The sequence below is a fragment of the Dasypus novemcinctus genome, chromosome 23, assembly GCF_030445035.2.
Source record: "Dasypus novemcinctus isolate mDasNov1 chromosome 23, mDasNov1.1.hap2, whole genome shotgun sequence".
NCBI classification, from domain to species: domain Eukaryota; kingdom Metazoa; phylum Chordata; class Mammalia; order Cingulata; family Dasypodidae; genus Dasypus; species Dasypus novemcinctus.
This window is the reverse complement of record NC_080695.1, coordinates 7,057,519-7,120,195: the sequence shown is the minus strand read 5'-3', so window position 1 is coordinate 7,120,195 and position 62,677 is coordinate 7,057,519. Positions and strand designations below refer to the sequence as shown.

At 62.5% G+C, this 62,677-nt stretch overlaps 1 protein-coding gene and 1 pseudogene across 1 annotated transcript; one reads left to right on the top strand and one right to left on the bottom strand.

The window, feature by feature from the left end:
- Window positions 1–5,532: 5,532 nt before the first annotated feature.
- Window positions 5,533–22,670, bottom strand: LOC101420901 (eukaryotic translation initiation factor 3 subunit E pseudogene; annotated as a pseudogene).
- Window positions 22,625–30,272, top strand: FOXL3 (forkhead box L3). The gene is made up of 3 exons (XM_058285679.2): window positions 22,625–27,504; window positions 27,764–27,932; window positions 28,141–30,272. The coding sequence occupies exons 1-3, from the start codon at window positions 26,663–26,665 to the stop codon at window positions 28,549–28,551; spliced, it is 1,422 nt and encodes a 473-aa protein (XP_058141662.1). The 5' UTR covers window positions 22,625–26,662; the 3' UTR covers window positions 28,552–30,272.
- Window positions 30,273–62,677: the final 32,405 nt, after the last annotated feature.

The window sequence follows — 62,677 nt, the reverse complement described above, 5'->3', positions numbered from 1 at the left end:
GTCAGCGCGTCCCCTGCGCAGGGAGATCGCAGAGTGGGAGCGGGGAGGCTGCCCTGCTGCGGTCCCGCCCCGAGGGCCGGCGGGCTCCGGGCACTTCCGGGATGGGGCCAGCGGGGTGCTGGCGGGCTGGACGTGGGAAGGGGGAGGAGCAGCGCGCCCAGGTCTGGTAGAGCCTCCGGGAGTGGGGCCCTTCACGGGGCAGGCAGGGAGGAGCCTCGGGCAGGAGCCACACCGCGGCCACACTGAAGGGACGCCCAGGACTCACACCAAGCGGGAATCGGGCGGAGGGTACAGAGCGCGGTCAGTCGTGTCGCCGGAGGCCGGGCCCGTGGGGCCAGCCCCCTGGAATTCACTAGAAGGAGTTTGAGTGGTGCCCATGGGTGTGATGGAGGAGACGGTGTCCAGAGGACTTTACGGCTCCGTGCTCGACCAATGAGGGGGAGGGTACATACAGGTGAGGGAGAAGGCCCAGGTAAGACGGCACAGGTGAGGGAGAAGGCCCAGGTGAGGGAGAAGGGTGCATACAGGTGAGGGAGAAGGCCCAGGTAGGACAGCACAGGTGAGGGAGAAGGGTGCATACAGGTGAGGGAGAAGGCCCAGGTGAGGGAGAAGGGTGCATACAGGTGAGGGAGAAGGCCCAGGTGAGGGAGAAGGGTGCATACAGGTGAGGGAGAAGGCCCAGGTAAGACGGCACAGGTGAGGGAGAAGGCCCAGGTGAGGGAGAAGGATGCATACAGGTGAGGGAGAAGGCCCAGGTAAGATGGCACAGGTGAGGGAGAAGGCCCAGGTGAGGGAGAAGGGTGCATACAGGTGAGGGAGAAGGCCCAGGTAAGACGGCACAGGTGAGGGAGAAGGCCCAGGTGAGGGAGAAGGGTACATACAGGTGAGGGAGAAGGCCCAGGTGAGGGAGAAGGGTGCATACAGGTGAGGGAGAAGGCCCAGGTAAGACGGCACAGGTGAGGGAGAAGGCCCAGGTGAGGGAGAAGGATGCATACAGGTGAGGGAGAAGGCCCAGGTAAGACGGCACAGGTGAGGGAGAAGGCCCAGGTGAGGGAGAAGGATGCATACAGGTGAGGGAGAAGGCCCAGGTAAGACGGCACAGGTGAGGGAGAAGGCCCAGGTGAGGGAGAAGGGTACATACAGGTGAGGGAGAAGGCCAGGTGAGGGAGAAGGGTGCATACAGGTGAGGGAGAAGGCCCAGGTAAGACGGCACAGGTGAGGGAGAAGGCCCAGGTGAGGGAGAAGGATGCATACAGGTGAGGGAGAAGGCCCAGGTAAGACGGCATAGGTGAGGGAGAAGGCCCAGGTGAGGGAGAAGGGTGCATACAGGTGAGGGAGAAGGCCCAGGTAAGACGGCACAGGTGAGGGAGAGGATCAGAAGGGGCAGGGGAGGGGTGTTGGGACAGGCGTGTTGGGGGGAGGGTGGCAGGAGGGAGTGGGGGGGACAGAAGGAGTAGGCGAGCAGCGGTGCAGGTCAGGAGGGGCGCCCGCGGGGGTCACTGAAGGGGGTGAGCGGCAGGTCGGTGGAGAGGAGGCGGGGGGTCAGGGCGGCAGCCCCAGGCACCAGGGCAGCTGGGCAGTGGGCGGGCAGTGGGCGCCGTTGGGGTGGGCTCCCTGGCTGGGCCTGGAGGGTCCCGCCCTGGGGCCCAAGGAGATGTCCTGGGCAGGAGGGGTGCCAGGGGGCAGGTAAAAGGTGGGGGCAGGGGGCGGGGGCGGGGCCCCCCAGGTAGGCCAACCCCGAGGTGCTGCCGGCCCGCGCGGATGAGTGCGGTGGCCTGAAGGACACCCTGCCATGCCGGCCGGAGGTCGGCCTGGACAAGGCGGGGGCGGCCTACCCTCGGGGCGATACCGACGCGCCAGGTCGGGGCGAGTGGGGCCGGTGCCACCCCAGGGCCCAGGGTCAAGGCTCGTCCTTTACGAGACACATGCGAGCACACGCAACGACGCGCTTGATCCTGGGCGCGGTGCAAGCAGGTCGGGGGTGGTCGTCCCCCTGGGGGTGAGCGGATTCCCTGGGCGCTCGCGGTGCTGCGTTTAAAACCAGCACTGACGCGGGGATAGCGCAGGGGCCGTGTGCAGTGTTCAAGGTGCCCCAGGGCCTTGCGGCGGCTTCCACCGCTCTCACCGCCTCACATGGCCGCGTGCCAGTCGTCCGGCGAGACCCTCGCCATCACCAAGGGAGGACAACAAGGACCCCCAGCCTGGGAGGCCGCCTGATGCGGGGCACACGCCTGCAGGAAACCGCTCATGACGCACTCGCATGGGCCAAGGGCCACGGGGAGGAAATGTCAGGTGGGGGGACGGGGATTCAGAGGACACGAGGGGCTCCCACATTCAAGTGTGGGCAGAAATTAGAACAGAACGGAAACAGTGGAAGGGGCGGGAGAGAACGTGGAGGAAGGAGCAGAGACTGGAGACGATTAAGAAGACTCGGGCTCCGTCTGGGGAAACGGAGTTAGTTAACAGGAGCTGCAGAGACACGAAGCAAATGGAGATGAGGAGATACACAGAAATAGAAAAAGGGAAACTCTGAACCAAGGATGTCAACTGTCCAAGTTTCCAGCAGAGTAAAAGGAAAAACAGCAAAGTGACCAAGAGTAGTCACAAGAACAGTTAGAACCCTGGAGGTAGGGAGAAGATTCTAATTGCTTCCAGCACATTAGGAAAATATTTCACAGGCTCAGGTCATGGAATGCTCTCTGCCTTCACTGAAGCTCCAGGCAGAGAAGCAATTCCTTCGACATCCCAAGTGAAGATTGTATTTCCTAACTTAGATCATGTGCAGCAAAATGATGACTCGGAGGTGAGGCTGGAATAGGCACACTCAGCTTCTAGATTCTCAACACACTTCACCACCCACATACCTGTCCTCAGGAAGCTACTGGAGGATGCGCTCCAGCAAAACCAGGAAGTAACTCAAGAAAAAGGAAACATGGGATGCAGGAAAGGGGGAAGGGATTCCAGGTGATGAGAGAAACCCCAAGAGGAGGTCCATGCCTGGTCCAGAGGCCCCCCTTGTTTGCTGGATGAAATGGGGGGATGTCTAGGGGAACCACCTGAAAACTGGGGGGGCAAACAGCTAGGACCCTGAGCCCAGGGCCATGCAGCAGGCAGAAGGCATGGGCTGCCCGGGAGCCTTCCCAGGCTGAAGGGCACAGGTGGGTCACCAAAGAGGGGCTGCAGGAGGCGAGGGGGTGGGCACAGCCTCCTCCCCAGCCCCCAGAAGTCTGAGATGGGCTGCCTCGTGGTGGTGGTGGGGGCTGACCCTCAAAGGACATTCCCCGAGTGGACCCACCCGTCAGCACCTGGGAGCCAGTCGAGTCCACAGCACTGGGCCAGTGCCTGGACGCCCCTTCCATGGCTGGGTGGGCCAGGTGCACTGGACAGCCCCCGGCGGCCCCTCCCCACACACTCACCAGGTCACACCTCCCCTGAAGAGCTCGTGGCCCCCGTGGCCGCCCAGAACAGACTCTCCCTGCACCCCAGTCATGGCCGGGGGGAGGAGAGGGCCCTGGGAATCCTTCACCTGCCGCGGGGTGAGTGGTGAAGGGGAGTGGACCTACAGGTTGGACTTTTCCAGAAGGGCCAGGAGCCCCAGGCCTCCCGCGAGGAGCCTTTACACGGGGAAAGTGTTTTCTATTTCTCTTGTTTTCCTCCTGCAGGTGTTTGGGGTGGGGGCTTTAGGCAAGGGGGGTCTTTCCTGCTCTTCCCAGACCCTGCACTTGGAACCCCAGCTGCTCGGGGTGGAGAGTGGGGGTGGGGTCCCCCATCTCAGGGAGCCCCTCTGGGAACAGGGTCCCCTCTGTAGTCCCAGAGGGGGAGCTGGCCTCGTGCCATTAATGACTGTCCCCTGGAGAAGTGGGGAGACGCGGGGAGACACAGGGCAATGCGGGGAGAAGCGGGGAGATGTAGGGTGACACAGGGCGACGCGAGGAGATGCGGGGCGATGCAGGGAGAAGCGGGGAGACACGGGGAGAAGCGGGGAGAAGCAGGGAGACACGGGGAGACATGGGGCAACGCGGGGAGAAGCGGAGAGACATGGGGTGACACAGGGTGATGCAAGGAGACGCGGGGCAACGCAGGGAAACATGGGGCGACACAGGGTGATGTGGGGAGACACGGAGTGACGTGGGGAGAAGCGGGGAGACGCGGGGCGACGCGGGGAGACGTGATTCAAGAGGGCTCCGGGCCGGGGAGGGCCCTCAGGCCCAGCTGCTGGGTGGGTGGGGTGGGTGCGCGGCCCGCTGGCTCCTCCGCTGAGCCGCACTGCCCGCGCTGCCTGCAGCCCCCCCACCCGCACCCCAGGCCCCAGGGTCAGGGACGAAGCCCCCGGCCTCGTCCTGCACCCGGGGCCCCAGGCCGTCCCTGTGACCGGGGCCGTGGGCGAGCCCCAGCCCGCGGGCACCACCTGGAGGACGTCGCGAGGAAAGCAGGCGCCTCGGGCCGAGATGCCCACAGCCGCCTCCAGCGCCCCGGGGCCTGGGGTCCCATTCCAGGAGCAAAGACGCGGAGGCGCCTGAGCCCCACAGCTCCTGGCCGGCCGGCCCTGGCCACTCCCCGGCGGCCCGAGCTGCAGGCCAGCCTTCTGGCAGGGTTCGGGTGCAGGCTCTGCTCCTGGTCAGGCCCCCACACCCACACGTGGGCGAGCTCGTCTCCAGCTGGTGAACCGTCCAGGGGCGTTAAGTGCTCATTCTGCTCACGCCAACACGCATTCGAGGACACGTGTTTTCTTTTTTTCAGGAGGTACCGGGGATCGAATTCGGGACCTTGTACGTGGAAGTAGGTGCTCAACCACTGAGCAACACCCGCCCCCAAGGCCATGTGCCTTTAAGCAGGGGAGAGGAGGGCGCTTGGAACACGGAGGGGGGCGGCTCCTGGAGCCCGTGCCCAGCGCCTCCACACTGCCACAGGGCCTTTGCACAGTCCCCGCCTGGCCCTCCGCCCCGTGCCACCCTCTTCGCTTTGTTAACTCCCATCCTGAGCTCTGCTCAAACGTCACGTGCTGCAGGTTTTCCTGCCCCATCACCGACAGTGCACTTCACACAGCCATCCAGCGGCCTCAGAGCCTTGACGCGCTTCGTGGTTCATGTGCATTTCTGAGATTATTTGCTTCCCCACTTGGCAGGAGGGTGTCCCCGAGGGCGGGGCTGCTTTCGGGCCCCTCGAGCAGCACCCAGCAGCCCCGGGCCCCAGGAAGCCCAGCTCGGGACGTCCACATCGCGCCCCCACTAGCCGCCCCGCTCGCCCCGGCCATGAGCTGGCCAGGCCCCCGAGGCCGGCCCCGCCCCGTCCCGCGGCTCAGCGTCCCCTGCTGGTCCTTTCCCATGTCCGTGGCTCAGCGTCCCCCGGCTCAGCGTCCCCTGCTGGTCCTTTCCCATGTCCGTGGAACGGTCCCCCCTGCGGCCTGGCAGCCAGCGCCACGCGTGGCCACCTGCACCCGTGCCCCGTGGGCCCCGCCTGGACGCCAGGCTGTGCGACCCGAGGGCGCAGCTAGGAGCCCCTCCTGCCTCTGTTGCCGGAGCCCGGTGGCGGTCAGCAGCCGGGCAGGAGCAGCTCCACGGAGAGCCGCGTGGTGAGGGACCGGGCAGCGGCAGCCTGTGGGGACCGCCCACTCGGCACCCAGGCTTCCTTCTCCCTCTTGCTCACACCTTTCGTTCTCCCGGGGACCACCCCGTGCCGACCTCTGACCTTGAGGCTGGGGAGGGGCCGCCCCCACCCCCTGCGGTTTCCGGTGAGCTCCCTCCTCCCGTCTGCCAGCGCTGAGGGCCGGGAGGAAGGAGGGGCGGCCCTGCCTGCACCCCAGGACAGGTCAGGTTCTGCAGGGCTGCCACGTGGACCACAGAGGGCCAGTGTGGGCTGCCACATGGACTGAGGAGGGGGCTACATGGGCTGCCACGTGGACAGAGGAGTGGACGACACAGGCTGCCACGTGGACTGAGAAGGGCTGGCATGGGCTGCCACGTGGACAGAGGAGTGTACGACACAGGCTGCCACGTGGACTGAGAAGGGCTGCCACGGGCTGCCGTGCTGGAGGACACAAGCCTGGAGCACCCTGTGGCCTTGGGCGTGTGAGCCAGCCTGGCCCCAGCTGTCCTGGCTCCGTGAGCCAACAGTGGCTCTTCTCTTTTCTTATAAGCCAATTTGGGTTGTGTTTCAGGTTTTGTGACAAAATGACCCAGAGTAATTCAGAAACCAGTACCTTTGGGAGGCAGCTGTGGCTGCATCAGCTAGGCCCCCGCTTACCATATGGGGGGCCCTGGGTTCACGTCCCGGGGCCTCCTTGTGAGGACGGGCTTGCCCGCACGCTGTGGAGCACGGCCTGGTCCGCAGATGCCGTGGAGAGATGACTCAGCAAGGTGACGCAACAAAAAAGGGAGACAAGCAAAAACACAGACGAGCCCACAGCGAATGGGCACAGAGCAGACAGCAAGCAAGCTGCGGGGTGGGGTGGGGGGGTGACAAAAAACAGAACAGAAGCCGGTACCTGGACCGCGTCGCTGGCCAGGCTCGTGGAATCGCTGCCGTCTGGCCTCTCAGGCACCGTGTTTGGGACAAACGTGCCTGGAGCCTGGCCTTCCTGGCGGGCGAGTCCTTGGTCTGGCTCAGAGAGGGCAGCCTGGGCCGAGCGAGGGCCGAGCAAGGGCCGGGCGCGGCTGTCCCTTGCGGTCACGGCCAGGGACTCCAGAGCCGGGCCTTGAGGGTCCCAGGGCTGGGACTGTGACGGCAGCCGTGGCAGAGGCGGGAGACCCGGGAGCCGCTTGGCCGGGGAGACGCCCCTGCCCTGGACCCGCTTTCCCGCCACTCTCCACCTGGCAAGACCCTCTGCGCAGCGGAGGCGGGCGAGGGGCAGCTGGCCTCGCTGACCACCAGGCCGTCCTCTGCGTGTCCCCGAGGCGCCGTTCAAGGAACGTCCTGTGGCACCAAGGGCCACGTGTGTCCCTAAAAGGCACGTCCGTGTCCTGACCCGGCGCTGGGAAAGCAGCAGAGCTGGGAGAATGGGGGTCCACGTCCAATGGGGGGGTCGCTGCTGTTTCTCTAAGCCTGTCTGAATCTGGTTTGACTCTCTCGCATTCAGAAGTTTCATGAGTAAAAATGCCCATTTTCAGATGAGAACACAGATTCAGAGAGCAAAAATGGTCTCTCCGAGTTGCACAACTTGTGAGTCAGGATCTAAATTCACGTCTTCGGACTCCAAATGTAATCTGTTTTTTTCCCACCCTGATATAAGACCAGAAGAACTGCTAATGTTTTCGACTGCTTATTTTACCGAGTGCACGTAATAATCCAGGGAGGATGTGCTGCTGGTGCCCAGAATCTACAGAGTAGACGCTGGCCGGGTGCTGGGGCGCTTTGCCAGAGCTGCACCCTGGCTGCGGGAGGCGCGGCTCCACTGCAGTTTGCCTGACTCGGGGCAGGAGCGGGAGGTGCTGACAAAACACAAAGGGCCTTCAGCAGCCCGAGTGCATCAGCAGGGCAGGGTTGTTATCCCGTGCTTTTTCTTTTGCTACCAATTGCACTAAAATGTAGGTTTCTGTAAAGATTTTTAAAATCTTAGATGTCTCAAATGCTCCATTTTGCTCCTGAAATTCCAGCAGCACTTGTTTGCCAAGAGAGCCTGGCTGGGTGCTAATGTGCTGGCTGGGTGCTAACTGCCAGGGTGCTGGCTGGGTGCTAACTGCAGGTGCGCTGGCTGGGTGCTAACACACTGGCTGGGTGCTACCTGCCGGCGTGCTGCTGGGTGCTAACTGCCGGGGCACTGGCTGGCAAAGGCACGAGCTCAGCCACCGTGGGTCAGGAAACCCTTCGGATGCTGGCCGGCTGGCTGGGAAGTGACGGGAATAGTCTTTGTATTTCTTCTCAGTCTCCTCACGCATCGCCCACTGAGTGAGGGAAGACAGAGCCCGGCCTCTCAGCGCGAGGAGCTGCTTGGTCTATCGCCTTGTGATTGCTGGGCCGGCCGAGCTGTCCACGGCTGAACTGGCCGATGCCCCACAAGGCCAGGCGAGAGGAAGCTTAGGAAAGAAATCTTTCTTAAAAGAAAAGACTGGCTGATCTCTAAGGAAAATCACCATTAATAAATCTAAAGTTACAAATTAGAACATAATTATTCATCTCATGAGGTTCCGGAAATGATGAATTCTGGCACAATCTTCTGAAGCTATGCGAAATCAAATTTGTAGAGAATACTGTAGGGCAGCAGGCTTCTTATATACAATGTCCTTCCCTCTCTGGTCATTTTCTTTGCTCTAAAGTCTGTTTTAGGGAAGAGGATTTGGCTCAATGGATAGAGCGTCCACCTACCACATGGGAGGTCCAGGGTTCAAACCCCAGGCCTTCTGACCCGTGTGGAGCTGGCCCATGTACAGTGCTGATGCGTGCAAGGAGTGCCGTGCCACTCAGGGGTGTCCCCCGGGTAGGGGAGCCCCACGCACAAGGAGTGCGCCCCGTAAGGAGAGCCGCCCCCCATGAAAAAAAAATGCAGCCAGCTCAGGAGTGGTGCTGCACACACAGAGAGCTGATGCAGCAAGATGACACAACAAGAAAGAGACACAGATTCCTGGTGCCACTGACAAGATTCCAAGCGGACACAGAAGAACACACAGCGAATGGACACAGAGAGCAGACAACTGGGGATGGGGGGGAGGGGAAGGGAGAGAAATCAATTTTAAAAACTAAGTAAATTCTATTTTATATAATATGAATATAGTCACTCCTGCTTTCTTTTGATCAATGTTTATGGTATATATATCTTTTTTTATCCTTTTGCTTTCAAACTACCTATATCATTATAATTTTAGACAGCATATTTTGGCTCCTGTTTTCTTTTTATCCTTTCAATCTCTGCCTTTTAATCGAGATAGAGCATTATATTTAAGTAAGTATTGATATGCTGGATTTAGTTCTGCCATTTTACTTTTTGGCTCTGTTTCTTTGTCCTGTCTTATTGAACATTTTTAGAATTCTACTTTGATTTCTCTCGTTTGTTTAGTATCTTTGTTCAGCTGTTTCAGTGGCTGCTGTAGGCATTACCCTGTACATGCATGACTCATCTGTCTACTGACATGCACAAGTTTGAGTGCAGTCTGGAAACCTACCCTCATTTACATTATTGCCTTAGATATTTCATTTATGTACATTGAGAACTAGGTCAGTGTCATAATCTTTGTTTCAACCATCAAACATGATACAGAAAACTCAAGAAGAGAAAAGAAATGTGTCGTCTTTACCCGTCTTTTTATTATTGTCGCTATTCTTCCTTCCTTCTCGAGGTTCCAGGAGTCCTTGTTCCTCGTTCCCTTTCCGTGTAGAGAACTTCCTTTAACTCTTCTTTCAGGATGGGTCCTCCGGTGACAAATTCTTACTTTTACTTCATCTGAGAAGGCCTTGATTTCCCCTTCCTTGCAGAAGGGTATTTTCACTGGATTTAGCGTTCTGGGTTGACTGTTCTTTCTTACAACATTTGATAAGCACTTTCTTCTGGCCTTCGCGGCTTCTGATGAGATATCCACTGTCATTCTGATTATTTTTGTCCTATGAGCAAGGCATGGTTCTCTCTTGTTCCTTCTAAGATTTTTCTTCATCTTTAGTTTTTGTAAGTTTGACTATGATGTGTCTTGACCTAGGTTTCTTTTTTTAAAATATATTTTTATTAGAGAAGCTGTGAATTTACAAAACAATCATGCACGTGTGTGAAATTCCCATCCACCACCCCTCCACCAACACACTACATTGTCGTGGAACATTTGTTACAAATTATGAGATAATATCATCAGACTATTCCCACTACCTCTGGCCTATAGCATACGTTTGGTATGTTTTTCCATATCCCCTGATTTAGTAACACAGCGCATCTTTGGCCCTCATGCATGGTGTGGCAGTTTGATGTTATCTGTGAATTCCAAAAAGAGATATAGATTATGTTTGTAAACTGGTCTGTTCATCTGGGAGCGATGCCCTTTGATTGTACTAAATCCCAAAGGTTTATGTTTATTATGTTAAGATTAGGGCTTTGATTCGGCCACGTCCTTAGGGTGTGCAGGGTTGGCCCTGCCCCCTGGGTGGGCTGTGTAAATGGACACTTGATCAAGGAGAGCAAGGAGGAAGAGAGCGCTCCACAGACACGGCCGAGGGCCCGGGAGGAGACGAGCCCTTCTCCTGAGAGCGCGCGGCTCTGAGAAAGCCCCAGCAGAGAGGCAAGCCCCGTGCCGCCCACGGCCGAGGTGGGGAGGAGCGGGGGCCACGGGGCCTCCTCGGGAGGAGGAAGCTGGCCCGCACAGATGCGGCGACCACCTTCGGCGAGCAAGCGCTGCTACGGTGCCTCGAGCCGGGCTCTTCAGGGCCTTGGGCCTATTAGCTTCTACCCCAAATAAGTACCCTTTATAAAAGCCAGCAGATTCCTGGCACTTTGATCGGCCCCCCTCGGCTGACTAACACACACGGCCTGAATTTCTTTGGATTCATCCTGTGTGGAGTTCACTTAGCTTCTTGAATCTGTAAGTTTACATCTTTTGCCAAATTTAGAACATTCTCGGCCAAGATGTCTTTGGTTATGTTTTCAGCTTCACCCTCTTTCTTCTCTCCTTCTAGAACTTCAGTGACACAAATTTATGTCTCATGGATCTGAGACTTTGTTTATTTTCCCTTTTTTAAATGCATCATCTTTCTATCGTTCAGACTGCGTAATTTCTCGTGGTCTGTCTTCCGTTTCTGATCCCCCCCTCTGTCTTCTCCATTGTGGCGCCAACTCCTCCACTTTCTTATTTTGGTTATCCTACTCCTCAGCCCCTGACTCCATTTCGTTCTCTGTCTGTTCTCTGCTGGGTCTTGGTGCTTCTTTGCTGAGACGGCCCACTCTCCATGGGTTTCGCGGGTGCACCTGCTCGGCGAGGCATTTCTGGGTCGGCTGCTTTAAAATAGCGCCAGATGACCCGACCTCGCCACCTCGAGCGCTGGCACCCGCTGCTTCTCCTCGTTCCTGCTGAGGTTTTCCCTTGGACTTGGACTCCTGTGTGAGTTTCCGTTGAAACCTGGACTTGGGAATTACGTCATGTGACTTGAGCTTGTTTAACCTTGTTGAAGCTGGTAGTTAGGGGTGCTGGGGGGGCGCTGGGGGGGCACTGAGGGGGTGCTGGGGGGTGCTGAGGGGGGCGCTGAGCGGGGAGCTGAGAGGGTGCTGAGAGGGGGTGCTGGGGGTGCTGAGGGGGGGTGCTGGGGGGTGCTGAGGGATGCTGAGGGGGGTGCTGAGGGGGGTGCTGAGGGGGTGCTGAGGGGGGGTGCTGGGGGTGCTGAGGGGGGGTGCTGGGGGGTGCTGAGGGATGCTGAGGGGGGTGCTGAGGGGGGTGCTGAGGGGGTGCTGAGGGGGGGTGCTGGGTGTGCTGAGGGGGGCGCTGAGGGGGGTGCTGAGGGGGTGCTGAGGGGGGTGCTGGGGGTGCTGAGGGGATGCTGGGGGGGTGCTGAGGGGGGTGCTGAGGAGGTGCTGAGGGGGTGCTGAGGGGGGTGCTGGGGGTGCTGAGGGGGGTGCTGGGGGTGCTGAGGGGGGGTGCTGGGGGTGCTGAGGGGGTGCTGAGGGGGGGTGCTGGGGGGGTGCTGAGGGGGGGTGCTGGGGGTGCTGAGGAGGTGCTGAGGGGGTGCTGAGGGGAGGGGTACTGAGGGGGGTGCTGAGGGAGGGGTGCTGAGGGGATGGGTGCTGGGGGGTGCTGAGGGGGTGCTGAGGGGAGGGGTACTGAGGGGGGTGCTGAGGGAGGGGTGCTGGGGGGTGATGAGGGGAGGGGGTGCTGAGGGGAGTCTGGCGGGTGCTGAGGGAGGGGTGCTGAGGGGTGGTGCTGAGGGGAGGGGTGCTGAGGGGGTGCTGGGGAGTGCTGGGGGGTGCTGGGGGGAGTCTGGTGGGTGCTGAGGGGAGGGGTGCTGAGGGGGTACTGGGGGGTGCTGAGGGAGGGGTGCTGAGGGGTGGTGCTGAGGGGACGGGTGCTGAGGGGGTGCTGGGGAGTGCTGGGGGGTGCTGGGGGGAGTCTGGTGGGTGCTGAGGGAGGGGTGCTGAGGGGTGGTGCTGAGGGGAGGGGTGCTGAGGGGGTGCTGGGGAGTGCTGGGGGGTGCTGGGGGGAGTCTGGTGGGTGCTGAGGGGAGGGGTGCTGAGGGGGTACTGGGGGGTGCTGAGGGAGGGGTGCTGAGGGGTGGTGCTGAGGGGACGGGTGCTGAGGGGGTGCTGGGGAGTGCTGGGGGGTGCTGGGGGGAGTCTGGTGGGTGCTGAGGGAGGGGTGCTGAGGGGTGGTGCTGAGGGGAGGGGTGCTGAGGGGTACTGGGGGGTGCTGAGGGAGGGGTGCTGAGGGGGTGCTGCCCTGAGCCGCTGCGGGTCCAGCCCCGGGGAGGCGCCCCTCACCGCAGGGCGGGCAGCAGCTTTGGCGCCCTCTGAGCTGCGGGGTCGCAGCAGGCCGGGTGGGAGGGGACTTCCAGGTGGAGGGGCGTCTCGGTCTCCCCCAGGCCACCTGCCGCCTCCGCGTCCCCTGTGTGCGCCGAGGTGCCGGGGCGAGGTGCTCCCAGCGCAGCCCCCAGCGCGGCCCGCTCCTCGTGCCTCGCTGCCCCCAGGCCCCCACCTCTGCTCCCCAGGCCGCGGCTGCGTAGCTTTCGTGTCCCACCCCCAGGGCGCAGCAGAACGCTGTCACGTTTTTGGTTCATGAATAAATGGGGAGTGAAACAGGCGGGTCTTAGGACCTGAACTTGGCGCTTCCTCTTCTCCACGACCGGAGGAGTTTACTTAGTGAGCGACTGCCTGACGCTGGGGTTGGTGCAAGCGTCTCGGTAAATGCGTCTGGGCCCGATGGCTTGAAATTGGGAGAGGAGCGTTTTGTTTTTCTTTAAGAAGATCCTTTTTCTTTAATCTACCGATCACAACATTTTTCAAATTTTCTAGTTCTTTGGGAGTGAGTCCATTTTATTGAATTTTACTTTTCCGAACGTCATTCATTTCTTCTACTTTTCCAAATCTGTTGGCATTTAGTTATTTGTAATATCATGCATTTTTAATCACGGTGTTCTCATCATTTTCACCTTGATTATATCTATGATTGTAACCTTGTTTTCCTTCTTTATATTGCATTTTCCTTTTTTGATGATAGCTGCAAAAGTTTTGTCTACCATGGTAGCTGTTAAAAGACCCAATGGCTTTATATATAAATATAAAAATGTATATAAATAAATATGGGTTTGTTGCTCTTTTCCATTATTTCATTACTTTCACTTTTCTCATTTTCGTCTCTCCCCTTTACTGCATCTGCTCCTGCTTTCTTCGAGTCCATGCAGCTGTCCTCTCTCTAGTTTCCAGGTCACACCCGTACCTTATTCGTTTGCATTATTTCTCATATTTGGAGGATGAGTATGGGGAATTTGCTTTTGACAGGAAACAATCCAGTGGTTCAAAATTTAAGAGTTCAAGATGGCCGAGAGCGGAAAGCTGTCCTGCCCCCCCCTTGTAGTGGGTTTTTCACACGTGCTGCTGCTGGTGTTTTATTCACGTGCCCTTACACACACGCAAGCACAGCCGTGCACACGCACACTTTCCCCCTTTTTTACGCTAGCATCAGCATGTTACAGAGCGCCCTCCCACCGAGTTTCTTTTAACTGGACAGCAGTGTCTGGAGTGGGCGTCCCGCCTCCCGCACGCCCGCGCCCTCGCCGCCCCCTAGTGGCAGCTCACCTGTCCTGCGCCCCGGTAGGGGCTGTTGTCCTCGTCTCTGGCCGGGGCCCTTGGGAAGCATCTGAGGGAATCCTGGCTCAGAAGGTGGCAACGGAGGGAAACGGGCCTCGCCTCGGCCTGCACTCTGCCGGGCAGGACAGCAACGGAAGCTTCCGGATCCCTGGGCCTCGTGGTTCCCAGACAGAATCCCTGCACAGGGTGGGGTGGCGGGGTGCTGGTGGCTTCCGCCCACGGGGTGGTCTCTCCGTCCGCTCCCGGGTGGGTTCGCGGTGCGGTTGCCGGGATCTCGGCTGCAGGCCGTCCCGCCAGGCTCCCGTGGGTCACGCGAGCTGCTCTTGCCCTCCCGGTGACGCTCTCACCGGCTTACCCCGTCCGGGGCATGCGGTTATCTACCGTCAGGAACCCCGCCGCATGCCACGCCATCGCCGTGGGCAGCGCAGCCCTCCTGCGTCTCGGGGACTGCGCAGGATCGCGTTTCGTGGATGCGCTGTGATTCGTTTCACCGTCCCTGTCGATGTACGTTCAGGTGGTTTCTAGCTTTTTGCTATTTTAAATGGTGCTGCAGGGAATAATCTATAGTTTTTTCGTTTAGCAGAGTGCAGATACATTTCGGAGGGTAAATTCCTTGAAAGAGAATTGTTAGGCAGGAGAGTGCTCGCATTTTTAATTCTGATGGATGTTGCCAGGCGTCTCCCGTGAAAGATGTGTCAGTTTAGGAACCATCTGTGAGAGATGAGGGTCTGTTCCCAAGCCCCCCAACCAGCGTGGATCGAACTTCAGGCTTCTCAGGCCAACGGTGAGAAATTGTAGCTCAATGTAAGGTTACCTGCCCGACGCGCTGTGCTTTCTGTCCTCGGATCCGTGTCTGAGCCAGGTGGCGCTTCGCGGAAGGGCTCGGACGCCGCGCCGGGAGGACGCCGAGCAGCACGGAGGAAGGCCGCGCAGGGCCGCTGAGCCTCCGGCCGCCACGGACAGCAAGAGCCCCGGCCCTGAAGCCGCCACTTGAGGCGAGGTTTGCAGGCGATGTAGACGTGCTGTTCTGAGTCACTCAATCTGGGGAGGCTTGTGTTCATCGTGGGCCACTGCCGCGAGCTCCCCTCCAGAGCGCGACGTCCGATAGACAAATCCTGCCCCGTGCCGTCCGGGGATGCGGCAGGGGCAGCACGGGGACGGCGGCCACGAGGTCCAGCCCGGGCCCTCCGTGCCGGGCACGCTGCGGCCCTGAGCCGGTGGCGTGACTCCAGCACCCGGGCAGCTTGGGGGCGGCTCTCCTCCTGGCCCCGGCCCCTCCCGTGGAGGGCCCGCTTGGACCCCGCTGCCCGCAGGGACAGCTCGTGGCCCTGCGACGTGGAGCCCGGTGGCTCTGCACCCACTACAAGGGGCCGTTCCTCCCTGTCCCACGGAAGCAGCTGCCTTGCTCTAGCCCAGAGCGGCCCTTGCTTATGGTCACCCAGCTCTGCTGTGTGCTGGGAGCAGGGGCGGTCCCTGGCTGCCTCACGTCCCCGTGGCCCTGGAGCCCCTTTCCTCGGTGGTTTTGTCGCGAGGAGGATCCTCTCCAGCCTCCTCCTCCTGTCAGCCACGTTGTGTGTCCTGCTCCAGCCACGGACTTTCGTGTCACATTCTGCTCAAGCCCCAAACAGCTGGTGCCACCGCCGAGGCTAGTCTGGAATAAGATGGATGCCACCGCATCGTGATGGGCCGCTGCGCCGCGCTGAGCGCCAGGGCAGCTGGCGGCGGCTGCGTGGGAGAGCAGGAGAGGCTCAACGCGCAGAACTCTGGGGCGGTTTCCAGGACCGCCCCCTCCCTGGCGAGCGCCCGCGTGGCACATGGGGCTGCGCAGACGATGGCGCTCGCACCCAGGATAGGGCTGTGTCACGAGCACCCCTGGCCTCAGGTAGGGGGCACCTGGCGAAGCAGGAGCCTCTGGCCGGTGGAGAGGAAGCGAGATGCGGAGCGGGATGGCAGGAGGGCTGGGTGAGGAAGGCAGCGTGCCAGCAAGAACGAGCGTGGAGGGGTCCCCCAAACCCCAGAGGAGCGCTCAGCTCGGCCGACACCCTGATTTCAGGTGAGCGAGACCTGAGCCCAGCGAGCCGGCCCCGACCCCTGACGCAGAGCTCCGCGCTCATCCACGCGGGTTTAAGCCGCCGTTTGTGGCTGTTCTCTATGCACTTGTTGTCAACACTGTTACTGCTGAGACCCGCTCAGCAATAGGTTTGCACGAGGGGAAGGCAACGCAGAACCGAAGAAATGAAAGGACAGAAAGAAAGACACGAGAGAGAAAATAAAGATGGGACCAGGGGCTCAACAGCTGCTGGAACTGGGAGCCTCGACCCCAGTTTCCACATCATGTTTATTAGAAATTACATAGCGGTAGTTCTCTATGTTTACTTTCCAGGCTGCTTGTTACTAAAGCTGCAGCACCGGCAATGCTGGGCAGCAGGCCACACAAAGCTCAAACGCTCCTCACACAAATAATTTTCATGCTGACCAGACAGCGTTCCGTCTGGTCAAGGCCAGTGTTCCTGAGCCCACACTCCTCATCTGCATTATGGAAATATTTCAACCTCAAGCCAGGTTCCCACCCTCAAATTCAAGCTGTTTTCCCACATCTCCCCCTTTTTTGTTTTTGCAAAGCAGTGAAGGCAGATTTGGAGATTTCTTGCTGTTTCATACCCCGGAGGGTTTGTAGCATGAATCTGAGGACTAAAAACATACAAAACAGATCAGAACAGATAATTAGTACACCTCCTAGAAGACCCCCTCCCCAACTCTTCATCCGTATCACAGGGTGCAGGGATCTTAATCCATCTGCAATTCCTGCCATAGTTCATGAGGCAGGAAGCAACTGCAAACGAGCATGATGAATGCTTGCTATTTGGGCTTGTAATTGAGAAATATCTAAGCTTAAAATGTTTTTATGACCACACAAATGATGTTTCACTGATTTCTAAGGAATATCCCTGCTATTGTATACATAGGGTGTCCCACAAAAACCAGATACATTCCAATCACATTGTAGGCATAAGCACATATTTACAGTTTGTAATTCTTCTACCAACTTTGAAGCTGTATTTTATACATAATCTATAACTGCAGTAGATTATACAACAATAAACAATAAGACTTCCAACTAGCAGACATTAATGAACAGACTTGCATTTCTCATGGGCTTAAGATTCCCAACCAGCAAGGCTATATACTTGATCAAAAATGACCTCATTTCCCCCAGTTTGCATAGTTTGAGGCACAGGAAGCCACAAATTATTGTTACTCCCCCATTTTTGGCTGTGGGGTACTGGAACTTTAACTCTTAATTTCAATGCCTTCGTTGGTCTCACTGTTAGCATCTTTATTGGACCTGGGGCCACAACTCAGTGTTGAATTTAAACTTAGTCCATTGTGTGAGGATCCATTTTCTAGTCAGAAAATAGTAACTGTCTTGTTATAAGAGTCCCGATGCAGTGTCTGCAGCAGTGAAAGCATAGCTCGTCCCTCCAAGAGCAGGAGGGGCCCAGTGTCCCAGTCGCTGGAGTGAGCACAGTGGACACTCCTGGGTGAAGTCCTTGAGCTGTTGGCGAGTAGCAGGCAGCCGGCACTGCGGGCGAGGCACCGCAGGGTCTGGTACTCCTGATGCTCGCCCTTCTGGTGGAGCCACGCTGCTTCTTCTCAGGTCTCCACGGTGTGGCTCTGGATCCTCACGGAGGCATCTGCCTCAGCAGTCCTGAGAGATGTCAGAGGAGTGGGCAGGACGTGACAGACACCTGTCGCTGCTGGCAGGGGTCCCAGATGATCTTCCACAGATCTCTCCCCCATAGAGGGTGAGGCACAACAGTCCATTGTTTCTGTCTTGTTTTCAGTATCTGCAATCCAGCCCTAGGTAGGGATGGCAGGCCTCAGAGTGACCGGACACTGTTGGGTTAAATCTTTCACTTTCAGCAGGGCTTCTTATGCTGCACAAAATTGCTTTTTTATATTGTACTTTTGGCCCCTTCCCAGAATTGTGACTAAAACCCAAGGGGTGCTTGTTTAGAACGCTGCCTTCGCCACAGACCCCACCCAAAGCCAAGATTGGGGCTGGCCACAGCCGATCCACAGGCTAGGTCATCGTCCACCTCCTCCCCCTTTTCTATTTTTGAAGCAGCCTGTGGAGGTGCCCTCCTCCCAGGAAGGACCTTCCCCAATTAACACGCGCCGTGGTTTTAATATTTGAGCTAAGTGAGGGATGAGATTTTAAATATTTCAACAATATTACTCCGTTAACATGAGAAAACATTGTGCTTTATCAATTACAGCAGAGGGTATAGTTTTGTCTTACCTAACCAAACAACATTTAAGAATCTGATAGAGCAGCAGGGACCTTGTAACCTGTCCCAATCGTTTGCCTATTTTAGGCTCTTAAAATATTATTGTCTGGCCCATGCGCAGTGCTGATCCACGCAAGGAGTGCCGTGCCACGCAGGGGTGTCCCCCACGTAGGGGAGCCCCACGCGCAAGGAGTGCGCCCCGTAAGGAGAGCTGCCCAGCGCGAAAGAAAGTGAAGCCTGCCCGGGAATGATGCTGCACACACGGAGAGCTGACACAGCAAGATGACACAACAAAAAGAAACACAGATTCCCGTGCCGCTGACAACAATAGAAGTGGACAAAGAAGAACACACAGCGAATAGACACAGAGAACAGACAACTGGAGGGGGGGAGTGGAGAAGGGGAGAGAAATTCTTAAAAAAAAAAAAAAGATACTATTGTCTCTGATGTTTCATTTAATTCTGAAAGAAGGATTGCTGGTTAACATAATGTCATCAGTAGGGTTTCAGCCACAGATGTCTTCTGTGCAGCCAGATTCTTTGCCAGGGCAGGGCAGATGGTTGAGCTCTGCACACAATCTTGGGGAAGCACTGCAAAAGTCCATTGTTGGGTTTTCTACAGGTAGGGGAATGCAGGCTGGCTTGATTTGCCTAAGGAAATCCTAAAGAAAGTCTTGGCAAGTTTTAAAACAAAGTGATAGTGACACAGTTGGATATTAATTTCTTGCAACAAACTAGCAATATTTCAAACTGCTGCATACTGCAATGGTGTTACTTTAAGTTACGGTAAGAGTTTGTTTCTGTGACACATTCTATTAAATAATTACAACCATGATTAACAACATTGTACTTTTGTCTCATATTACGCTGAAACACTGGTAAATTTCCAGGAATTTTATACACTCTTTAAGTATTCATATGAACTGTTTACTCACACAAGTTTAATTAACAGAGAGTTAAATAATACTTTTAATTTTATAACACTTTTAACCACTTTCCATTCAACTTACAACATATTATAGGAACATAACTATTTTATTACATTAATTTTTTTAAGGCAAAAAAACCAAATCTTTTGCAATAGTTTGAAATAAAAAGATACTTTTCAGGATTTGACTTTGAGAAAGCAGGTTTGAACATCATGTTTCTTTAAAAGTGATAAGACTTGCTTCTTCTTAAAAAACCAAGGAAATGATAAGGTTAAAGTACAAGAAGCTATTTTGATAAAACAGACTTTCTTTGTATACTGATTATTCAGGAGAAAAACTCTTTGTAAACTTTTACTAAAACAGACTAATAACTTGAGAAAGTTTGAGAAAGAACAAAATTTTAACTTTGCCTCAATATACTATTGATACTAAAGCTTTTAAAACTTTATAGACAGACCCATCAAATCTTACTCAACATTAACCATAAAAATTCCTTTTCCGTGAACCTTCTGCACTTTCAATATTCATTCAAGTTTTGTCCCACATTTTACTCTTTCTTAATAACCAATCATTTTATCTTAGGACAAAATTATTTTCCATTTCTTTAATAATAAAAACACATTCTATACATCCTACATACATAAGTTACCAAAATGATTTTGGAAACTGTTTCCAATCAAACCTTTTACAACATACAATTACCATCAACACTAAACTAACTTGTTAAAATAATTACTCAGTTTGGTTATATGCAAATATAACTTTTCTTTACTTCAAATACCTACTAGCAAGCAATACTAGAAACAGTCTTTTAGAAACAAGTCAGGAGAGGCTGGCTGCCGACAAGTTTTCCTATTACAAAATTACTTTTTGTTATTATTATCAGTTCAGTTTCTGTTTAATAAAAACTTCTTGGAATTAGCTATTTAAGCACTTTAATTCAAACAATGCTTCCATAAACGTCTTCTAATTACTTATAACCATATAAATTATAATTATATTAAGACAAATTTCACCTTCACAGAACACATCCCCTTACTTAATGTTACCATAGTATCTTCAACAACTTGCCATATGCGTTCAAGTCCTGTCCTGCATATGTTCATTCTGATTTTATGAAAACCAGGCATCTTATTTTAGGACAAAACACATTTTTTTTTTTACTTATTAAATTTCAGTCAGCACTCCTACAAACTTTTTACCTTCTTTAATATTCATTTAAGTTTTACATCCTTCATTTTTTTCTGTGAAGAAAAATAAACTATTCATTTCAATTTAGGCAAGAACTATTCTTTATTAAGAGACATAGTAATTTTGTTAATCAAGACTTATAATTTTTATCATTGTAGAGATCTTATTAACATTTAAACTTATGTATTAAAATAAGCACTTACTTAGTTTTTGGCCATTTGAATAGAGCTCTTTTAGAAATTTTTATTTATTAATTTATATTACCATCTGGAGGTATCAAAATATACACTAACATTGAACAAATAGACAAACACAGAAACAATTACAACACACCAACAGAAACATAAAGTTTACAATTTGACTCTTCTTACTTTTCTGGTATAGTTGTTTTTAAGTTCTCCATCATATCACATCTTAGATTTTATTGCTTTTAAGATTTCTTTTGGAATCCATGTTGCTGTAACATGCAAGCTTGTTCTTGGAACCACTGTTATTAATAATCAGCAACCAGTTAGGATAACTTGAGAAGCATAAATACGTTATGCTCTTATTTAGCAGTTGAGACAGACAGTTAACACACATTTTTTGGATTACTACTCTTTAAGACTACACTGAGTCTTGAAGTTCAGGAGTAAGCTATTTTTTTTAAAAATAAAATGGAACACTCAATTTTATTCAAATTCTCCAAAATTTATAACCAATATGTTAATTTTTTCTAAAATGAATGTCACACTTAATATAATGCTTTTATTATTTCATCTTTCTTTATAGCTTTTTCATCTTTTTTGGTAAACACTTCCTCAGTAGAAGCGGGAGTCCTGAGTTGCCCAGTTAGGAGCCTCTGACCTACTATTCTGATTAAGTTTCTTCTCAATATCCATTGCCAACATCTGGCTTCTAAATGAAAGGCTTTTGGTCTTTTCAATCACTTGCTGATAGGGTGAGACTGCATTGTTACCCATAACCACATGATCTAATTTAGAATCAGTTTTGGCATCCAGTCTCGCATTTCTAATCAAATTCACAATCCACCTTTCAGCTTCCTCTGGAGTCATGTTCAGCTGCTCTGCTAACATGTTAATGCTCATACACTGGTGGATGCAACAAAAAGTCTCAAATAAGAAGAGGTGAGCATTTTCAATGAAATCCTCAAGATAAGCCACTAAAAAGAAGTCATTCACAAGAACTGATTCACATTCTCTTAGCTTTTTCTGAGCCTCATCAAAATCAAAGTTAACATATAAGCATTCAACAAACTCTGTAATTGGATCTTTTTTTTTTTAAAGATTTATTTATTTCTCTCGCCTTCCCCCCCCTCCCCCACCCCGGTTGTCTCTTCTCTGTGTCTATTTGCTGCGTGTTCTTCTTCGTCCGCTTCTGTTGTTGTCAGTGGCACGGGAATCTGTGTTTCTTTTTGCTGCGTCATCTTGTGTCATTTCTCCGTGTGTGCGGCACCATTCCTGGGCAGGCTGCACTTTCTTTCGCAGTGGGCGGCTCTCCTTACGGGGCACACTCCTTGCACGTGGGACTCCCCTACGCGGGGGGCACCCCTGCGTGGCACGGCATTCCTGGCACATCAGCACTGCACATGGGCCAGCTCCACACGGGTCAAGGAGGCCTGGGGTTTGAACCGCGGACCTTCCATGTGGTAGACGGATGCCCTAACCACTGGGCCAAGTCCGCTTCCCTCATTGGATCTTTCTGTGTGTAAGAGTCCTGTTGAATAACTTTGACTAGATCTTTTAGCACCTGCCAGCATTTTCAAACATCTTTGTTAGGACAGCTATAGTCAAATAGCGGAGAATATGAGGACACATTGTCTGGATTGCATTAAGATACTGTGGCTGGTAAAGGAAGAGATCAATAATGTTATCTCGGCCTTTGGGGTGGCTGAAGGAAACAGACAGAGACCAGTGAATAAGCCGTGCTCGCTGCTGAAGAGCCTGGAGTGGAGAACGCACGGAGTTAGTATCTACGGTCCCTTTTCATCGTGCAAGGTCTTGCACGGCTGCGTCCCAATTCTGCGTAAAGCTTTCAGAGGCCAGTTTCCCCAGAGTGAACGCAAAGCATTTCTATCCATTGCTGGAACCAACACTCCAAAAAAGAAAAGATACTCTGCTGCTCCTGAGTAACTCCCACATTCACACTGGAATTTCGATACCTGTAGAGTGTGTCTGAATATTCCTGCCTAAAACCACGTTTGTCAGCCAGGTAGTCAAACAGCATCCGACCGTCCTGTTGACTGCATTTGCCTGGTAGCTTCAGGATCTTCAGACATCTTCACAATTGGTTCTGTTTCTGCCTGAAGCTGTTTCAGTTGTGCAACAACTGTGGTTCTTTTTTCTCTCAAAGCACGAGGAATACCATCAGAATAAAGGTTTTTGTATACATCCACAGCAAAGTCTACCATGTTGGTATTGCTAAGAAGATCCAGTTTCCCTTGCAGTAATTCTTTTTCATTATTTATCTCCTTTACGGAGAGAAACTCAAGCAGCGGGAAGACTAGATGCCGATCCAAAGCGTGCGTGATGCGAGTAGGCAAGGCGTACGCCGCCATCTTGCCAAAGAAAAGAGTCTGTGTTCACCAAAACTTTATTGAAAGCTCCAGCAAAAGCACACAGACCCGCAATGCGCACGTGCAGTGGTTAAATTCTCAGAGGAAAGGGGAGGAGTGAGCTATTGATTCAAAACCAAAAATTCCTTTTAACAACTTGATAAAAACTTTGTACTAATTTTATTAATTTGGCGAAGTAGGCCCATCAGAATTAGCATGGAAACAAAACAGAACACTAATGTTGCCGTGTTTTCCTCCTCTTCCAGCGGCGTAATTCAACCAGCCCCCACTCGCCCACAGCCACGTGCTCGTGCAGGCAGCAGGGGGTTGCCCACTTGCTCCAGAGCGTTTTCCTTACCTTAGTCAACACTCTAACAGAGAGTCTTCTTACAGGCGTGATTTCACTAACAAGGGTCTTATTTAGCACTTTTGCCTGCCCAGGACATTGCATTTGTGACTTAACCTCTCCTTGCACAAGCAGCTCCACACGATTTCCCTCCGTTCTGGCCTGTAAGGTGGCCTGTTGTAAAGCTGACAACTTTGGCTGAGCAGCTCCTTGTATGGGAGAGGGAGGAGGTGTCGGCAGAGGGGAAAGTGACTTTCTAAAGTCAGTTAATAAAGGAGCTACAGGCAAAACTTTAGATATAGTATCAAAACAGATTTAATAATAGTCCAAGTGGGCCAAATAGTAAGAGGGAGCAAAACACCTTGTATATGTAAACTTTGAATTCTTTTTTCTACTCTTTCCTAATCTCCCAATTCTAAACTTCTTATTGCGGGAAACTATGAGCAATATTTTTCTATAATCTGTAAGAGTTCTAAAGTACAAGGCTCCCTGGCCTCGGCTCCTCTTGCCATGAGGAGCTGTTTTAGGAGACAGACATACGGGTGAACCGTCTCCGTCTCCCATCGTGCCCCTGCTAGAATGCCCGAGAGTGTCCTCGCTCACCGAGGACTGGGAAGGCGTCTCACCCACTCGGGCTCTGCGCCACGACAACACCTTTAGTTTTGCTCGAAGCGATTCCTCTTCCCCTCAAGTCCCTGTTCAGGCTCCAGTTGCTGAGACCGGCTCAGCAGTAGGTTTGCACGAAGGGAAGGCGACGCAGAACCAAAGAAATAAAAGGACAGAAAGAAAGACACAAGTGAGACGATAAAGATGGGACCAGGGGGCTCAATGGCTTCTGGAACTGGGAGCCTCGACCCCAGTTTCCACATCGTATTTATTAGACATTACAACGCAGCAGTTCTCTGTGTTTATTTTCAAGGCTGCTTGTTATTAGAGCTGTAGCACCGGCAATGCCGGGGAGCAGGTCATAACAAAGTTCTAACGTCTCCACACGCAGGCAGCTTTCGTGCTGACCCGACAGCGCTCCGTCTAGTCCAGGCCGGTGTCCCGGAGCCCACACTCCTTATCTGCGTTATGGAACGTTTCAACTTCAAACCAGGTTCCCACCTTCAAGTTCAAGCTATTTTCCCACACGCTGCTGTTTTTATCGTGTGAGAAACGCACAAACACAGCGCAGTTTTAGAGTAAAGCACGGCTGTGGCTGAAGCTGCGGTGACTGCCCCCTCCCCAGGGGCCCGCTGAGGGGACCGCCGGGCTCAGGTGCTCCCAGGTCCTCCCTGAAGAGTGGACGCTGGCCCAGGGCCATCGGCTTGGGCCAGGCCCCGGCCTCGCCACTTGCTGGCTGCGCAACGATTCGGAGAGCATGCGCCACGGCTGCCAAGCGTTTGCCCACGCTTGGGGTTCGGTTTCTGTGCGCCCGAGCAGCAGCGGCTGTGGCGAGTTCAGCGACTGCGTGGGGAGCCCTGCTCTCCTCGTCGCGTTGCTTTGGCCCCGGGCCGGCGCGTCCGCTCCTTCCCCGGGGCTGGCTGGGGAGCGCGTGGTGCGGCGGCCCCGGCCCTGGCTGCAGGTGGAGGGAGCGCCAGGTCAGCGGGGCAGCTGCCCTTGCCCTGGACAGGCGTCCCGGCCTGCGGGAGCCAGGGGTGGTTTGGTTTGCGGCCACAAACGTTCCAGCAGAACTGACCCCCTCGCTCAGAGCGTCTGCAGACCTCCTGGAAACAGCAGCACCGGGAGTGAGGGTGCCCTGGCTCGGGGTTTGGGGCCCAAGGCTCCACGCAAGCAGGAAAGTCAGACTGCATCGAAGAGCCTGTCCGCAGAGCCCCCCGGCTCTCATGGCACACCCCTCCTTTCACAGAGCCCCCTGCACTGCCCGCGGCCCGGTGCCCCCACTGGCCCTGGCGGCGGCACAGAGCAGGCTGCTGGTCACTGAGCCCTCGGTGCTCTGGGCTCTGACCTTGAACCTCGCACGTCTCCGTCTGCCCTTGTCGGTGGAGGGGCCCCACCTCGGGGTCCGCCTCAGGCCAGTGCTGGCCCCAGGGTCACCTGCGGTCACAGCGGCCACCTGGCAGTGTCCTGCCCCGGGCTGGAACGACGTTCCGAAACGCCCTTCCCACGGCAAGGACTAGCAGGAGGCCCACCAGGAAGGCCGGGGGACTGGGCAGCGCGCCTGGGGCCGGGGCACAGGGAGGGCGTGTCGTGCCACCTGCTCCCGCCAACCTCTTGCTCCACTCCCGCCCGGCCACGGGGGTAGAGGGGACACGCCCCAGAGCCCGCCCTCGGGGCTTGGTGGGAGGACACAGAGCCGCGCAGCGGGGCCCAGGCGGGGGCACCACGGCTCCAGAGGGAGAGCAGGCGGGGTCCTGTCCCCACGTGGCACTGCCCGGCCGGCGGCCAGGCCCCGCTGCTCGGCCTCAGGTGCCCACCTCCTTAGCCCGCACGGGAGGGGGGCGAGAGGGTGGCAAGGCCGCTGCAGCTTTAGGTCCAGTTTTCCTTCCGCTCACGCCCCGACGCCCTCCCCCGGGGGCAGCTCCTTCCAGACTGCGCTAAGAAGCCTCAGGCAGGGACGCTGCCCGCGGGCTCCCCGGCGCCGCCCTCTGCGCCCATGGCGCCGCCGCCCGCCCGTGCCCTCCCCTGCCAGAGCCCCATCCGTTCTCCGCGTCCTCGAGGTGCTGTTTCAGGGGTGCCGCAGGCTCCTGGGGGCGATCTCTCGGAGCAGCTTCTCCACTCACCTGCTGCGGCACGTACAGGTCACCCGCTCGGTGCCGACCGGCCTCCACGGTGCGGGCAGACCCGGCTCGAGCGCGGCCGCGGAAGGCGTGGGGCCGCGTCCCGGAGGAGAGGCCCCCTGGAGGGCCGCGCGGGCTCCTGGGGGCGCACACACCTCCACGTCTCTGGCTCCAGGCTCGGGATGGCCGGCGGCGGCGTGGTGGCCGCACGCGCGTGTGTAGGAAGCGGCAGCACCATTACTGAGGGGCTGCGCGGTTACCTTCCTGCGTGGCAGGTTGATGCTGGGTCGTGGGGACGACTGGGGGGCCGGCGGTGACGGGGACCCGAGCGGATGCGCCGTGCGAGGGGGGCCCATGGAAGACCTGGGGGCCCAGGGAGGGGCCGCTGCCGGGCTCCTGGCCCCGCCGGCGACGAGGGCCCTCCTCGGAGCAGACGGCGCTACCTGCAAATGGACTCTTCTGGAAGGAGCTGTGTCCGGGCCCTGGCTGCAGGAGGACCAATGGGCCAGGCTCGAGGTCAACTCCCAGGGCTTCGGCAAGTGCCTTGGTGGACGGCCCCGTGAAGGAGGGCCCTGGCGCCACCCCCCTTTCCTGGGCCCTGACGTGCCTGACCCCCAGTCAGGCTCAGGGCCCCCAAGGAGCAGCTTTGCTGATGAGAGCCCACCAGGCCCCGGCGGGGAGGGGTGCAGGGGCAGGTAGAGGAGCTGCCTGCACAGGGCCGGTGCCGTCCTGGGCAGCGGGGCGGGGTCCGGGGTGCTGGGCACGGTCTGGCCCAGTGCCTGGGCGGGGAGGCGCCCCCGGCCCCCCCAGCTGGGAGTGGACCTGCCCCTCTGGGCGGAAAGTGGGGGGCTCGCGGGGCGGCATGGACGGCCCTGGCTCCCCGGCCTGACTCCCGGTTCTGCTCAGGTGGCGGCTACTTAGCTCCCATGTCCACGCCAGGGACCCTGGAGTCCAGGGAAGGCCCTCGGTGTCTCAAGGCACTCCAGGTCCCCAGGCCAGGGAGCTCTGAGGAGCTGGGGGCCCCTGGACTCTGGAACCAGCCAGCCCTGCCCGGAACACTGGGCCAGCGCCGGAGCGCAGGAGGTGCGCAGGGGAGTGCAGTGGGCGCAGAGGGCCACCCGCCAGCGGGCCCACCCAGCACAGCGCCCTGCCCTCCCCTCCCCCCTCCCCTCCTCTTCCTCCTCTTCCTCCTCCCCCTCCCCTCCTCTTCCTCCTCTTCCTCTTCCCCCTCCCCTCCCATCCTCTCCCTCCTCTTCCCCTCCCCTCCTCTTCTTCCCCCTGCCCCCTCCCCCTTGCCCTCCTCCCCCTCCTCTTCTTCCTCCTCTTCCCCATCCCCTCCCCCTCCCTCCCTCCTCTTCCTCCCCTCCCCCTCCTCTCCCCTGCCCCCTCCCGCCCCCTCTCCCGGGCAGAGGGTCACCAGCTCCCTCCCTGCCTCTGCTCCCCCGGCTCTGCTTCAGCAAGCGGCTGGGGCCTCCCGCGCGTCAGGATTGGATGCCAGAAAACGGGGTAGGGGCGGGGGGGGCCCTCGGAGCCCAGGTTCCCAGCTGGGGCGGAGAGCGGCCCGCAGTGCAGATGCGTCCAGCCCCGGCTTGGGGGACCCACCTCTGCCAAGGCCGGGCGGGCGGCGCGGAGGCGGCGGCGGCCCCGAGGGCAGCGCCAGGATGTTTGACAGCTCGCAGTACCCCTACAACTGCTTCAACTACGACGCCGACGACTACCCCGCGGGCAGCTCCGACGAGGAGAAGCGGCTCACGAGGCCGGCGTACAGGTGAGTGCGGGTCGCGGGCGGGGAGGAGGGGGCGCGCGGACACGACCGTCCTCCTCAGGGCGCTCGGCTGGCCCGACCTGTCTGGGACAGAGCGAGGGGAGGAGCTCAGAGACGAGGCTCCTGCACCTGCCCGGAGGGGCCCCGCCAGTGCGGGGAGGACGCTCCGGGGCCGCGCGCTCCAAGGGTCCCTTCGGCCCTCGCCCAAACACGCCGACGGCGCGGGCGGGAGGCCGCCCCTGAGCGCCGCGTGCGCCCGCAGCTACATCGCGCTGATCGCCATGGCCATCCAGCAGAGCCCGGCGGGCAGGGCCACCCTGGCGGGCATCTACGACTTCATCATGCGCAGGTTCCCCTACTACCGCGCCAACCAGCGCGCCTGGCAGAACTCCATCCGCCACAACCTGTCCCTCAACAGCTGCTTCGTCAAGGTGAGCCCCGGGTCCCCTGCGCGCCGCCCGGGTCCCCTGGCTGACGGCGGTGGGGGTGGAGCTGTCCCAGCGGCAGCGGCTGGAAAGCTCCTTGGAGCGGGCGGGGGGCTTCCCGACCCGCTCCCCGAGCCGCTCCGGGGGCGCCCAGACGCGGGCGCCGGGTCGCAGCGGCGCCTCCCGCGCAGCCGGGTCCTCTCTCGCCGCGCAGGTGCCCCGGGCCGAGGGCCAGGAGAAGGGCAAGGGGAACTACTGGACGTTCGCGGGCGGCTGCGACTCGCTGCTGGACCTCTTCGAGAACGGCAACTACCGGCGGCGGCGGCGGCGGCGCGGCCCCCAGCGCGAGGGCGCGGCGAGCGGGGCGCGCGCGGGGGGCGCCCGGGGGCCGCGCGGGCCGCCTGACCCCGCCGGCGCGCCCCGGGCTCCCGCCCCGGCCCACCCGGCCCGCGCCCCGGGCCCCGCCGGCGAGAAGGACCAGCACGGGGGCATCAAGTTCAGCATCGACTACATCCTCTCCTGCCCCCACCCCCTGCCCGGGCTGCAGCCGCCCCGGCCCACCCAGGAGGGCGCTCGCGCGGGGCCGGAGCCGCAGCCGAAAAGCGCGCGCCTGTGGACCATGTGAGCTGGGACTGGCCCTTGACCTTGGGGGGCCGGGTGGGGGGGGGGGCAGAGGGCGCAGGTTCATCTCCTAAGGGTATTCTTTGTGACAGGACGGCTCTATCCATTCAGGAAAAAATTCCAGGTGGGAAAAACCCAAGTGGGCTCCAAGCTTACTCTAAGGGTTCGCTTGAGGTTGTCTGCGAAAACCCCAAGATGCTCAGTGGCCCTCTGGGGTCAGGCTGTCCCCTGAGAGTCCAGGGAATTTCCATTCCTTGATGGTTTGAGAACTTGCTCAGCCACAGCCGCCACCCTCCAAAGCTGAAGGGGCCCGACGCGCACGTGGGAGAAGTTGGCAAACAGCTTCCTAGAGTCAAGAAGCAGAAATAAGGAAGTGCAGACACTGACGGCGGATGCTCACGGACGCCGCAGACGTGAGCGCAAGGGTTAGAGGGTGGTCCTTGCGTGGATGACGTGACAGCGTGACGGAGACATCTCGTGTTGTCAACAGGACGTTTTAACGATGGCTTAAGAAGTACTTGCACTTTTTAATATAGGAGAGAGGGGGGGTGGGAGGGAAGGAAGGGAGAAGGGAGGGAGGGCCTGAATCTGGGACAGTGTCAGGGACCGCCCACCTTGCCCCCGCCCCGCAGGGGGAGCCCCCTCCAGCCGGGCCCTCTGGCTGGTTCCCGCAGGCACCCCGAGCGGGCAGCAGGTGGAATTCCCGCCCCTCTGTGGAGTGCGTTAGGGCCCCCCGCAGGCAGGCACCTCGAGGAGGCCCGCATCCTGCATCTGAAACGGGAATGGTTTGATTTCGGGGGAGACGTGTTAAAAAGCACAGCGGGAGCGGGGCCGGCCTGACCCCTTCCGCCGGCTGTGCGTGCGGAGTTCATCACTTCCACGACGTCACATGAGCAGAGCGTGGCTGGCGCCGGGCCTGAGCCGCTCAGCGGCGCTGATCGCTGTGTAAGCAGCAAGGCCGACCCCGGGAGGCCGGCTCTCACTGGGGGCGGCCGGCTGGTCTTGCTCTATCGGACTCTTCGAGACGGGGCTCGGAGGCCAGCGACGGTGGCAGCTCCGGGGCCAGAGCGCATCCGGCCCAGCCCGCGTCCTCGGCTTCGTTGTGATGGAGACGGCGTGGCGTGGCGCGGGCTCGCAGCGTTCCTGGCTCACCCGTAACTAGAAAGGCCGGTGTTCCTTTGATGCTTTCAGTCAAGGGCAGAAGCTGCTCCTTTGAAATGCTGCAAAAGTGCCCGGTGCAGCTGGAGCCTCCGGGCCAGCCCCAGCCTCGCGGGGGTGCGAGCCCACCCTAGACCCTTCTGGAAAGCAGAAATGGGGCCTTTGCCGATGGGGCTGCTGACTTCCCAGAGCTCTGCTGGGAAAGCCCCAGGTTTGGGGCCACGGCTGCCAGCCAGGCGCATGCTCTGCCCCGACGTGCAGGGCCTCCCTGGGGGGTGGGTGTCGGCGGGGGTCTCACCCCTCCTCTGGGCTCTGTTCCTCCAGGCCCCCCGCGTCCCCGTGTGCCGTGGAGCATGTCTGTCCTGGCTGTGCGTCCGTCTGTGCCCCATACCTGCGCTGCGTTTACCCCGTGTGGGGCGTGCTGGCTGCACCGCTTCCAATCACACGGACACGTAAGCTCGATGGCACACGGCGGCGGCACTGCACGCAGCGCATGGCACGGAGAGCCTCCGAAGGTCTATTTCTCTGCTGCCAACTGAGCAAATAAAAGTTGCGTTTTATCTTGGGCTTCCTGCTCGATTCCTGCATTTTGTTCTGTTTGGAGAAGCCCGATTCAGAACAGAAACCCTTTGCCCTAAACAGGACAGTCTGTGGAGGCGCCGCCTTGGGGAGGAGAAGGCCGGCAGGAGTTGTCCTTCTGGCCGCACAGCTCGGGGCCCCGGGCGGGGGCGGGGGGGTGGCGCCAGGTGAGGTGTGTGTACGACGAGGTGTAACATTGGTTTTGCAAAGGCTATCAATCATGTTTTTAAAAGCGAAGGGACATTTTCAATTTGCCCGGCCTGCGCTATCCTGGCGCGCTTAGAAAGGCTCCCAGCTCTCGGAGTGAATGGCATTTAATACGAAACAACACGGCAGGGTCAGAGCTGCCGTGACCTATTCAAATGTCGCCGTCACCCAGACTTGCCCAGCGCAATTATAATTAAATACTTTAAGCCTCTCTTGCAAATCGCTGATTGGTCATCAATATGTACAGTGCCCCCGAGCAGATGTCTGCCACTTGCGGGCTACGGATGACGGGTTTCCATTAGCGAGTCGAGGAGGCTGGTGCGCGGGAGCTCCGTGCAGGGCGCCGGGTCCCGGCTCCCAGGCACCCGGAACTTCTGAGGTGCCGCTCTGCCAGAGCAGGCCGGGGCCGCCGAGGCTAAGTCGGCAGGAGGGCGGGGGTGGCCCGTGCTTTGAACTCGGCGGCGTCCAGCCGATCTGCGCGGGGCGGGCTGCGCCATTGCGGGGGCCAGGTGTGGGGGCGCACGCCCCCCGCTTCCCCTCCTCGGGGTCCGTGGCCGCTGCCCTCCTGCCCGAGGCCTGACGCTTCCCCTCAAACCCCAGCAGCTGCCCCCCCATCCTGGGTCCACCCCCCGGGCAGCGGAGAAGGCGCCTTGGCTCTCGCCCGCTCTCCCTGCTCAGTCCACCCCCCGGGTCCCGCGCGGTGCTGGAAGGCGGGCTGTGGCCCAGGAGGCAGCGAGCCGGCGCCCCGTGTGTCTGCAGCCCACACGCGGCCCGGGTGGGAGGCGGGCCGCGCGGCGGGCAGCGGCGGAGGTGGCCCTGGTGGAAGCGCAGCTGGCGGGTGTGGCGTCGAGGCGGGGGAGCCAGGGGAGGCTGAGCCGAGGCTGGGGGCCAGAACAACAGGGGCGGGGCGGGCGTGCCTGCGGCGGGAGGGATAGAGGCACAAGAGGATCCCGCCCCGTGCAGGCCCCGAGGCACACCCCTGGGTCTGCACAGATGGCCACTGCTCTCTCTGACCTCATCAGACGATCCCCTCCCGTGTTCTGGGCACGTTGCCTTCATGGATGCGACCGCTCGCTACCGGCTACCAGGAGCATGCTCGTCAGAACAGTGTGCCGGGGGCGGGGTCTGCAGAATCCCCTCTCAGGACCAGCTCTCCTGCCCGGCCATGGCCCTGCCCATCGGCCGGGCCTCCCTGGGGGGCACGTTCCTCCTGCTCAGGCCGTCCCCCGCTTGAGCCTTGGGCTGCTCACTCTACTATGGGGTCCAGTGTCCAGGACTGCCCCACCTGAGGCTCAGCAGCAAGGCTGCCGGAGCTGGGCGGGGACAGCGGGGCCGGGCAGGGATGGGTGGGGGCAGCAGGGCTGGGTGGGGGCAGTGGGACCAGGTGGGGGCAGGCAGCACGGGCCTGCAGGGGTCCCCGGCAGGAGGAGGTGGGTCCCCCCCAAGGAGGAGGGCAGGTGTGAGGGAGGGTGGAGCGGGGCGAGCAGCGGCGCAGGTGCCCGGGGCCCGGCCCCTGCGCACGAGGGCAGCCGTCGCTCTGCTGTGTGGTTTCTGGTGACAGCTGCTGAGAACCCCAGGGGGACCCTGGAAATGGAGGCGGCCAGCAGCCACAGAGACCGGGCGGGGCAGGGGCAGCTGCCCGCCCCGGGCAGCAGAGGTGCCCGCAGGCCCCTGGGGCTGGAGGAGGAAGGGGCTGGACTGCAGGGGAGGACGGACACTGCGAGCCGGAAGCTGGGACTCCCCCGGACGGCCCGTGCAGAGTAACGGGGGAGGCGTCGGGGGCCACTGATTTTGGGGGCCGAGTCCCTCCGTGGCCTGACGGAGGGCATCCGGGCAGCCATGTGATTCTGGTGGACGCCTCGACCCCGACCTGGGGGCCTCCTGAGCAGGACCCCGTGGAGGGTGCAGGGGGCACACGAACGACGGGGATGGACTCTGCACCTGGACAGGTGGAGCGGCAGGACGGAAACGTCTGCCGCAAAACCCGAGCCAGCCGGAGCCCGCGACGCCCGAGGCCCCCGGTCTCAAATCCTCGTCTCCGGGGCCTGGCAGGTGCATGGAGCGACGCCCCCTGCTTCATGGACAGGGGCAGAGGCGGGTGCTCCGCCCGGCCCCACCCAGGCGCCTTGTCCAGGGGCCGGTGGGGGAGGAGGGACAAGCGGGTGGGGGTCTCGACCACGGAGCCCAGCCCCAGGAGCACGGCCAGAGGGTGACGGAGGCGCCAGGACATGGCCTGCGGGGGGCCCTCGCTGCCTGCCCCCCCGCTCCCACTGAGCTCCCGACGCCGGGGGGCGCCCAGGGGCTTCTGTCCGCACCGACAGCGAGGACGGTGTGGTCTGCTCCCCGCCCGCCCCGGCTCACCCTCGACCCTCCACGGGCCAGGGCGCTGGGGCTCAGCTTCCAGGGAATGTCGTCCTGCAGCCGGGAGGTGCCACGCCCCGTCCACGGGGCCGTGAGAGGGACGTGGCCCTGCAGGCAGCCTGACCGCGCTCGGCCAGCGGCCTGCGCCCCCGTGCTCGCGGTGGCAGACGCTGTCAGCTGCCCCTGCCCCGGCTGCGCCACGCGAGTCACCGTCCTCGTGCGCATTTGCCGAGCTGCTCCTCTGCCAGCTCTCAGTGGCTGCGGGCCCTGGCGCTAGCGAGATGTGAATTCACGCAGCCGGAACGCGTGGTGTTAGATCACACGCAGGCCACGCAGCGATGCTGTTTTCACAAAGAAAAGGGGCTGAGTGGGAGCATTTGCACGCCACTCCATGTCCTTCGGCACCGGCAGGCCGGCCGTGAAGGCTCGAGCCAGGCTGGCCCCCTCCCTGGGGACGCCACCGGCCGGCGTGGTCCCATGAGGCGCCGAGAGTGGCCATCTTAGGTGCACGCCCACCCGTGTACGCAGCTCGCCTTCGGGACCGGCCGACACGCCCCTGCTCGCCCTCCAACGCGAGTCTTTCTTTTCTGCCCACTTCCAGGCGTCACCAGGGTGGCTCGCCCCTCAGACCTGCTCAGCTCCGGGGCCGACGGCGAGAGCGTGAGGCTCAGGCACTGGGGGCTCTGCGCTCCCGGCTCCTGAGCGCGGGACAGAAGCAGGGAGCCCCGATGCGGCCTGGGGCGGGGTGCTGGCCCTCACGCGCGCTCGGCTGTCCAGCGTCGGCCTCTCCTTACAGCGCGAGTGCCTGGGGCTGCTGGCTAATCTCGTCCACGCTCCGTGGCCCGGGGGCCCTCGGTGCCTGAGCACAGCCGGAGCTCAGGAACCAGCAGGGGCTGCTCTGTGGGCCGGAGGCGGCAGGCACTGCCCCTGGGGCTCCGTGCCCCATCCCGCTCCTGCCAACAGGCCACGGGCTTGGGCCACCTGCCACGGCATCCAGGGGCCATAGGAGCCCCAGGCCAGGCGGCGGGGCGGGCAGGCGGTCCGGGCTTCAGCGGCCCAGGACCCGGAGGAAGCAGCAGCGGGGGGCCGGGGCGGAGGGGGTGGGCGGCAAGCCGCCTCTTCAGAGACGCCGAGGGCGAGGCCAGACACGTTCCGGAAGGGCTCCGCGGAGCCTCTTCTCTCGCCCCCGCCCCCTCCCCAAGGCGGCAGCGAGCGACGCGCGGGCCAGCCCTGCCTGGGAACGCTGCTGTCGGGAGCCGCCCTGGGCGTCGTGCGTGCCCGAGAGGGTTCCGACCCTGCGAAACGCACCCTGCGCAGCCCGCGCGGGCAGGGCCCTCCCTGGCGATGCGCTTGCTTGCCGAGGTCGTTGCTGTGCTCGTGAAACCCCACGACCCGGACGCTGCCCCTGAGGGAGCCACGTCCTTCTGTGCGCGAGTTCTAGGTGGGCTCCTGCCGCTGCTCCGAGGCCCACGCCAGGCTCCCGTTGACGGGTGGGAGCGGCTGGGGGTGGAGCCGTGGCGGGGACACGAGCCCGAGGCCGAGGAGGGCTACGGCGGGGCCAGGCAGCGAGGCTCTCAGGCATCAGGTACAGTGGACGAGCGTGGGCTCGGGTGCGTGCTGGGAGAAGCTCGTGCCAGCTACTGTGCGAGGAGAATGGGTGTGCGGCACGTGCAGTGGACATGGGAAGGGCACTGGGAGGCCACAGGCCAACCGGCAGTGCCAGGACGAGGGTGGTGCCAGGAGGACGTGAGGACAGCTCGGGAAGCGCGTTGGGGAGACGGCGTGGCCTGGCGCTGGGCTGGGAGGGGTGGAGAGACGGGAGGCGGACGGGGTGCCAGATCCGTGTAGTGGCTGGGACCACGAGGAGGCGGGCGACATCGAGGCGAGGGCACAGTGAGCCACGGGCAGGGAGCCGGTTACCAAAGGAAAGGTGAAGAATGGGCGGGAAAGGTGCCCCCGACTGAGCTCTGAGCGAAGCTGACCCCGGGGCCTGGCCACGGAGCCAGGGGACGCAGGGCTGGCCACGTGGGCATCGCTCACACCTGACGTGCAGACAGCCCTCCGTGGGCCTGCGCACACGCACACATGCACCAACTGTACACACGCGTGTTGCACGTGCACATGCACTGAGAGTGCTCACATGTGTTGTACACGCACAGGCACCGGCAGTGCTCACGTGTGCGCGTGCAGACAGCGTGGAGAGGACTGGCCACTGAGCCCTCCGAGGGCCCGCCCACTCTCCCTGCCCTCTGGGAGCCCTTTCCACCTTCTTTTTTTTTTTATTTTTTTTTAAAGATTTGTTTATTTAATTCTCCCCCCTCCCCCGGTTGTCTGTTCTCTGTGTCTATTCGCTGCGTCTTGTTTCTTTGTCCCCTTCTGTTGTCGTCAGCGGCACGGGAAGTGTGTGTGGCGCCATTCCTGGGCAGGCTGCACTTTCTTTCGTGCTGGGCGGCTCTCCTTACGGGGCGCACTCCTTGCGCGTGGGGCTCCCCTACGCGGGGGACACCCTGTGTGGCACGGCACTCCTTGCGCGCATCAGCACTGCGCATGGCCAGCTCCACACGGGTCAAGGAGGCCCGGGGTTTGAACCGCGGACCTCCCATGTGGTAGACGGACACCCTAACCACTGGGTCTGTTTCCCCCTTTCCAACTTCTCACCCCACAAAACCCGTGTGGCTCTCCAGCCACGGCGCAGGGTCCTCCACATCAGCCCCCACACCCAGGACGCACCCCAGGAATGGTAGGAACGCGGCGAGCAGCCTTAGCCAGACCCTCTTCTCCCCACGTTGCAGGAGAGGACACTGAGGCTCGGTGCAGCGTGGCTCGCCCAGGCTGCTGGGCTCCAGGTGGACAGTCAGGACTTGGCTCTGACCAGACAGACAGGAGGACGCAGGCCGAGGGTGCCCCATGAGCACTGACAGCCTGTCCCCGAGACCCTGTGTAGGCTGGTGTGTGGTCATGCCAGGCGGCGTTGACCAATGTCCTCATCTCCCCAAAAGCCTGGGCCCACAGAGCGGGCACCCTGATGCAGGACAAGGGAGCCGTGCTGCGCTGCCGACAAGCTGGGGGCAAGACCCTGCTCTGTTTTGTTCGGGTGAACTGACTTGGCTGGAGATGGGCTGAAATCCCCACTGACGCCCACCTGCCAGCCCGAGGGTGCAGAGAGCATCGTGGGCACAGCTTCCGGGACCTGCAGCCTTCCCCGTCCACGGCAGGGGCGGCCCTCCCGGTCCACGGCAGGGGTGGCCCTCCCCGTCCACGGCAGGGGCGGCCCTCCCGGTCCACGGCAGGGGCGGCCCTCCCCGTCCACGGCAGGGGCGGCCCTCCCGTCTACCGCAGGGGTGGCGCCTCTTTTCAGGTGGGCCGTGGGCGGGGCGCTTGGCATCTGGGGGGCAGGAACCTGAGCTTGCGCTGCGTGCCGGGGGCGTGGCTCCTTCCACCCCCTCCCCTCCTCGGCACGCCAGCGGCCTAAACGGGGGCTCCCGGGGGCTCCCGACATGCTGGGCCGCAGAGCAGCCCCTCTTGTAGCCGTCTGAGCCCCCGTTTCATCCTAGAAGTTCTAGTGAGGAAGGCGCCAGCCTTGGCGGCCCAGCACCCCATTTTCCTGTGGGAAGAGCCCAGCACCCACGGCCACAGCCTGCCCGCCCTGCGGCCCGTCCCCTCTGAGCATGTGAGGGTGGGCACCGGGGCGGCCACCTCAGCAGTCCTGTCCTGCTCTGGCATCATGTCCCTCCCCGAGCTCAGCCTCCGGCACATTCCGTGCAAGACTGAGCCTCACGTGTGCACAGGGGCGTGAGGTGTGCACAGGGGCAAGCGCGTCCAGGTCCCCGATGGGCGTGGCTTTGTGCGTGTGCACGCGTGTGCAGGCAGGAATGGAGGTTTCTGTGCACGCGTGTGTGCGTTTGGGTTTCCGTGTGTGCGTGTGCGCAGGCGTGGAGGTTTCCGTGTGCGTGTGAGGGCGGGCCTGGGCGTGTGGCGGTGGGAGGCGGGGCACAGCCCCATGGGGGGCTCTGGGCGGGCATGCCCCTCGCTGTCTGCCGCAGTCACGTGGGCCCCCAGGCCTGGGCCATCCTGCGAACACTGCTCCCGTGAGCACATCTGCCACCCACGGCTGACGTAGTTTTCAGTCCTTTTTGTGCCAAGAAATGAGCATGAGTGGTGGCGCCTGCAGGTTCCACGCATGTTTGCTGTCGTGGGCTCTGGCCTGGGGGCTGCAGCCCGGGGTCTCCGCCTGTGCTCGTCATGGCTGGGGACGGCCGGGGGCCTGGTTCCGGCCCTGGGAGCAGGGCCCTGGCGGCGCCGAGGGAAAGGTTGATACATAAATCAAAGGGAAATGTCAAGTGCCTCTTAACGCTGATTGAGAGGTAATTTGGCGAGTGCAGAGCTGGGCACTCGTGCGCACAGCCGGGCGGGCGCGGGGGAAACGGGGTAGCGCCGACGTGCGTCTCCTCCATCCCTCAGGACTCACGGCCTCCTGGACGCCCCGAGTGCTCGCGGCCTTTGGCCCCGCGGCGCCGGGCGCAGGTTGAGCCACCGGGGCGTCAGGCCCCAGGAGCTCCCCGTCCGCAGGTGGTCCCTGGGACGAGGTGGGACGTCTTCGGGACCCCACGGTCTCGCAAGGGCCAGGCCGTCCGTCCCAGCCCGGGCCCCCGCGTGGCGGGTCGCTGTCCCCCTCCAGCCAGGCCCCTGATTTGGATTCAGCAAGAAAAAGGCAACCAGTTAAAAGGGGGCAAAGACTCTGAACAGACACTTCTCCAGAGAAGACACACACGGGAGACAAGCACCGGAAAAGGCGCGGCCCCAAGCCGCAGCGAGCCCCCGGGATCGTGGCGGCCGCGCGGCCGTGACTTCCCAGAGCCCTGCGTGTCGCCGGCTCGCGTGGTGTGCACAAAGGAAGAACGAAACGCGGGCAGAGACCACTGCGCGCCCGCCGCGGCGGCGACGTGGAAATACAGGCTCGGAGCTGGAGGGCGGGGACGGGCCCTCGCAGAGGCAGAAAGTGGGGCGCGCCCGGGCAAGACGGCTCGGCGGGCCTGCCAACGCCGGGCAAGTGTCCCCGCGGGGTGCGGGCTCCATCCGCGAGGAAGGAAACAGCGCTCCCCGCAGCCAGGGGGCGGGGGCCACCCAGCGCCCGGCTGGCGACGAAGACGGGGCGCACCGGGGCGACGGGAGGCGTCTCGGTACCCTCCGCGTGGCGAGCTCGACGGGGGCGCAGGAGCAGGGCCTGCGGCGTGGCCCGCTTGGGTGACCTCGCAGCGCAGGGGCAGGCGCAACGCGCAGACGGCAGGGGCGGGGCGCCCGGAATTAGCTAGGGGTGGTGGGTGCACGAGATCGCGAATGTGTTAAAAAACCCCTGAATTGTGCACTTCCAAATAGTGAGTTTTATGTTGTGCGGATTACACTTTAATTTTAAAAAATAGCAAAAGCCACACGCACCCACCCCCACCCGGACTCTTCCGCGTTTGCCCGTGCCTGCGCCGCGCCTGGAATCTGACTCCGCCTTGTGCCAACTGAGATAAGGCGGCGGAGCTGAATAAACGAGATAACACACGCCGTTCAGCCCGAGGCTCGAAAACGGCGCAACTAGACAAGTCCCTGGGGGGGCCGCGGCGCACCTGACACCTGGGAGGCGGCCTTGACTGTCGGCCTCCGCTGAACCCCGCTACCTCGGGCCTCGCCCCCCTCCCACCTGACCCGCAGGCGCGCCCCCGCGGGCCTGCCCCCCTCAGAGACCCCGCCTCGCACCCCTGCTGCCCCGCCCCTCCGGCCGGGCCCCTCTCCCTACCCCGCCCCGCCCCTCTCGCACAGCCCCTCGCGGCACAGCCCCTCGCGGCACCGCCCCACTTGCTGCCCCGCCCCTCCAGGGCCCCTCACCCCGTCTACAGCAGCCGCCCCGCCTCTCGTCTCCTCCCTCGTGTATTCGCACCACCCGTGGCGTCGTGGAAGTAACGCGGGCGCACCGCGCGGCGCGTCCGTCCGGGGCCTCGGCGCACAACGCGGCTGCTGGAGCGCGCGGCACTGCCACCTCCAGCCTCAGTTCCCCTTCCCGACTCGCCCCGCCACGGGTCGCGATGTCGCCTCTGGGGACGGGGCCCCCGCAGAAGCCGAGGCCTGGCCGGCCCTGCGCGTGGGCAGCTCGCCCTGCGGCCTCCGCGCGGCCCCCTCCCGCCGCCTCCCGCGCGCGCCCCTGCCCCGCGCCCCTGCCCCGCGCCCCGGTGAGGCCGCACGGCCGCGCGCCGCCAGGTGGCAGCAGAGCGCCAGGGACGGGCCGGGGCGCGGGGCCCGCGTGGGCGCGTGGGCCCGTGGGCGCGTGGACCGCGGGGCCCGAACCCCGCCCGCCCCCGCCCCTGTGCCCCAGGCCCCCCGCGCGCAGGCCCCGCCCCGCGGGCCGCGGGGGCTCGGTGCCGACACCCCCTTTCTCCCTGGGTCCTTAGCTCGCAGCAGCGGGGGAGGGGCTCAGGGACGTTCCCGGCGCAGACGAGAAGTGGGGCGGGGGCGCCCGCAGCCTCGGGTGAGCCCCGAGGGCACACCCACCCCGAGGGGCCTGAGCCCGCGACGCCGGGGGGCGGGAGTGCGGTGGCCCGGTTTGCCCTCGGGTCCTGGCCTCTGGTTTCCTGTCCTGCCTGGCTGGGGAGGGGTCTTGCCCGCAGACCCCAGGGCAGGACTCTTAGGCTGCAGCGGAGGGGAGTGGCCCCTGAGCTGCTGCTGGCGAGGAAGGGCACCTGGTAGGTCCGTGCCGCTCCCAGTGGGGTGCTGGCAGCGCGGGGTACCCCGGGAAGCCTGGAGTTGGGAAAGCCGCTGAGCCGGCCTGTCTCCCCAGTGTCTGTTTCAGTCAACGGAAATCATTTAACACATTGTTTTGGAACTAAAACAAACACAGATGTCCTCTGGCTCCGCAAGCTAAATTTCCAGTGAATTCCTATTTCAAAAATAGAAATGTTGAACCTGGTTGGGGCTGTTTGGGTTCTGCCTCCAGATCCCGGGGTGGGGGGCCACGTTTAGCACCCCCTGATTATGAGGCCGGGCCCCTGGAAGTGCTTGAGGAGCTTGTATAACCCCCAGTCGTTAACCGCGGCCAGAGGAGCTCACCCCCAGGCTGGAGGCCGGAAGGGGCGCGGGCAGCTGCAGGCTGGGGCGCACGGCTGCTCAGCAGGGAGCGCACCTGCCGCAGGTGTGTGCCCGCGTGGGGGGAAGGGGGCGGGCACAGCCCCTCCATCGCCTCCTCCTGTACCCCCCGGCCCTGCCGCTCCTGAGCCCCAGACCCCACCTGTCATTTCCAGGTGGGTAATAAAGGACCATTTTTAGGAGAAAACCACAGGTATCGCACAGATACCAAACAAACACGTGCCCAGATTTAGCTTAACTGCTAATCAGCGAGGAAGCCAGTAAGATGTTACAACTGGGTCACGGGACAATTCCACGGGCCACATGTACACAGGAAACAAGGAATGCTAAGGGGGATTTACAAATGGATGAAATGGGTCTTTTCATAGGGCAGTAATCGATTGCCTCCTGCTGGGAAAAATTAGCTTGCATTTCCATAGACGAGAGTCACTTGCGTTACTGTCCGTTTTCTACCATTTCTGGGGTTGTGAAATGGCTCAAATAACGGGTGGAGACAGGAGAAAGGGGAGCTGTCCCACCCCAAGCAGCACTTCCTCGTCCAGCTTGGCCTCAAGACCTACAGGGCCGCGCCCCCAGCCGGCTGGCCGCCCTCACGCCCCCCTTGGTGGCCCCACCAGCCTCCGGCCACCTTCCCCTCCTCCCACAAGCGGGATGTGCTGCTGTCCCTGTGGCCGCGTAACAAACGACACAAACCTGCTACCCACCAACTGAGTGTTGTTCTATGTTTCTTTAGATCAAAGTCTGGCTGGGTCCCTGGGAGGATCGAGAGGTGTCCGGGCTGCGTCCCCCAGTTGCCGCACCCCTTCGCTCGCAGCCCCCCCTCCAGCAACGTCGCCGAGTTGTCTTCTGCCCTTTTGAGGAACGGGTTTACGGGGCAATCTGGATAACCGCTTTGCCTCAACGTCAGCTGATTAGCGACCTTAATTCCGCCCGCCAGGCGACCTGACGCATTCTAGGGATTGGGACAAGGACCTTTGGGGACCATTGAGCCCCCTTCCACAGCTACCGCCCCCCGCACATCGCCCTGGAGAGAACCCAAGGGGCCTGGGTTCGAGGCCTGGTGTGCAATCGCAAAGACAACCCACCCTGTGCCTCAGTTTCCACATCTGCGGATGGCGAAACTCCCGCCCCAACGAGGGGCCGTGAGGACAGAACAAGCTGGGGTGAGGTTTGGGGTGGGCTGCGGGTGCAGTAGGAGAGCCAGCCCCCCGCCGCCACCCGTCCCTGCTCCCCCGCCCTCCCCACCCCACACACCCAAGCCTCTGGGCCTGAGACGCCCCAGCAGCGCCCTTCCAGGGCGGCTCTGGGCGCCGTGGCGGAGGCCTCCCTCCTTCAGCCCGAAGCTGCTCTAGCTCTCGGTTTTCTTGGGGAAATCCCAGCCCCACCCACCGAATTGGGCCTTGGAGGTCGCCCACCCAGCACCCACCTCCCCTCCCCACCCAGCACCCACAGCCCCTCTGCCTGGGGCTAGCTGTCCCCACCCCTTTCCAAGGGGCCGTGATTCCCTCATACCATCAACATACTTCGCTTCCGGGGACGTGTACCCAGGGAAGAGAGGGCACATGGGGTGATTTCCTACGTGGATGCTGGGACAGACACATCCTCTTTCCTTCTGGGCAGGGCAGTGCGGATGTGAAGCCTGGAGCTACAGCAGCCATTTTGTGACTACAAGGGAGAACTGGCTTTGGAATGAAGCTGACTATCCAGAAGGCAGCGATGGAAAGACGTCGAGTCCTGGCAGCTCCGTTGAGCCTCCAAACCAGCCCTCGGCTCACCTGCCCCAGGCACTCGCAGCACGCCGAGCCGGGAAAGCCCTGCCTCGGGTTGGATTTGCCTCTCTGTCCCTTGCCGCCCATTACTTCCTAACAGGCACACCTGCCCGTCGGCAGCGCCTTCGTATCCTCTTCCCGGCCGCTCCTGTGCTGGGTGGGCATCAGCCTGGTGTGCTGTGCGCCCGCCCAGCCAGCCCACCACCCCGGCCGCCAGCTGCTGGCACTGCCAGCACGCCCCTGGGGTCCCCGAGGGGCCTCTGCGCTCAAGCGGCCTCGCCTCCAGGGACCCCGCCCCAGCCCCCACCGTGGCCCTGGTGGCGTCACGGCCCCTTTGAAAGGGAAGGGGAGGCTGGCAGGGAGGGCAGAGGCCTCGTGTCTCTGCGTTTGTTTTCTCTCCATCCGCCCCGAGTGCACGGGCTCAAGGAAATCCCGGGGGCGGGGGCGGGGGCCCAGGTTAAGCTTCCCCCAGAGCCCTGGGCATCCTCGCCCCTCCTGAGATGCTGCTCCAGCTTCTGCGCCCTCTTCACGACCTGAAGTCGCCCGCCCCGTCCTGCCGCCCCTTGTCCCTCCCTCCGCACACGCCCGTGTCCTGCGGCGCCCAGCGTGATCCGTTCTTCCGTGTTCACTTGCTCCCCTGTGTGTCCCCTTCCCAGCCAGGCTGCCGGCCTCACAGGCGGGGCGCTGCTCAGCCTCCCGGGGCGCAGAGGCTGCGGGGGCACCGGCCCAAGGACTCTGGCCACCAACTGACAACCTGGGTGGACGGACGGGTGGGTGGGCAGATGGACAGTTGGACAGATGGGTGGGGGATAAGGGATGGATGGATGGACGGGTGGGTGGGTGGGTGGATGGTGGGTGGGTGAATGGGTGGATGGAGAATGGATAAGTGAATGGGGGGTGGCTGGCTGGCGGGTGGGTGGTGGGTGGGGGACTGAGGTGGACAGCTCAGCTTCCTTGCCTCTGAAATGGGGAGGTAGCCCCAGCTCTCCAAGGTCGCTGGGAGCTTTGCAGGGCCCTGGGACGTAGGAACATTGGGAAGAGGCGTGGCTGGCAGGGGCACCACCCTGGGCGCTCGCCTGAAGACCTACTGCGTGCCAGAGGCTGTGTCACAAGTAGGCAACCCACAGAGGCACCCTCGGGTGCCTGTCCTCAGAGGCCCGGGCCCGAGGGGAGATGGGGAGCGCCGCGCCCCGCCGGCACACTCGTGCGTGTTCGGGGTCGGTACCTGGGGTAGGGGTGGGGAGGAGGTGCCCCTGGGGTGGCCTGGCCAGGCGTTCATGCTCTGTGTACCTCGGTTTCACCATCCGCAGAATGGGCACAAGGGCTGGTGTCCCTCAGTGCGGTGCGGCACTCGGCTGGCCCTGCCAGCGCCCCCGGCCCTCGCGGCCCCGTCCTGGCCTCTGCCCGTCCAGCGGCTGCCCACTGGCCCCGGAGCAGGCCTCGGCCCTCTGCTCGCGAGCCCCCCCCTTCGCCTGGCTCTCCCGCTGTAGCCGCCTGCGTGTGCCACAGCCAGGGGAGCAGGGGTGGGGGGTGGAGGGGGGTGGGGGTGAGCCCGGAGCCCGGAGCCCGGAGCCAGCGGAGACAACCCCGAGGGCAGCGGGAGAGCAAGTGCCCAGGGCCGGGCACGGGAGGCGCTTCCCCAGGCCGCTGCAGGCGACGCCCCTCCCCTCCCCTCCCCATGCGCCTCTCGCCCTCCCCCTTCCCTCCTTTCCTCTCCCCCTCCCCTCCTTCCCCTCCCCGTCCTCCCCCTCCCTCACCTCTCTCCCCTCCCCACCCCTCCCCCTCTCTCCCCATCCTCCTCTGCCCCTCCCCCTCCCCTCCCCTATTCTCCTCTGCCCCCTTCCTTCCCTCCCCTCCCTCCCCTCATCTCTGTCCTTCCCTGCCCCCCCACCCTCCCCGATCCTCCTCTCCTCCCCTCCCTTCCCCTCCCTGTCTCCCTCCCTCCCCTCTCCTCCCCCCCGCCCCCCGCCCTCCTGCCCCCTCCCCTGCTGGGGCACCCTATTCCCTTTTGCTTCTCATTTTCCTGCCTCTGCGCCTTCCACCCCCTCCCGAGTTCCGGCTCCTGCTCGGGCCCCACCCCAGAGCCAGCCCCCCCTTCGAGCTCCTGGTGAGGGTGGACCCCCCAGGGTGGGGGTCAGTGTCGAAGCTGCCAGGCCCAGCGGACAGTGCCGAGGCCGCCAAGCCCCGGAGGAACATGTGCTCTCGCTTTGCTCACGGGAAGGGCCGCCTCTCGGCGAGGAGACGCCGCCGCCTCCCGCAGCCACGGACGGCCACGAGCACGCCACGTGGAAGCCAGCACACCGAGCGTGTCGGGGCGGGCCCTGACAAGGGCTGCGCGGTTGCGCCTAGAGGGCGCAGGGGCGTGTGCGTCCGTCTGTGGAAAGGCGGCGGGCGGGCGCCGCACACGTGTGTTTCTGCGTGTTGTGCTTCAGTGGGAGGCCCCACGACGGTGGGACTGGCTGCTCCAGTGTCTGCCTCGGTCCCGCCGGCCGGCTCGGCTCACACAGGGCGGCTGGACCACACGGGGCCTGCCCGGCCCGGCGGCCACTCGCCGAAGCGACGCTGCGCCTGGAAACGTAGCGCAGGGCCCGGCTGAGCTCCCCGAGCTCCAGCAGGACCCCGGGAGCGACAGGGTGTGTGGCCGTCCCGAGCCGGAGACCGCAGGGTCCCTGTCGCCGCGGAACCCGTGATGCCTTTAGGGTCCACGGCGTACGGTGACGTTGTGGGCACGTGGCGGCGCGCCTCACGGTACGTGGGAAAGAATCCAGAGCGAGACCCCGCGTGGGCGCAGCTGGAGGCCTCTGGGCTGCTGGGTGGGCGGGGGCCGCGCGGGCGGGCGCGCTTTGCCACGAGACTCCAGGCGTGCCCGGGGTGAACGTATCTCACACCTGAGTAAAAGGTTCACGTAAACATTTTCTGAGAACTGGAAAGAGAACAGAGCCGTTCTTCACATGCTGAGAGCGGCTGCACGGCCTGGCCGTCCTTCTCGACCTGCCCGTCAGCTCTGGGGTCCCATCAGGAGCTGCCCCCCCACCGGCGCGGAGCTGACCCCTGCTCGGCGTGGCCCCCATCCCGGCCAGCGGCGACTCTGTCCTTCCAGGCACCGGCCGCAGCCTCGGCTCGCCCCGGACTTTGCTCTTGTGACCCGAACTCAGCGTCCGCAGCTCCCGCCGGCTTCACGTCCCAGAGCCGGACCCCTGCCCGCCCTCAGCCCGACCCACTGCCTCTCCTTTCTGGTGGTCTTGGGGCACCCACACGTCCCTCCCAGGGACGCAGCCGGTGCAAGGCCCGAGTGCCAACGCCGGCGCAGAGCGCCGTGTCCCTCCAATGGTCTCAACGCCTACGGGAGCCACCGCCCCGCTTCTCTTCGAAAAACTTTCCGTTTTAGAGCCGTTTTAGGTGAACAGAAAAAGCGCGAGGCTAGTGCGGAGGGAGGCCGCACCCCGCGCTCCGGGGTTGGCGTCTCTAGGGGTGTGGCCCCTGGTCGCGCTCACGAGCCGAGAGCCGCACGGGGTCGTCAGCCGAGTTCTGAGCTGCTTGGAGTCCCCGGATTTTTCCCACTGGGACCCGCCTGGGGCTGTGAGCCCGTGACGCACCTGCTGACTGAGCCCCCCACTTCCTTTCCTAAGAGCGCCCAGCCCGCCCCGGCCTCGGGTGGACGTGGACTGTGGCCGCAGACCCCAGGGCTCGGGCCCCCCCGGGCTGCCTTCAGCAGGGCGCGCCGAGGTCTGCACGCTGCCGCGGCGAGGGGTCACGGCCGTCTGGGCTCGCGGCCCCCGGGGCCCCTGCAGCGTGGAGGGGGGACGCTGAGGACAGGGCCAGTGGCTCGTCCAGGCTGCTGAGCTGCCGGTCACCGAGAGGGCAGGGAAGGTCCCTCGTGGTGGGGCCGGCCGCGGCGTGCACGGCGACTTCCCACGGTAAGCGGCCTGAGGTGCAGAGTCCGCCGCCCCAGTCGGGGAGACACGCTGCGGGGAGGGGCGGGGGCTCCCCGAGAGCCCAGGGCCGCGGGCGCTGCACTCTCCCCCCACCCGCGGGGCTCCGAGGCAGGGCCGCCACTCGGCTGGAGGGCTCCTGGGCCACCCCCGGGCAGCCCTGCCATGGCAGCAGCTCACCTGTGCACCTGGGCATCTGCGGGAAGCAGCGGCCTGTCTCTCCGCCACGGGCGCTCTGGGGCGTTAGCTGAGGACCCGCCCTCCAAGCAAGTCCCCCGGAAGAGGGGCCCGGAAGAGGGGACCAGGAGAGCCCCCCGGGGAGAGGGGCCTGGGAGAGGGGCCCGGGAGAGAGGTGTGAGCCCCAGCCAGCAGCCACTCCCGGCCCCGCCCCCCCCCCCCCCCCCCCGCCTGGGCACCTGTCCGCTCTGTCCGTCCGGGCGGCCCTGCCCTCTTATCGGGGTTGGGGGCTCCTCTGATGACCATAGGCCCCTGGGGAGGAGCAGCACTGGGACCCCCCCAGGCTGTGCCGGGCCGCCCCTCACACCAGCGCCCGCCCTGAAAGGCCTCTCACCCGCAGACGACCGCTGGCCGCCGGGCTGCACATCAAAGCGCAGACGCAGAAAGCCGTATTTCCCCCCAAACCAGCAGAGTTCAGGCTGGGAGCACAAACACTCAGCTCATTATTTAGAAATAGCAAGTCCTCTGGGTCCTGGTACAGATCAAAGCTCGGAAAGTGAGCTCCCGAGACGGAGGCGGCCTGGCGTCAGCAGATGCGTGTTGGCTTTTTATGCTTTTTTCATTCGGCAGCTAAAAAGGGGTTTGAGATCTGCCTCGCGGTTTGGGAGTCTGGCCTGGTTTCCAAGCCGGCAAGGACGCCGCGGGCGGCAGAGGCTACTGGGCGGGGAGGCCGAAAATATTTGGTTGACATGACGATGGCGAGGCTGGGCAGCTCCTCCAGCAGGGCCTCTGGGGACGCCCGGTCACGGCCCCGTTCCCACACGTGGGGCACACGCACACGCAGGCAGACCCACACAGGCCTGCAGACACACGCACACAGCACACGCCTGTAGACCCACACACACCTGCAGACACACGCACACGGCTGCAGACACACGCATGCGCACATGCCTGCAGACACACACACACCTGCAGACACACGCACACACCTGCAGACCCACACACATGCCTGTAGACACACACACACCTGCAGACCTACACACATGCCTGTAGACACACACACACCTGCAGACCCACACACATGCCTGTAGACACACACATGGCACACGCCTGCAGACACACACACGCCTGCAGACACACACACACCTGCAGACCCACACATGCCTGCAGACACATACACACGCACCTGCAGACACACGGCACACACCTGCAGACACACACATGCCTGCAGACACACACACACCTGCAGACACACACACACCTGCAGACCCACACACATGCCTGTAGACACACACATGGCACATGCCTGCAGACACACACACATGCCTGCAAACACACACACACGCCTGCAGACACACACACACCTGCTGACACACGCACACGCCTGCAGACCCACACACACGCCTGCAGACACACACACATGGCACACGCCTGCAGACACACACACACCTGCAGACACACGCACACACCTGCAGACCCACACACACCTGCAGACACACGCACACACCTGCAGACTGACACACACGCCTGTAGACACACACATGGCACACGCCTGCAGACACACACACACCTGCAGACACACACGGCACACGCCTGCAGACACACGCATGCGCACACACCTGCAGACACACACACACCTGCAGACACACACAGGCAGAGCCACACACACACATGCCTGCAGACGCACACACACACCTGCAGACCCACACACACGGCACATGCCTGTAGACACACGCACACGCACATGCCTGCAAACACACACACGTCTGCCGACACACACACAAGCACGCGCCTGCAGACACGCACACACCTGCAGACACGCACACACCTGCAGACACACGCACGCCTGCAGACGCACACGCATACATGCACACGCCTACAGAACCACACACATGCACATGCCTGCAGACACACACACACATGCACACACCTGCAGACACATGCACGTGCACGGGCAGCCCCCAAAACACATACTACACCCAAGAGCTTCTGTCCACCGGGCGCCCATGCTCGTGGGGTGCGCCACTTGGCGACATGCACGCTTGTGTGTGTGCACACATGGTGCTCACAGGCACACGTGCCAGGGGCTCACCCACGTGTGTGCACACCCACGCCCGACAGCCAATGGGAAGGGGTCGAGCCCAGCTCCTCAGCGCTGGGCTGCCAGGGGGGCGTAAATGGGCCTGTCCCTGGTGACGGCTGGGAGTCCTCCCCCCCAGGTCCCAGCTCAGACCCAAGACGCCGCTTCCCTCCCAGCCACTTCTAGAAGCCTCCGGCACCCTCCGCGGGCCGCGGCCCACACACCTGGGGCCGAGGTGGCCGAGGCGTGCTGGGGTCGAGGCCTGCCTTGGCGCCGCCCCCCGTTCTCTCTGCACGCCCGCGAGGGCCCTCCTGGAGGGCTCATGGGACCTGTGGGTGGGCGCCCTGCCCGAGGGAGGTGGACACGGAGATGCCTCCCCAGCCCCCTCCTCTTAGGACCCCTGGGGCCAGGGACCAGCCCCCTGGCCATCCACGGCTGCAGGACTGCCTCGGTGGAGAGTCTGAAGCTCCTTGGGGATCCCAGCAAAGAAAACGTCCTGGAGCGCCCACCCCTGGGGGCACCCTCCGCCGGGGTCTCGACTAGCTCGCTCTGCAGCGCTTCCATCAGCGCGCGGGGTCCGGGTGGGCCCCCCTGGATCGGAGTCCTTCGTAAGCCGACGACTAAAAGCCAGACAGGAAAAGCCAAAGAGGCAGAGAAGCCCCGAGAGGCCGAGAGAGGAGCCCGGGGGGAGACGGGCCTCGGGCCTGGCCCCCCGCCCGGCAGCCCGGGGAGGCGGCGTCTCTCGGTGGCACCTGGGTCCGGATCCTCGGCCTCGGGCCTGCAAGCTCTCAACGTCATAAATCCCGTTAGGAAAGCAGGGGGCAGCCTGGAGCTAACTGAGGCAGGTGGCACTTGCTGGGCTTCTGGAAGGAACGCGGGGCTTGTCCTCCCGGCCTCGGCTCAGCGGCCTTCGAGCACGGGGGAGGCCAGCCTGGGCAAAGCCGCCGCCCAGAGGCCCGGGAAGGCAGGCCCTCGACGTCGTCGTCGAGCTGCTGAAGCAAACCCTTCCTGAAGCCCACCCCAGCCAGCCTCGGGCGCTCATCACCCCCTTTACTGCCTAAGGCGGCGGCAGCGCGGGGCACCGAGCTGTCCGTCCACGACTCCCTCGGCCTCGGCGGGCTTGCGGCGGCCCTCCCCGCCCCCCCACAGTGCCCAGCACGGGGCCTCGCCCTGCCGCCGCCCCCCTCCCCCCGCACCGAGGCTGCCCCACGCGCATCACGCACCCCCCCCTGCGGCATCAGTGGTACCTCTCCAGGGGCGCCTGCCTGAGCCCCCGGCCCAGGCCGGGCTCCTTGTCGTCTCGTGGCACCTGAGCGGCGGAGGGCGACCTGCGCCTGCTGTTTTCATCTCTACCACGGGGCCGACGCTGCCCGCACCTCCCTCGAGGAGAGGGCTATACCCGACACGCTCGGGAGGGGCCGGGCAGTCACAAGCCCCGGGGGCCCGCTCGGGCGCCGCTGCCCGGCCCGAAGGTGCCGCTCGCCCTCCCGGGCGCCAGCCCCAGCTCCGCGACGGCCAGACGGCCTCCGCACAGCTCCCTGCTGGCATCGGGTGTGGTGTAAGTCGCGTGAGCGAAGTAAATGAACAGACAGAAGAGCAGGCGGAGGAGGCCACGGGGCACTGGTGGCCGCGGGACGTGGAGCCACAGCCCCTCGGCCCTGGGGTCTTCAGGCCTCTCTCCTGGAGACTTCAGGGAAAACCAGGAATTGGGTTCCACCTTCTTCCAGGACACGGGCCTTGGCGGAGTTCCCACCCACGGGCCACGGCCACGCAGACGCCCACGTGACCCCGGGGGAGAAGGGCACGGCCGGGCGGGGTGGCCGCTGGGGGCTCCCACCCAGCACCCCGTCCCCTCCCAGGCCTTGGGCTGAGTCTGCCGGTCCAGGTGTCCCTCCTGCCCAGCCCGGAGGTGGGTGTGCGGCCCGAGCCCAGTCCAACAACCAGCTCTGCTGCTTACCAGCTGAGTAAACAAGTCACGAAACTTCTCGGCCTTTCGTTTACTCACCTGGAGAGAGGAGCTGATAAGAGCCGCCTGGCAGGGTTTCTATGGAGATTAAATGAGATAGGATGTTATTAGCAGAGATTATTGTCAAGGCGAGTTGCAAGGGCAGCCCAGCTCCCACCCCTTGCCGGAGCTTTGGGGCGCCCGCCCCTGTGACGCGAGGCTCGGCCAGGTGACTGCTGTGGCCCGGGGAGTCCGCCCAGTGTGTCCCCACGTCCATCTTGCCCGGAGCGACCGAGCCGCCTCCTCGGCCCACAGCTGACCGCAGGCGCGCGCCGGCCCCGCCCAGGGAGTCGAGCCCCTCGGTCCACACGGGCGGTTATCACTGCGTGCCCCTGAGCGTGGTGCTTGTTACGCGGTGTTACCGGTGGGCAGCCGGATGCCGCCGTCCTTACCGTCTTCTCGTAGAACCCTGGGCAGCTGGGTGACCCTGCCCCCAAGGCCAAGTGCACACAGACGCGCATGTCCACACCCAGGCAGATGGACCCAGAGCACACGTGGACGGGCAGGTGCTGCCCTCACCTGCAGGCGCATCTGCCTGGGGCTCGGTACACGCAGGGAAAGGGACACGCACATCCGGCCACAGAGACACGGAGCCTTCCCGCCGCAGCAACCACCACGCCCCGGGGGCTGCAGCCGCAGGGGCTGGGCCACCTCACCCGGCGGCGAGAAATCGGGGTCACGGACGAAGCCAAGGTGTGGCCGGCCGGCTCCTGCCGGAGGCTCCTCGCCCTGTGCACCGTCACGCCGGCCCTGCGCCCGGCTCCCTCTGGCCCCTCCGGTGAGGACGCGCAATTGCACTCAGCGTCCCCCAGACACACCAGGGCTGGTCACAGCCACAAAGTCCTTCTCTGCCGCGTCCGGGCACACTCACAGGGGTGAGGGCGGGGCCTAGCGCGGGTGTGTGCACACACGGGCACCTGGCACACCCCGTGTGCACACGGGGCACCACACTCACTCCCAGCCTGGGCCCCAAAGGGCAGCACCGAGGCCAGGCTGTGGGCCACCCCGGGGAGAGCCCAGGAAGTGGGGGGCGCGGGGGGGTCCCGGGGCTGCTTCGCGGGCGATCAGTGCCTGCGCTATTCTGGTGCCTGCAGGTCCAGGCCCTTCTGGGGCCCCCGCCCGGGCAGACTGTGGCCTCGGGCCTCAGGTGGGCACAGAGCAGGCCCATGGGGCCGCGCCCGGGGGCTGGCGTGGTGGGGGCCCATGTGCGTGGGGTCGGCGCCCGCGCAGCCCTGGTGCCTCTGAGCGCACCGGAGCCTCGTCTCCAGGCTTAGCACTGAAAGGGGAGCGGGCGAGAGGGAAGTGTGGGGGACAGCTGGGAATGCTACAACGTGACTTGTTTCTCAAAAAATGATAAAAATAGTGTCCCAGACAAGCCTGTTTTCCAGGCAGTGATATTTCGGGCAGCGAGTACTAACGGTGCGAGGATTGGTGCAAACCAAGTGACTGGGCAGAGCTAGTGCCAGACGCGGCGGGCGCTGAAGGCGCTGCGACCCCGGCTGCCCTCTCGGGGGGCTGGGGGGCCGGGGGGGCCTGGGGGCACGGGGCGGAGACCCACCGAGCCAGCCCCGGAGCCACCCGTCCTCTGGGCGCACGACCTGGCCGTCCGGGTGGACCCCCGCCCTGCCGCCCCCCGGTGTGAAGACCCTCCCTCAGAGGGCCTGCCCCGCCCTGGGTGCGGCCTCTGGGCACGAGGGGTGCGGGCGCCCGGCCCCCAGCCCTGCTGAGCCGGGGCTGCCCCGGGAGAAGGGTCGGCCTTCCGGAAGCAGTGCCCCCGCGAGTTGGGCTCATTCTCTCAGCGCAGAGGCCTCCGAGCCTCAGGAATTTGGGGCCCGCTGTGGGTACCCATGGCTCCTGGCCCCTGTGGTGACTCCCCATCTTTGTCCGCCAGTGCCCTTTTCTCTGGAAACCTGTCACTGCCCAGGTGCCATGGCCGGCAGGCACACAGGTGGGCGGTGCCCCTGCGCCACGTCCGCCCGCTTCTCTGTCGCAACTCCGCGTGGCAGCGTGTCCGGCTGGCCTGGCGCTCAGCGCCGTGTCCCCGTCCTCGCTGGCCAATGGGAGGCAGGCCCGGCCGCGGCCGAAAGCAGCCCCTGTCCCAGCCCCTGTCACCAGCTCCGGGACTGCCCGGCGCGTCTATTGACTCGAGATAAGTTCCCGCCGGCCGGGACCCTTGGCAAACACCCCGCGGGCCGCACGCGCCGCCCCCGACGCCCGGAGCCCGGCGACCGCGCCCCGGGCTTCACTCGCCAGGACGGCGAGGCGGGTCGGCCGGGGCAGGTGGCAGGGACGGGCAGCTTGGAGAGCGCCGTGCTTTAGCTCTGACCCTTGATCGGGCGGCCAGACAAGGGGCCGGGAAGCGGCAAGGAACGGGGGCCCCTTCCAAGGTCACCACCCACCAGCGGCAGAGAGGGGAGTGCGCCCAGCTGTGGCCCAGCACCAGCGGCCCCCGCGGCCCCATAACCAAGTGGGACGCCCCTGCCCTGGCCGCCCGGAGCTCCCCGGGGAGTAGCTGGGGCTGTCCTCGCCCCCCCAGCCCCCGGCCCTTTCCCGTCCTCTCCCCCCGGGGCCTGCAGGTTGATGAGGCTTTGGGGCTTGTCCAGGATCCCGCAGCCCACACTCAGCAAGAGTTCTGAGGTCCCAGGTCGGAGGCTCCCCGAGAAAGAAAGGGATGGGGTACTTTCTCCAGAAAATTCTTTTAGGAAAACAGCAGCCTCGTTCTTCCCCCGGGTAGCACGCCAGGCCGCGGGCCTCAGGCAAGCCCCAGGGGGGGGGCAGGGGCCTTGAGCAGAGGCTGGCGTCCCGGGGCGCTGAGGCAGCAGGGGTTTCACCCCCAAGTGCCCCCCCCACTCCCCGAGACCTCGTGGCTGGAGGAAGCCTTGCCTGCTCTCCTCGGGCAGACGCACCTTTAGAAGAGCAAGAGGAGGCGACGATGCCAGCGGGGCCCCCTGTGCTGGGGTGAGGGGGACACGTCCCGGGAAGGGGTAACTCCCCCGAGGGCCGGGGCCTCCCAGAAACTCCCGGCTCGCCCAGGGCAGGAGCTCAACCCCCTCGAGTGAGAACAAACAGGAGCTGAAACCCGAGTGGCGGGGAGATAAGAGGCCGCGGCTGCAGGCTGGGGGGGCCCCGGGAGCACGTGGCCCGGGGGGGCCTCCAGCCCGCCTGTGCACCGCCCCCCGCCTGGCCCCGGGCCCTGCAGAGCCGGGCAGGGCTGCCTGATCCCCGGCCCCAGGCCTCCCGGCTCCTCGCAGCCCCACAGCACAGAGGCGCTGGCCTGGGCTGCTGCGCGAGCCGGGGTCTCCCCCCGGCGGGAGGGAAAGGCGGGCTGGCCCCCCGCTGGCCCGGCCTCGGGTACCCTCGCCAGCCTCGGGTGGCCCGGCCTGCGGGCCGCTGCTGCCCGAGGCCTCTTGGTTGCTGGGGGGCTCGCCCCACCCCTCCGAAGGGGTCGGCCTCCAGCCCCGGAAGGCAGAGGCAAGGGGGCAGGGGTCTTTAGACCCTCAGGGGAGCTGTCCCCAGGGCCAGGGCGGTGCTGGGCGGGGCCTGTGCAGCTGACGGGGCGCTGCTGTGTCCAGGGGGTCCACTCGGGCCTGCAGAGGCAGGTGATCAGGGCGGGGGGACTGGCCTCCCCCAGGAGCACAGGCATGGGCCCTGGGAGGCAGGAAGGCGGGGGGGCCTGGAGACACCCCATGGCTGGAGGCGTGGACCCCAAAGCCACCGTGGTCTCCCGGGTTGAGCTGGGGGTTGTGTGTCCCAGGGGGGCAGCGATGAGATCCCTGGGGGGCTCTGAAGGTCCCTGGGGGCCTGAGGGGCCCAGGGGGGCTCTGAGGGGCCCAGGGGGGCTTTGAGGGGCCCAGGGGGGCAGCGATGAGATCCCTGGGGGGCTCTGAAGGTCCCTGGGGGCCTGAGGGGCCCAGGGGGGCTCTGAGGGGCCCTGGGGGGTCTGAGGGACCCTGGGGCGTCTGAGGGTCCCTGGGGGTCTCTGAGGGGCCCTGGGGTCTCTGAGGGGCCCTGGGGGTTCTGAGGGTCCCTGGGGGGTCTGAGGGTCCCTGGGGGGCTCTGAGGGGCCCTGGGGTCTCTGAGGGGCCCTGGGGGTTCTGAGGGTCCCTGGGGGGTCTGAGGGTCCCTGGGGGGCTCTGAGGGGCCCTGGGGGGTCTGAGGGGTCCTGGGGGGTCTGAGGGGCCCTGGGGGCTCTGAGGGGCCCTGGGGGTTCTGAGGGTCCCTGGGGGGTCTGAGGGTCCCTGGGGGGCTCTGAGGGGCCCTGGGGGGTCTGAGGGGCCCTGGGGGGTCTGAGGGGCCCTGGGGGCTCTGAGGGGCCCTGGGGGGTCTGAGGGACCCTGGGGGGGCTCTGAGGGGCCCTGGGGAGTCTGAGGGGCCCTGGGGGCTCCCACTGGGCTGCAGCCAGGCCCGCCTGGTGGGAAAGGCCCGGAGCCTGGGGGGGCAGCTTCCGGCCGTGCAGCCCTGGGGACCCTTCCCGGGGCTCTTCCAGCGCCTGGCACGGTCCCCGCCATCCCCGCCGCACTCTCACCCCCTCCTGGGTGGGGGTGGGGAAACCCCAGCGGATGCCTGGGGGCTCCGGCCCAGCTGGGGGCCGACTGGGGCCATCCCGGAGCCCCGTCTGACCCCAAAGCCGTGCTGCCTCTCAAGCAGAACCGTGACAAACCGCCGCGAAGTGGGTGGCTTACAGCGAGACACACTTGTTCTCTGGCTCCCGAGGTGGCCTGGCCGGCCGTCTCCAGGTGTCTGGAGGCTCAGGGGCGCCCCGGCCCCGCCCCGCCCGCTGCATTCCTGACATTCCTCTTCCCAGGCCTGCAGCTGGCACCGACCCAAGCCGCCTCCCGCTCGCCAGCCCCCGCCTCCTCTTCTGGGGACACGTGAGCTGCCACCAGGCCCGTCCCCATCTCCAGACCCCTCACCTGACCCCCACCGGCCCTTACCTGGCCCCTCACCTGGCCCCCACCTGGCCCCTCACCTGGCCCTCACCTGGACCCTCACCTGGCCCCCACCTGGCCCCTCACCTGGCCCTCACCTGGCCCCTCACCTGGCCCCTCACCTGACCCCCACCGGCCCTCACCTGGCCCCTCACCTGGCCCCCACCTGGCCCCTCACCTGGACCCCCACCTGGCCCCTCACCTGGCCCTCACCTGGCCCCTCACCTGGCCCTCACCTGGACCCCCACCTGGACCTCACCTGGACCCTCACCTGGACCCCCACCTGGCCCCTCACCTGGCCCCCACCTGGCCCCTCACCTGGACCCTCACTTGGACCCCCACCTGGACCCTCACCTGGCCCTCACCTGGACCCTCACCTGGACCCCCACCTGGACCCTCACCTGGCCCCCACCTGGACCCTCATCTGGCCCTCACCTGGCCCCTCACCTGGCCCTCACCTGGCCCTTCACTTGGCCCTCACCTGGCCCCTTACCTGGCCCTCATCTGGACCCTCACCTGGACCCCCACCTGGACCCTCACCTGGCCCTCACCTGGACCCCCACCTGGACCCTCACCTGGCCCTCACCTGGACCCTCACCTGGACCCCCACCTGGACCCTCACCTGGCCCCCACCTGGCCCCTCATCTGGCCCTCACCTGGCCCCTCACCTGGCCCTCACCTGGCCCTTCACTTGGCCCTCACCTGGCCCCTCACCTGGCCCTCACCTGGCCCTCACCTGGCCACTCCTGAAGAGCCCATTGCCGGGCAAGGGAGCAGGGCAGGACCCCCTTTGGGGGCCGTTGTGGAGCCTCCTGCAGCAGATCCAGGATGCGGGGCGCCAGGCTCAGCCCGCCACGCACTTGGCGCCGGTTCTGGGAAAACCATGACGCTCGCCTGCCCCCCCGGCGCCCCCCACTCTCAGGCCCCCTAAGGTCCCGGTGAGGGAGGTCACTTGCCGGAGCGACACTAGCTGCCATAACAAGCCGGCCCCGGATGCCACGTGGTTTCCTGGGGCTGGTCCAGGACTCCTGGGCCCCCCCCAATCCCTGCGAAGTGGGGCCTTAAAGCAGCAGAGGCCGACGTCCGCGCGGTGGGCCGGGGCCCTCCCAGGCACCGGGGCTCGGCCTCCACCAGCTCCAGGTCCACCGCCGGCGCGCTGCTGCGCGGGGCGCGTCACCCGGCGGGTCCTCAGAGCGCCCGTCCCCGCTTCCCGGCTCCAGGCGGCCGCGTCTGAACGAGCCGCGTCCTCGCGGGCGCCATCGCCAGGGCGGCCCGCCGCGGTCAGCGGGGGCTTGAGCCTGAGGGGGCCCGTTCCCTGGGGGCAGGGCTCGGCTCTGGGGTGCTTCAGGGCACTGAGGCCCTGTGCAGACGTCAGCCCAGGAAGGGTCCGCCATGGGGGGCCGGCCTGGGGTCACCTCGCTCACGTGTCATTGGCCTCAGGCACACGACCGTGCCAAACTGCTGGGGGGCCTGGGAAACGAGCCTCGAACCACGGCCCGAGCCTCTCTCCAGGGGTCCCGGCCGGCCTTGAGCCGCCTGAGCGGCTCCCACTGACCCCTGCATCCAAGTCCCCATTGGCCACCGAGAGGGGCCCGCCCGCCTCTGCCCGCAAGTCCGGCGCTGCACGGACCCCTGGGCGGGCTTGTCCCGCCCCCGGCTCCCAGCGCTTCCCCACCCCTCCCACTGGCGGTCCTGGGGTCGCAACGAGCACAGCCTCAGGGTGCTTCTGGGGGAGAAAGGCCGCGCGTCAGGCGCTGAGTGGACGTCCCCCCGGCAGGCAGGCGGGCAGCAGATGCGGAAGGCGGGCCCGAGGAGGGCCACGGGCGCGCGGGCTGCGTGGGGAGGACCACGAGCCACGAGGCTGGTCCTGGGGGCGGGTCAGACGCGCACCGACGAGGAACTCAAGCCGCGGGTCTCGCCCGCCGCGCCCCGCCCGCCGCCGGGGCTGCTCTGCTGCGGTCTGCGCCGGTGAAGGGACGTCGCTGGTCCGCGCTGCGTCGCCCGCACCTGCCCGCGCCCTGGCCCTGCACCCCGTTCCTGGGCACGCCGTCCCGCGTTTCATTCTTTCAGCCCCGGGAAGCTCCCCGACCCCTCCTGGCCGCCGCTGCTGCCGAGCCCCGTGGGGCCCTCTGCGCCTGGCTCTGCGGTTGGGGCGCCCAGCGCTTCCCTCTGCGTCCCCGTTAGCGTTTCCCCGTCCTGCGCACCGTGCCACCTGTCCCCGCACGCCCTCCACGTTTCCACAGATCTCTCTGCGTTTTAGTCACTGATGTTTTAAACTCCCGATCTGGTCCTGCCCAAAGCTCTGCCACATCCGTGTTTGGTTTGGAGCTCGGCCTCTTCAGCCTGCGCTTTGCGCTTAGAAAACTGCCATTTTGCATCGGGACTCGGCGCGATGGGTCGGGTCAAAGGTCTGAGGCAAACAGGCCTTTTGAGGGGCAGTCTGCCCCCACTGTGCCCACTGCCCCCCGCAGACGGCAGGGCTGGGTGCCCCGCGTTCGCCCGCCGGCTCTGCCCCCTCCTCTTTCGGGCCCCGTGCCTACGGCCCCTCTGCCTCCGGCCCTGGCTCAGGGGTCTCCCGGGCGAGTCTTGGGATGACCACCTCTCGCTGCTCCGTCCCAGACGATGTGAGGAGGCACCTCGGGCGACTTGAAAATGGCCTCGCAGCTCGGCGGGCCGGAAGCCCGAACCCAGGAGCGGCCATGCCAGGGTCCCTGCGAGCCCCCTCCCTGCCTTTTACGGCATCCGTCGGGGGTCTGTCCGCGTCTGTGCATCCCCTCTTCCCAGGACAGCAGACACGCTGGGCGAGGCCACGCCCCGGTGCGGTGTGACTGCAGCAGACCTCGCATTACTGCGCTTCGCCTGCGTTTTGACCAGTGGAAACCCTGCATGGAGTGACCTGTCGGCACCGCTTTTCCAAAGCGCGTGCTCCTTTGTGCGCGTGTCCCGCTTTCATCAAGGCACGCGCGTGTCCAGACACAGCGCTGGTGTGCGGGCGGTGGGTGAGGACGGTGTGCAGGTGACGTGCATGCACGGGAAAACAGGGGCTTCGCGCCTCTTTACTGCAGTCTGGAACCGAACCCGCAAACCCACCTGCAACGACCCCGGCTGCAGTCAGGGTTCCGGGGTGACCCTTGAGGGCGTCTTCTGGAGACACCGCTCCACCCCTCCCAGCGCCCTGGGACCACCCCCCTCCACGAACCCCGGCCCCTCCCTGAACCAGGGTCTACTCCCAGAGTCCTCCCTCCCAGGCACCTGCGTGCACCTTCCAGGTAAACAGCGCCCCTGCGGCGGCCTTCCCTGCGCGCTGAGGGGCAGCGTGCAGCCCAGCTCGCCTCCTCACGGGAAAGCCCTCGGGGGGCCAGGGGCCACTTTACGCACGAGGAGGCTCTGAGAGACTCAGGCACGTGACCCACAGACCACGTGCTCCACGGGGCTCGGCGCTCTGGGTCTCTCCCCCGCTGAAGCCCCCGCCCATGAGGAGTCGGGGCTGGCCTGTGAGCCCACATGTCAGGGGAGGGGCTGGTGTGTGAGCGCAAGGCGGCCACGCGGGCTGGGTGGCCCCAGCTTGGGCTCTGGCTTCACCCGCTCTGGGGAGCCACGATGGGCAGCCACGCAGGCGGCCCTGTGGGGAGGACGTGTGCCCCTGTCGCACGTGGCGCCTCCCACCCCGGTCACGCCTTCAGGTGACCCCGAGCCAGCACTGCCCCCTGAGCCACCCTCACCAGAACCGTGAGCGACGACAAGAAGCGACTGCCGTTTTGGGTCACTGAGTTTTGGGGTCACTGAGTTTTGGGGTCACTGAGTTTTGGGGCGGTTTGGTACACAGCAATAGCCACCCAATGTGCTTCTCAACAGTTGTGGAGCTTTTCCAGAGGGCTGCGGTGCTGAAGTTGGCTGAGCAAGACCCCAGGCTCAGAGGGGGCCCTGGAGAAGCGGAGCACCCGGCAGCCCCTCCACACGCACCACAGGCCCCCCCACGCCAGCCTGAGCCTGGGGACAGAGTGGCAACGCCCGCCGGGCTCCCAACATGCTTCTCAGGTTTGCTGCTCTAGGGGGATCGCTGGTGGGGCTCCTGGGACACTCCTCAAGGAAGACCTGGATTGGAAAAGAGGGAGAGAGCCCCCGGCGCTGTCTGTGGCCCACCCTGGGGCCCCTGCAGGCTCTTCTCTCCTTCAGGCCTGGGTGCCCGGCTCTGCCACCCTCCGTCCTGGCTCGTTGGTCCACTGCCCAGCCCACAGGGCTGAGGGGACACCCCGCTTCTCGCCCAGAAGCTCTCATGCTCGTGGCTGGAAGAGGCTTCTCCTGTACAGAAGGGGAAACTAAGGCACAGAGTGGTCCTGGGAGCTGCTGCTGGCGGCAGCTTCGGGGCCTGACACTCCCTGCTGGCTCCCAGTTCAGCGCCGCAGGCCCTGCCCCGGGCTCCTCCCAAGGGGGGTTTTCTCAATGACGCCGCAGGCCTGGATTCGCTCTGCAAGTGAAGCAGACGCTTGGCTCTCGGCACGAAGCACCAGGAAGCGGCCACGCGCTGAGGCCGCCAGGCCACCTCTGCCCCCGGGCCCCCGCGGGCGGCCCTCAAACAGGCTCCCTGGTCCAGAGCCCGGCTGGGGCACCCACAGAGGTGCAGGGCACACAGGTATGCGATACAGAGGTAGAGGATTCACAGGTGCAGGGTGCACAGGTACGGGATTCACAGGTATAGGGTGCACAGGTGTAGGGTGCACAGGTACGGGATACATAGGTAGAGGATTCACAGGGATAGGGTGCACAGGTGCAGGGTACACGGGCACAGGGTACATGGGTACAGAGCACACAGGTCCAGGATTCACAGGTGTAGGATTCACAGGTGCAGGGTGCACAGGTGTAGGGTGCACAGGTACAGGATACACAGGTGCAGTGTGCCCAGATACGGGATACACAGGTAGAGGATTCACAGGTATAGGGTGCACAGGTACAGGATACACAGTTACAGGATACACAGGTGCAGGGTGCACAGGTACAGGGCGCACAGGTACGGGATACACAGGTATAGGGTGCACAGGTGTAGGGTGCACAGGTACAGGATACACAGGTGCAGGGTGCACATGTACAGGGCGCACAGGTATGGGATACGCAGGCAAAGGATTCACAGGTGTAGGGTGCACAGGTGCACGGTGCACAGGTGCAGCTCAGGGGAAGCCTGAAAACCCAGGTGGCCACGACTCACACCGGTCCATTCTGGCTGGCTGGCCGTCGCCACTGGCCTGGCACCCGGTCCCTGCATCTCCTGTCTGGGCCAGTGCATCCCAGCAGGTGGTCTTGGGAAGGCGGCCGAGGGGGTGGGTCTGGCAGGTGTGACCACTTTCCGGGCAGCCCTCCCTTCCGCCCACTGGTCCCTGGGGCTGGCACCTGCTCCACCCTGACCACTTCCAGGTGGCCGGCTGGCCTGTGGGCAGGCCAAAGTCCATGGCAAACCACAAAGGGGAGGAAGGGACGGGTGGGGGCGTTTGACCCGAGGAGACCGGACGAGGGGCCGGGACGCTGTCGGGCAGCAGCCGGGGACGGAAGCAGGTGTGCCGAGGGGCAAGCCGCCGGAAAGCGGAGGCGCTGCGCGGGCGGTCCACTCCCGTCTCAAAATAGGGTCAAGGCCTCTCTTCTGAGCTTGAAGTTTTGATTTTCTAAAACTTGTGGGTCAGACCAGACAGCAGCCTCATGTGCAACGTTTGCACACGTGGCAGTTTGCACACGCACGGGGATGCACCGCGAGCACCTCCAGAGTGGGCTCCCTCCCACAGCTGCTCCCCGCTCGAGGCAGCCGCTGGCCAGGTCCATGGGGCATCACCTGCTCTTCTGTCCTACTGTCCACGTGTCCGTCCCCGGCAGTGTGTTCTTCAGGGCTGCTCCTTTCTCTGCGGGCACGTCCCGCTCGCCAGGGTGCGTGTGTGTCCTTCCCACGAAGCAGCACGCTTGCGCTCACCATGCCGAATGCACCGTGGGTTCCCTGGGTCCACACCGGGTAGTTTCCAGCTTTTTGCCTCTAGTTAACACTGCCACGGGCATCCTTGCAAAAGCCCCCAGGTCTGCTGTGCGAGAATGTCTCCGGGACAGACTCTGGAGGTGCTGGCTAGGGAGGCGCGCCCTCGCCTTCCCCGGGGGGGCTGTGCCGCGCCCTCCGCCTTCCCAGCGCCCGCGCCGCCGGCCGGGGCTGGAGGCCCCCTTGCCCTCCTCGCCAGCTCTTGGTTGAGTCCGGCCTTTGGGACGCTCTCCACCCCGCGGGGTGAGTAATGATGGCTCATTGTGGCTGTCGCGTGCCTTTTCCTGATTACTAAGGAGGCTGAGCTCTCTTTCCCGGCTGGGTTTCCTCTGGGGTGAAGTCATGTGTCCGTGTTTTAAATTAGGAGCTTGTATCGACTCCCATCAGTCTTTTAATATTCTGGACCTCCTTTTATGGTTGTATGTGTAGCAGATCTCCTACTTTGGGTTTTGTCTTTCCATTCCTTTTATGGTGATCTTTTGGTGATGGTGATGGGGAAGTGTTTTTTTCCTTTTTTACAAAAACGTTATTGTGGTTATTTATTTATATAACACGGGGCTTGCCATCTCAGCCGTTTTCAAGTTACACGTCACTGGCATGACTCTCACAAGTTGTGCCGCCGTCACAGCCCTCCATTAGCAGGGGTTCTCCACCTGGGGTCCTTCAGCTGTAGCTCCCCCTGCCCCACCCCCGCCCCCACCCCCGCCAGCACCTGGCCCCCTCTGGCCTGCTTTCTGGCTCTGTGGATCTGCCTTTCTAGGAATGTCATGTAATTGGAATCACATTGTAGTTGTTGTTCTGTGTCTGGCTTCTTTCGCTCAGTATGATGTTTTCAAGGTTCATCCGTGTTGTAGCATGAATCAGCACGTCATTCCTTTTCGGTGCTGAGTAATATTCCGCTGCATGGATATACCACATTTAGGCGATCCATTCTTCAGCCGATGGACACTGGGGTAGTTTCCATCTTTTGGCAATTGTGGATCGTGCTACTCTGAACAAGGAAGGTCTGTTCAAGTCCCAGGTAGGTCCTTTGGGTTCTACACTTACGAGAATTGCTGGACCTTATCAGAGTTCTGTATTTTACTTTTTGAGAACTGCCAAACTGGTTTCCACAGCTGCTGTCCCAATTTCTCCACATCCTCTCCAATACTTACTGTCCTTTTTTTTGGTAACAGCCATCCTAGTGGTTGTGAAATGGTATTTCATTGTGGTTTTGATTTGCTGTTCCCTAACGGCAGGTGATACTTTGCATGTTTTCGTTTATTTAGTGAACATTTGTACATCTTCTTCCAAGAAATGCCTATTCAAGTCCTTTGCCCATTTTTAAATCGGGCTTTTTAAAAAATCTTTGTCTTTTTTTTTTAAAAAAAGAGACATAGATCACACAAAACTGTCTTTTTGTTGTTGAGTTGTAGCGATGGTGCCTTTAAAAAAAAAATTAGAGCCACTGTGGGTTTACAGAACAATCATGTATATTATGCCTTTTAGATTAGCAAAATTTCCTAATTTTAATGTATTATAATTATTTGGTCTTTTTTATGACTGTTAATTGTGCATATTGTTTAGAAAACCATCCCTAACCTAAAATTATTAAAATATTCCTCTATATTCTCTTCAAAAACCCCTAGAGGTTTGTTTTACACTTAGGAATTTAATCTACCTGTTGTGTTTTTTAAATAGTGTGAAGTAGAAGTAGGAAAGTGGACTTGGCCCAGTGGTTAGGGCGTCCGTCTACCACATGGGAGGTCCGTGGTTCAAACTCCGGGCCTCCTTGACCCATGTGGAGCTGGCCCATGCGC

Excerpts from the sequence above, each read along its gene's own strand:
- FOXL3 (XM_058285679.2), top strand. The coding sequence starts at position 26,663 with ATGTCCACGCCAGGGACCCTGGAGTCCAGGGAAGGCCCTCGGTGTCTC. Across the intron at positions 27,505-27,763 it reads CTCACGAGGCCGGCGTACAG|CTACATCGCGCTGATCGCCA; the intron begins GTGAGTGCGGGT and ends GTGCGCCCGCAG. Across the intron at positions 27,933-28,140 it reads TCAACAGCTGCTTCGTCAAG|GTGCCCCGGGCCGAGGGCCA; the intron begins GTGAGCCCCGGG and ends CTCGCCGCGCAG.